Source organism: Ornithorhynchus anatinus, chromosome 3, assembly GCF_004115215.2.
Source record: "Ornithorhynchus anatinus isolate Pmale09 chromosome 3, mOrnAna1.pri.v4, whole genome shotgun sequence".
NCBI lineage: Eukaryota > Metazoa > Chordata > Mammalia > Monotremata > Ornithorhynchidae > Ornithorhynchus > Ornithorhynchus anatinus.
Genome location: NC_041730.1, coordinates 66,404,233 through 66,476,321, shown reverse-complemented (window position 1 = coordinate 66,476,321; position 72,089 = coordinate 66,404,233). Strand labels below are relative to the sequence as shown.

At 46.0% G+C, this 72,089-nt stretch overlaps 1 protein-coding gene across 1 annotated transcript; it reads left to right on the top strand.

Annotated features, from left to right (window-relative positions):
• Positions 1-23,221: 23,221 nt before the first annotated feature.
• Positions 23,222-54,245, top strand: MEX3C (mex-3 RNA binding family member C). The gene is made up of 2 exons (XM_029060488.2): positions 23,222-23,801; positions 51,112-54,245. Exons 1-2 carry the CDS (start codon positions 23,237-23,239, stop codon positions 52,335-52,337), a joined length of 1,791 nt encoding a protein of 596 aa, XP_028916321.1. The 5' UTR covers positions 23,222-23,236; the 3' UTR covers positions 52,338-54,245.
• Positions 54,246-72,089: the final 17,844 nt, after the last annotated feature.

Sequence of the window (72,089 nt, the reverse complement as noted above, 5' to 3'; positions counted from 1 at the left end):
TAAATTCTGAGTTGCTTTGCTATATATACACAAGGTCAAAGATTACAGCCCTCTATCCCTGATCCAGATTCCACATCATCCAAGACAAATTTGGCATTGAGGACTCTCACCAGGACTCCAGTGGTGCATGGCTCCGGGGCAGTGATTAAGATATACCCGTGAAACAGGCAAGGCAAACAATCAGGATTTACACAAATCTTTACACAAATAGATTACCGCACTGAGTATTGAAGGAGAGGTGTGCAAGGTGACTGCTGAAGATTTTGAAGCTTGGCTAAAGACCACCCACCAAGAAGTCACTCTGATTAACAGGCCATGCGGTGGATCAGATTTGGCAGTTTAGGCCGACCTTGCACACAAATGATGCCCAGGACCAGGTGAACCCACACTAGCCTTCCTTTATATCCCAGATGTAATTTAGAGAAGGAGAAATAATATACCACACGCAATGGTTCTGGCTAGGTCTCTCAGGATTAGGATCTGGCCTGCTGCTCCACACCCAATTCACTTTAAAAAAAAACTCAGCCTCTTTTGTTCAACCCCCCCCCCAGCAGAGTTCAGTTCCACCCCGGGGTGTAGAGGAAAGTGTTCCACCCTATTGGCCAAATGCCAGTCTCCTCCCAGATGACCTTGGAAGGTTATGGGGTCAAGGGAAGGACCGAACCCATCTGGTGACAGCCTATAACCTGCTTAACAGTCTGTTATAGTATGCTGTTCTAGCATTAGTCCTTGGTGAGAACTGTGGATGTTCAAAACACCCACAGGATCCTGTCGATGATTGGCAGAGTGCTCTGCATTCATTCATTCAACTCAATCGTATTTATTGAGTGCTTACAGTGTGAAGAGTACTGTACTCAGCACTTGGGAGAGTACAATACCACAATAAATGGTCACATTTCCTGCCCACAAGGGGCTCAGATTCTGCACATAGGAAGTGCTCAATAAATACAATTGAATGAATTGTAGAGATGGACTGGAGGAACTGCATTTTCCAGGAAGCAAAGGGGTGTCAGGGCCTTGTGCACATGACATGACATCTGACTTCTGACAGTCCTGGGCAGAACTGAGTCCCCCTTGATTTTCTTAGCTGGGGCCCAGAATCTAGTTGAGTAATGAGCTTCTCCATCTATCTCTGGAGAGCTGGTTCCACATGGGTAAAACTCTATCCCCTAATTAAACTTATGAAAAGGTAGAGTCAGGGAAATGGAGGCTGATGGAGTGTTCGGGGGGGGGGGGGAGTTTTTATGGTGACTATCTTAATTTGTAGTTTTTAAATCTGTTTGAGTTTATTTTATTGCATTCTTTTCATTTGTATCTCGGAATAAAATACTATTTGTTAGCAGGAATGGGTAATCAGGATCTTATTGTTCTTCAAATTACTCAGGCAGAGTTCCCTTTTGGATTCTGGAAAGATTCCATATTCTTTTTATTCCTATTGAATGCCTGGTCTGGAGAAGGGATATTAATGCTGCTCATTCTATTTTAGCAAAGTGCCTACTACCAACAGTAATTGGGGTCTACTACCAGCTCCAACTGTGAATCTTTTCCTGCAAGAGAATATTCTAATCAGAGCAGGACCTAGCAAGGCTTAAAATATGGGACTTGTAATAGAGAATAAGGATTTTTATTGGCACAGAGGGAATTACACAATTTTTACTGATAGCTCTTAAGCACTTGGTATGTGTCAGGCACTGTACTACGTGCTGGAGTAGATTTGAGCTAATCAGGTTGGACACAGATCCTGGTCCCATAAGGGCCTCACAGTCTTAATCCCCATTTTACAGATGAGGTAACTAAGGCAGAGAGAAGGTAAGTAACTTGCCCCAGTCAGACAGCAGACTAGTAATCGAGTCAGGATTAGAAGCTGGGTCCTTCTGACTCACAGGTCCCTGCTCTATTCATTATGCCATGTTGAAAATCCCAGTGGCATACACAGTAGAGGCTGTAACGGCTACTAATTTACCAAATTAGTCTTGCTTGCATCTACTCACTGAAGGCTCATGCATTGGAAACATTGAAAAGTTAGCGTGGTCTATTGGAAAGGGCATGGGCCTGGAAGTCAGAGGATCTGGGTTCTAATTTTGACTCCACCACTTAATAATAATTAATTATGGTATCTGTTAAGCGCTTATTATGTGCTGAGCACTGTTCTAAGCACTGTGGTAGATACAGAGTAATCAGATTGTCCCACTTGGGGTTCACTTTTTTTTTAATCCTCATTTTTACAGAGGAGGTAACTGAGGCCCAGAGAAGTTAAGTGACTTGCCCAAGGTCACACAGCAGGCACTTGTCAGCTACCTCATCCGTAAAATGGGGATTAGTACCGTGAGCCCCATGTGGGACTTGGACTGTGTCCAACCTAATTAGCTTATATAATAATTATAATAATGATGGTATTTGTTAAGCACTTACTATGTGTCAAGCACTATTCTAAGTGCTAGGGTAGATACAAGGTAATCAAGTTGTCCCAGGTCAGGTTCACAGTCTTAATCCCACTTGTCAGCTGTGTGACTTTGGGCAAGTCACTTGACTTCTCTGGGCCTCAGTTACCTCATCTGTAAAATGGGGATTAAGACTGTGAGCCCCGTGTGGGACAACCTGATCACCTTGTATCCTCTCTGGTGCTTAGAAAAGTGCTTTGCACATAGTAAGCACTTAACAAATACCAACATTATTATTATTAATTTTAAACCCCATTTTACAGATGAGGAAACTGAGGCCCAGAGAAGTTAAATGACTTGCCCCAAGTCACACAAGCTGACAAGTGGTAGAGCAGGATTATGAACCCACGACCTCTGACTACCAAGATCACGCTCTTTTCCACTAAGCTAGACTGCCTCAGCAGCAGTGCTTTCCTCTACCCCACCACTTAGTACAGTGTCTGGGACCTAATAAGTGCTTAACAAAAACTTAAAAAAATTCCAAGGTCCTTGCTAAGGCCAAATATCACACCCAGGCCCTGACATCTTGTTTCTTAGTCTTTAATATCTAGAATACTCTATTCCACCTTCACCTCTCTCCTCTTGAAATTATTTTTATTCCCACCTCATTATCCTTGTCATTTGCTTCCTTCAAATATCCAACCTTAGCTCTTGTTGGTTCCACAGGAGATTGAAATTGGTTATACTTTGCTTTTTAGCTTCCCTCTTTTCCAGCACCGCTTACGAATCTACCCCTTTCTCATTCACCCAAATCAAAGAAATTAAAATCATCAAAGAAAGCAGCATGGTCTAGTGGAGCGTGGGCAGCGAATGAGGGAACCTGGGTTCTAATCCCAGTTCCGCCACTTGTCTGCTGTGTGACTTTGGGCTAGTCACTTTATTTCTCCTTGCCTCAGTTTCTTCATCCTTAAAATGGGAATTCAATATCTGTTTTCCCTCCTATTGAGATGGTGGGAAAGGGACTGTGCCTGATCTGATGATCTCGGTTGCATCGATCCCAGCGCTTAGTATGTGCTTGGCACATAGTGAGCACTTAACATATACCATCATTTTTATTATTACCAATACAACCTTCTCTCTACCCCGCTATTCCTTTTTTTCCCGTCTTGCCTTTGTAGTTTAGACTCTCCACTCTTAAATTACTGCAAAATTGGTTCTATATATTTCTGTGCCTCAGGCAAGCCTCCTCTTGGGAGAAAGGAGAGTGAAAGGTTGAGAATGGGGAGGTAGAGAGGTGAGGAGTGGAACTACTTACTGGTATAATTCTGCTCCTTAAATCATCTCCACAACCTGGACTGTGTCAATGAGACCTATCAGTTCTAGAAAGTTGAGGGGGGTGTATCTCAGCCCGACCAGTCTGTCCCTAACTGAGTGGCCCTGACATTCATCCAGCGACCGGATGGGTTTCTTAAAATTAGCCTAAAACAAGTGCCAGTTCTCCCATCTCCAAAACTGGCTCTGGATGCCTGAGCTAACTTTCTATTTCACAACTGCCAGGCTACTTCTCTCCGCATTTTCAACCTACATCCCAAATCCCATTTTATCCAAGAAGACTTCTCAATTAAAGATTGGCGAAGCAGGGTTTTCCCACTGGGTGAGAAGCACAATTCATAAGTCTGGATTCCTCCAGTCTGCCTAACCTGAATAAAGACCAAAAAAAAATCACTCACCCAAAATGTAAGTGAATACCACCTTGAGAAAATCTTGAGAAACAGAATGGCATAATGGAGTCAGAGTACCTGAGTTCTAACCCTGATTCCTCCACTTGCCTGCTGTGTGACCTTGGACAAGTCACTTTAAGTCTCTGTGCCTCAGTTCCCTCAACTGTAAACCTTTTCTCCCTCCTATTTACACTGTGAGCTCCTTGTGGGACGGGGACTGCATTCATTCAAATGTATTTATTGAGCATTTACTGTGTGCAGAGCACTGTACTAAGCACTTCTGAGAGTACAGTACACAAGAAACAGACACATTCCCTGCCCACAACCAACTTACCTCTGAGTTGATTATCTGATTACCTGAGTAGTCCAACACTTATTAAAGAAATAAATGAGTAACAACAGCTGCAGAGAAAAGTATAATAATTGCACCATTTGTTAAATGCTTATGATAAGCAAAACACTGTCCAATGCTGGGGTAGGTACAGTATAAGCAGATCAGAAACAGTTCCTATCCCACAAGGGGCTTAGAGTCTAAAGGGGAAGAAGAACAAGTATCCTATCCCCATTTTGTTAAATGACTTGCCCAGGATCACACAACAGCCAAGTGGCAGATCTGGCATTAGCAGGCTTACGATCTTTCCCCAAGACTGCACTGTTTCTCTAACAGGTATCTGTTTGTTGTCTTTGTAGATCTAGGGAGAAGGGTTGGGGGAATATCCCGTTCATTAAAACCCTTTATTAAATCCTGAAAGCTCTGGATACCATAGGCATTTAATAAATATTGTTGCCTAAAAAGCTACATTTGCATAATGAAATGAGAGTCTCATTTCCTTCAGTTAGCAAAAGCCAAGACTGAAACAATCATGCCAAATGATCATTCTCTATTAGAGACTTCAAGCCATTACTGCAGGTGCTGTCTTTTACCGATCATCTTGGGATGGCCCAAAAGTGAATAAAGTATGAACCTAGCCAATGAGTATATTAAAAGATACGTCTGAGAAAAAAATAGAACTTTTCCCCACAGCCTAACTAATGTTTCAAAGCCCTATCAATCAAAAATGACTCACCTGGTTAACTTCAACCTTCCCACACACAAAATCTGCATCTGGCCTCAAATACAGACTGAGAAATTTCAGAATTTGAGGAAGAACGATCAGTGAAGTGTTTCGGGTTGTTAGGTGTTTCGAAAACTGGGCTTCTGTGAAAAATCATCTTTTAACTATTGATAAATCCGTTTTGAATCCAGAACACCAACTGCAGGTCAAAACCAATCCAATCTAATGTTCTGAGGCTACGTGTACTTCAGCTGAAACCCGGTCAGCAAGAGATTTGACACTTTCTGATAGACTCCATTGCCAATCCAGACCACCAGGCTACTACCAATGGAGGAATCCTATTAAATGTTCTTAAGTTATGGGAGTTCTCTGGGCCAATAGCTGCCTCCTATCTATTCCTCTTCTGGATGCTTCTTTGGTCTTCTGGTCTTTGAAGTCAGGCGGAAATACGTAACCAGAAAAGTAACTCTGAGAACGGATATGTACAGAAAAAGAAACTTCTATGACTATATAAAAACTGCCCTCAAACACTAAAGACTATTTTCGCTTCCCTAGACCAATTCAGAGACCTTCCCCCAACCCCTGCCCCGCCAAAATATATTTTTTCTTAGGAAGTACTGTGGTTTATTCTTCAGCATTCAACATCCTGAGTTTGGAGATACAACTTGATGTTTCAAGTATAGTATTTTCAGGAAACGAATCTAGAATAACCACCAGAACAGCACACGGCAAACAAATGACCATCTTGACCAGTGCTGTGTGGAAGGGAGTGTCTGTCACATTATTTGTTTTTTCAAACCACACCTGTGCCCTTAGATAAAATACCTTATTGGTAGCATCATCACTGAACATGAAGGACAGGTGCATATTTCCCAATATCAGAGTGATAGCTTCCTTCCCTGTTGACTTATATTTACTAAACTGGAGAAAAGCAATTTTTTTTTAAAAATTTCTGAACAATCTTCATATGACCATGTTGAAAACGAAAGAAAAATAAACAACTGAAAAGTTTAAGTGAACCAAGCAAAGCACTGATGGTTGACTGAATTATCCCAAGGTGGTAGATTCTTTCTATCTTTTATTTCCACCAATCTGTAAACTTTCTGAGGGAAGGAATCATATCTACCCACTCTATTGCATTACACTCTCCCAAGCATTTAGACCAGTGCTCTGCATTCAGAAAGCACTCCATAAATACTATTAATTGATGATCTTAGTAACAGTTGGAATTTCTTCTCAAAAGAACTTATAATTCCTAGCATGTGGTTTGTTCTTTTCCCCCGGAGATTATTGCGAGAATTTTTACTGAGTCAATCAATACGATTGAGTGAATGAATCACCCCTTTTTGAATTTTTAGAATTAAATCATTGATCTTGGGAAAGAGATAGTATCTGCTGTTACACTTTTGTTACTATTGGATATCTCTCACTGTTGAATGGCTTACCCCTTATAAAACAAGCTAGATAGGTTGATTATTCAACCGCTTTATTTCCCTTTCCAATATTTAATTGGTTTTCCCTGATAATAGATCACAGGTTCTAAACAGACCCAGAGAATCATTTCTATTAATATAGAACTTCTAATAATTATGATTCACTTGCTAGCAGATTAGCAGATCTGTCAAAGCTGTTTGATATGATGAATTTAAAGAGCACTTTGGGAAGGCAAGATAGTTCAAGAGCTTTGGAGAAATGGGCCGTAGACTTCTTCATTATTAGATAAGCACTTCAATTTCAGCTGACAAAATGTTCTCATGCCTGTGAAAACGCAGTGAAATTTAACGGATGATAAATGTTTACAATGTATAGCTATATTGTTATAAGTCAACAGCCATTAAAATCCCTTGTCAAGAGCACTAACAGACTGCTACCAACCACGGTAGTGGTCTGGGAGGAAAACAGATTTTGTTTACATATTTTAACTGCTCCTATGGCAACATCCGTATAAATATGAACCACAAAAGTTTAATCTCTGAGAAGTTTCTTTTCAAATTAGTGCAGAATAAAACCTGACCATAAGGACCTAAAAGCTCTAGCGTTTGATAGCTCTGCAGGGTTCTGAAGGAAATGAGTTGCTAGTTTCAGTTCAGTTCCTAGTGGACAGGCATCTAAATTGTGAAAATCACTCCCACCCACCCACCCAAAACTCCAACCTCCCTGTCCTACAGACCAAAAAAGGGAAGAACAATTTTTAAATTGGCATGAAACTGTATTACACTTTAAAACTTAAATAGGGTCTTCCTTGTCAAAGAAACTGATAGTTTTTTGGTTTATGTTTATGGTATTTGTTAAATGCTTACTATGTGCCAAACACTTTACTAAGTGCTGGGTTGGATAAAAAAATACTCAGGTTGACACAGTCCCTGTTCCACAAGGGGTTCGTGGCTTCTTCCCTTCTGTTTTCAAACCCGCATGTGTCTCCCCATCCTAAAAAAAACCCCTCCCTTGACCCCATGGCTCCTTCGACTCACACATTCAATCTGTCACCAAATCCTGTGGGTTCAACCTTCATAACATCATTAAAATCCACTCTTTCCTCTGTATCCAACCAGTTACCATGTTAATCCAAGCAATTATCCTAATCCCTCTTGATTACGCATCAGCCTCCTTGCTGACCTCCCTGCTTCCTGTCACTCCTCATTCCAGTCCATACTTCACTCTGCTGGCTGTATCTTTATCTACAAAACTGTTCAGTCCACATTTCCCCACTCCTTAAGAACCTCCACCTCCATATCATACAGAAACTCCTTACCATGGGCTTTAAAGGACTCAATCACCTTGCCCACCCACTTTGCCTCCCTGATTTCCTATTACAACCCAGCCTGCTCATTTCCCTCCCCGAAAACCAACCTACTCACTGTACCTAGATTTGATTTATCTCACCGGTAACTCCCTGCCCCTTCCTGTCTGACAGAAGACAGACTTCGCTCTTCCTACCTTCAAAGCCTTATTAAAAACACATCTCCCCAGAGGCTTTCCCCAACTAAGCCCTCATTTCCTCTTCTCCTACTCCCTTCTGCACCACCCTTTCAGTAGGATTTGCACCCTTTATTCACCCCTTCCTGAACCCCATAGCACTCATGCGCATATCCATAATTTATTTATTTATATTAATGTCCGTCCCCTTTATTTATTTATATTAATAATAATAATAATAATAATAATATTTGTTAAGCACTTACTATATGTCAAGCACTGTTCTAAGCCCCTGAGGGATACAAAGTGATCAGGGTGTCCCACGTGGGGCTCACAGCCTTCATCCCCATTTTACAGATGAGGTCACTAAGGCACAGAGAAATGAAGTGACTTGCCCATGGTCACACAGCTGACAAGTGGTAGCGTGGCTGGAGAAGCAGCGTGGCTCAGTGGAAAGAGCCCGGGCTTCGGAGTCAGAGGTCATGAGTTCGACTCCCGGCTCTGCCACTTGTCAGCTATGTGACTGTGGGCAAGTCACTTCACTTCTCTGTGCCTCAGTTCCCTCATCTGTAAAATGGGGATTAAAAGTGTGTGAGCCCCACGTGGGACAACCTGATTACCCTGTATCTCCCCCAGTGCTTAGAACAGTGCTTGGCACCTAGTAAGTGCTTAACAAATACCAACATTATTAAATGGTAGAGTCGGGATTAGAACCCATGACCTCTGACTCCCAAACCCGGGCTCTTTGCACTGAGACACGCTGCTTCCCCTTCTAGTCTGTAAGTTTATTGTGGACAGAGAACATTTTTAGCAACTCTGTTGTATCATACTCTCCCAAGCACTTAGTACAGTGCTCTGCACACAGTAAGCTCTGCTATTGACTGATTGATTGATTAAAGAAATAGGATTCAATCCCCCATTTGACAGATGAGGAAACTGAGGCCCAGAGTACTTAAGTGGGTTGCCCAAGGTCATTCAGCAGACAAATGGTAGAGGTGGGATTAGAACTCAGGCCCTCTTACTGCCAGGCCCATGCTCTTTTCACTAGGCCATGCTTCTTGTCTATCTTTTTCTCTGCCTAGTGGAATTTTGCTGCCTGTCTGGTTCAGTGAGCACCCACTCGTAAATACTATAAAATAAAAATGACTAATTTCAAAAAAACCCCCAAATCACAAAGAATTAGGGAACACACGTAGACTCTCTTTATTCAAAGAGGGATGTCAAATACTGGGGCGCCTGACCTTTGCCATAATAAACTAGAGTGATGTCATTTGTATCAATATAGATGGATTTGGGGAAAAAAATGTAAAAAAACCCACTTGAGTGCCGTACACTAAAAAGTGTTTGAGAACGTTCAAAATGAAAATGGAAATCTCAGAGGAAATCTGCCACCATTCTCAAGTGTTGGTGCATGGCTTGAGGCAAATTCTTGAATTTCAGAATCTCCGGGTGGGAACTGAGCCTGAAAAACTCAATTAGCCCTCCCCTTCCTCCTGGCCCCCAGGGGGAAATCAGGTGATAAGATATCTTACTCTTAAAGACCTCTAAAGAAGAAGATCCCTCAATTTTCCTAGGTAGCCCATTCCAATGATTAACAAGACTCATTGCACAGAGCCTCCTCCTTCCAATTTAAATTGCTCATTCTGCAGTTTAAGCCTAGCTCCATTTGTTCTGTTCTCAAGAAAGCCGATAACCACCCAAGGCTAAGGGTCAGTTAATCAATCGTATTTATTGAGCGCTTATTGGGTGCACTCGGGAGACTACAACATAAGGGATTTAGTAGATATGTTGTCTGTTCCTTGCCCACAAGGAGTTTACAATCTAGAAGGGGAGGCAAACATTAAAATGAATTACAGATATGTATGTAAGTGCTGTGGGGCCGAGGGTAGGATGAATAAAAGATATAAATCCATGTGCAAGAGTAAGGCAGAAGGAAGGAATAGGGGAAATGAGGGCTTAGATGGAGAAGGCCTCTTGCAGGAGATGATTTTCATAAGGCTTTGAAGGTGGGGAGGGAGTTCCAGGCAAGGGGGTAGATTTAGGCAAGAGGATGGCCACAAGATAGACGAGACTGATGTACAGTGAGAAGGTTAGCATTAGAGAAGTGTGCGGGCTGGGTTGTGGTAGGAGAGCAGTGAGGTTAGGTAGGAAGGGGCAAGGTGACTGAGTGCTTTAAGGCCAGTGGTAAGGAGTTTCTGTTTGATGGGACAGTGGAAGATCAACCACTGGAGGGTCTTGAGGGGTGAGGAAGCACGAACTGAATGGTCTTGTGGAAAAATGATCCGGGCAGCAGCGGAAATATGGACGGGAGTGGGGAGAAAACAGGAGGCGGGGAGGTCAGCCAGGAGGCTGACACAGTGGTCAGAGACGTCCTCCTCCTCTCACCAGAGACCCTGCTGCTCTCTTCTTCCCCAGTCCCAGGGACAATGCCCTCTTCCTCAGTCCCCCTTTCCCCCCAGTTCAGATCAAATCCTTACTCCGAGGGACAGGAGAACTCCCACCAAGGGTTTCGACCCCTCCATGGAGCTGTGGGCAGCGGAGATGGGGCAGGGAGGATCTGGCAGAGAAGCAGCGTGGCTCAGTCAAAGAGCCCGGGCTTGGGAGTCAGAAGTCATGGGTTCTAATGCCGCCTCTACCACTAGACTGCTGTATGACCTTGGGCAAGTCACTTAACTTCTCTGTGCCTCAGTGACCTCATCTGTAAAAATGGGGATTAAAAAATGTGAGCCCCACCTGGGACAATCCGATCACCCTGTATCTCCCCCAGCGCTTAGAACAGTGCTCAGCACATAGTAAGCGTTTAACAAATGCCATAATTATGATTATTATAGGTCTGCTACACGGTAATTGGTCATCACTTTCTGACTGGGATTTTCGGGCTGGTAAAGCTATGACTGTGGTAGACAGAACCTGACAGGTGTCGGAAGATAGGAGTTCTAGAGTCCCTGAGATATCGATATCCGGAATTATCTTTTGCTGTTTCCATCTCCCCCGGAAGCCCGACGGCTGCCCGGAGCTGCAGATCACATACACACGTGAGGCTGTTTTGACCACAGGGAAAGGCCAAGCACGGAGGGACAAATGGCAATCCCACTTTGATAGTTTTCAGGCCACAGGGACGTGATCTTTTTCAACCCCCTGGATGAGGCATACATTATGATCCTGGATTGTTTTGTGCCAATATTGCACACAACTAGTCTTTCTCAACGTGATTTTTTTCAGTGTCTTCTCTCCACTGTACTATCACACACATTTTTGTTCCTGTCAAACTCCAGTTTACCAAGAATGCTTTGAAGTCCTGGTCCTATTGAGGATTCCTTATTTTCCACAGCCAAAGTGAATCAATGGGTGGAGCCTCTGGGACCAGGAGTTTCAGGGATGAGACCCCCCAAAAGCCAGGAAAGACTCAAAGGAAGAGACAGAGTAAGAAAATGTTGAATTTCTCAATTGCTTTATTTTTCCTAAGAGCTGTCCCCAAACCTCTCTTTTATCTCCAAAGCATTGCTGTGAGATAGAGAAGACAGATATATTTCCTCTTTAACAGATGAGGGAACTGACTTAATAGTAGTAATAATAATCATAACAACCGTGGTATTTGTTCAGTGCTTACTATGTCCCGAGCACTGTATTAAGGGCTGAGTTAGAACCACGATAAAGTCGGCCACAGGCCCTGTCGCACATGGGACTCAGAGTCCGGAGGGGAGGGAGAACAGGTATTGATTCCCCATTTTACAGATGAGGAAACTGAGGCACAGAGAAGTTAAGTGACTTGCCCCAAGTCACAGAATGGGTACTTTGAATATGAAGCCTGGGCTCTTTCCATGAAGCCAGACTGCTTCTGCTCCATCCCAACTGCTTAGTAGAGACCTCTGTACACAGAGGGTGCTCAGTAACTACTATTGATTGTGTTCCTAAATGACCCACATAACAACTTTACCTAAATTCCTCCACTTCAAATAATGGTCATAAATTAAATGACCCACATAACAACCTTGCCTAAATTCCCCCGCTTCACATAATGGTCATCAATTAAGTTGTTTAGCTGGGAAGAAGCAAGATATGTGAATGAACTAATCATAGATTCCCCAGGTATGACTGTAGAGTTATTCATACCAGAATTTTAATTGATGGCATTGCATCCCATGCAATAGAAGAGAAGCTCAGTAATACCTCAGTAACACAATAACTCAATGAATGTGATTGATTGATTGATTGACTTTTGTTTTTTCCTTTTTTCTATATCTAATAACGTTTAGATGGGGTGGGCCAACAGACAACAGAGGGAATAAAGAAACCAGTTTGAGCTGAGACAAATGCCTATTTTATTTTGGAGAACATGATCCTGAATATGCAATGGTCCTTCCTATTCAAACAACAACATTCCTGAGGATGAGATCCCATCCACATGTGCTGGTGGGTCTGAAAAGATGAACGTGTAACCTACAATCCACTCCACATTATGGATTCCTGTGAATTCGCCAAGCCTAGTGTCTCTCTTCCCTTTCTAATTTGCTTCTTGGGCTCTTCCTCAGGCCTCTAATCAAAAAGAACAACCCCTTTCTCAATGGCCACCTATCCAGTCATTCCTGTTGTCTTAATAATTCTATGCTCTGTATGTTCTTTGAAACAAAAGCTTTACTAGATCTTTTAAAAATGTTTGCTCTGCCCTCCCACCCCTCCACCCCCCATTTCCGTTTACCGCACAGTAGATACTTGTGTATTCTGCTGTCAACTCTACACTGTAAGCTCACTGTGGGCAGGGAATGTGTCTGTTTATTGTTATATTGTTCTCCCCCAAGCACATAGTACAGTGCTCTGCACACAGTGAACGCTCCATGAATATGACTGAATGAATGAATGAATGATTGAACAACTATTCCCCTACCAAAAGTAACAGCAATGACACTGGGCAATCTACTGAATATAGGGAACTCTACTAAGTACTTGGAAAGTACAAAAGATGCAGAAGAACGGTTCACTGTCCACAAGGACACAAGGAGCTTATATTTTAAGGGGGGAGATGGGCCCAGAAAAGCAGCGGAGTCAGAATCAAACAGTCAATCAGCAGTTTTTATTAAGCCGTTACTATGTGCAGAGGACTGTACTAAGTGGTTGGGAGAGTACAGTACGCTAGAGCTCGTAGACACCATTCTTGCCCCCCAGGAATTTACAGTCGAGCAAGGGAAATACAGTCCACTTCTCGAATCGAATATTCATCTGAACACAAGTGCCGAGAATGGGCATAAATAAAGACACCAGTCCAAGAGGCGGCTGAGGGGTTGATAAGATCTGAGGTGCTGATCATTCGTTCTCCATCTGTTTCCCCCAAGTTGTGAAAACATCCTTTCTGAAAAACAGAACAAGTTGCTTGTGCTCTTCAGGGAAGGATACTCCCAGAGCATCCCTTCCACTTAGCAACAACAAAAGTGAGAATTACTTAAACATCGAGGTGATCAGTGTTGAAATTATGTCCCTTGACAGCTACCTAGGACCTCGAAGTGACCCAGATGCAAATCTGGAAGTCCAGGCATTCACTCAATCACTCAGTGGTATTTTTGAGAGCTCGCTGTTTGCAGAACACTGTACTAAGTAGTTGGGAAATACAGTAAGATGGAGTTGGTAGACTTGATACCTGCCTTTGAAGACTTTGAGATTAAGTGGGCTTTGGGGGAGCTGCTCTTGACACAGTCTCTGTAGTAGGGAAATCAATTCAGTACAGACTCCGTAAAGACTCCGAATGGGTACCCTTAAACCTACGGAGCCACAATTGCCAAACTGAATTTCACCCCCGTTCAGGAGGCGCAGAAATCCTACCCGTGTCATCAGTAATTCCTCCAGTATATGAAGACTGTGAGCCCCATGTGGGACATGGACTGTGTCCAACTCGATCAGCTTCTGTCAACCCCAGTGCTTAGTAAAGTGCCCGGCGCATAGTAAGCGCTTAACAAAGACCGTTATACTGGAATTTGGCCAAGTGAGTCCAGCTCTGGGACTGGGCTCCAAAAATGGGCTCACCATCTCATTCACGAAGACGGTTTAAGGTCCACCAGCAACGGGGGCGGGAAGAAGGATCACTGAGATAAAGGACCCAAGAGGAAGGAGAGATGTGACTTAGCACCGGTTCTGAAGTGCTCCCTCAGCTCACCACCTCCTAGCTTACCGAGCTGATTTCCGACTGAGAGCCAACCCACACACTTTCCTTTTCCAGTGCCAACCTATTCACCGAACCTCGATCTCCTCTACCCCTAGCTCACCCTCAATCCCTTGCCCACATCCTCCCTCTGGTCTGGAACTCCCTCTCGCTTCATATCTGACAGAATACCACTCTCCCCACCTTCAAAGCTTGATTAAAATCACATCTCTTCCAAGAGACCTTCCCCACCTAAGCCCTCACTCCCCCTACTTCCTCTCCCTTCTCATTACCTATGCACTTGGAGATTGACCCTTTTAAGCACTTTACATTCACCCCACTCTCAGCCCCACAAGACTTATATAAATATCCATAATTCATTTTAATATCTGTCTCCCTCTCCCGACTCTAAGCTCCCGGGCGGGCAGGGAACCTGTCAACCAACTCTGTTGTATTGTACTCTCCCAAGCGCTTTGCACAGTGCTCTGCACACAGTAAGCGCTCAATAAATACCAAAGCCATCAATCGATGGTATTTATCGAGCTCCTACTGTGGGAAGAGCACTGTACTACGCCCTTGGGCGAGTACAGTACAACAGAGTTGGTAAACCAACTCCGTCACCAAATCCTGTTGGTTGAACTTTCAACAACATCATTTAAAATCCGCCCTTTCCTCTCCATCCAAACTGCCGGGATGTTAATCCAAACATTTATCCTGCTTCATTATGGGAAAGCTTCCCTTCATCCGTGACCTGTTCCTGACCCAATCACTGCTCCTCCTTGCCATCAGTAAAACTCAGCTCTCGCCAGATGACAGTCTCCCCTGCCACTCTCTCTAGGGGGGTCTCTTCTTCTCCCACTCCCCCAGACTCCCTGGGAAAAGGGGGGTAGTTGGCTTTCTTCTCGTTCCCCAGTGCCACTTTCCCACCATTCAACCTCCCCCATTCCGCTCTTTCCTTTCTTCTGAAGCCCGTATCTTCCTCCTTGGGGAAGCAGCATGGTGTAGTGGATAGAGCACGGGCCTGGGAGTCAGAAACTCCTGAGTTCTAATCCCGGCTCCACCACTTGCCTGCTGTGTGGCCTTGGGCAAGTCACTTCACTTCTCTGGGCCTCAGTTACCCCTTCTGTAAAATGGGGGTTAAGACTGTGAGCCTCAAGAGGGACAGGGACTGTGTCCAAACTGATTTGCTCGTATCCACTCCAGCACTTAGTACAGTGCTGGGCACACAGTAAGCGCTTAATAAAATACGAAAATTATTATTATTATTACCACCCACTCTGGTTATTATCACCCTCCAGGCCCCACCTCCAACATTTCTGAACGATTTTGATCCCTTTCTCACATTCCTTCTCTCTTCCTTCATGCCTACATTGACGCTCAGGGACTTCAATATCCTTGTTCCTGACGACGCTTCCTCCGTCTGTTTTCTATCACCCCTTAACTCCACTGACCTCCTTCTCCACCCCACCTCATCGACTCACCAACCTGGACACATACTCTATCTCATCATCTCTGCCAATACCTGCCTTCTCTCCCAAACACCCGCTCCCCACCAGTCGGTCCTGTTGCCTCACAGAGACCTCCGTTCTTTTGACCCAATCCGATTTTCTCAAGTCATCATGTCCCATGTAGTCTCCATACCCAAATACCTTCCCTTGGTGGCCAAAGTGATAACCCTCAATACCACCCTCTCTCCTGACTCACTCCCCTATCCCTTTGCCAATCTCAAACCACTCACCCTGGATCACCTCCGCAATCCACCTCCTGCAGTCCTGTGCATGAGCTGCAGAACGCTGCTGGTGGAAATCCAGATATCAGGCCGACCTTGTCCATCACGAGTCCATCCTTGCCAGCTTTAAACTCTGTCCTTTGACCCTCGCCCACATCCTGCCTCTGGCCTGGAATGCCCTCCCTCCTCCAATCCAACAGACAATTACTCTCCCCAACTTCAAAGCCTTATTCAAGGCACATTCTCCTCCAACAGGTCTCCCCAGACTCAGCACCCCCGTGTCCTCTTCTCCCACTTCCTTTCGCATCTCCCTGACTTGCGCCCTTTGTTCATCCCCCCTCCCAGCCCCACAGCACTTATGTGAAGATCTGTAATTTATTTATTTATAATGATTCTTGTCTTGTCTCCCCCCCCACCACACCCCGGTCCACCAGACTGTAAGCTCGCTGTGGGCAGTGAATGTGTCTGTTGGTTGTTGAATCGTACTCTCTCAAAGTGCTTAGTATAGTTCATTCATTCATTCATTCATTCGATGGTATTTATTGAGCGCTATGTGCAGAGCACTGTACTAAGCGCTTGGAATGTACAATTCAGCAACAGATAGAGACAATCCCTGCCCATTGACGGACTTACAGTCTAATCGGGGGAGACAGACAGACAAAAACAATAGCAATAAATAGAATCAAGGGGATGTACGTCTCATTGACAAAATAAATAGGGTAATTAAAATATACACAAATGAGCGGATGAGCAGAGTGCTGAGGGGAGGGGAAGGGAGAGGGGGAGGAGCAGAGGGAAAGGGGGGGAAAAGGGGGCTTAGCTGAGGGGAGGTGATTCTACGGTACTCCCCCAAGTGCTTAACACAGTGCTCTGCGCACAGTAAGCACTCAATAAATATGACTGACAGTGCTCTGCACACACTAAGCGCCCAACAAATATGAGTGAATAAATGAATATCTAACAGACAACTACTTTCTCCCCCTTCGATGGCTTATTGAAGGCACATCTCCTCTCCGGCTTTCCCTCCCGAAGCCTTCCTTTCCTCTTCTCCTATTCCCTTCTGCGTTGCCTTCATTTGCTCCCTTTATTCATCCTCTCTCCGTCCCATAGCACTTAGGTGCGTATCTGTAATTTATGTATTTGCATTGATTCATGTCTGTCTCCCCGCCCCAGACTGTAAGCTCACTGTGGGCAGGGAATATTGTTATATTCCGTTATATTGTTGTACTGTACTCTCTCAAGCGCCTAATACAGTGCTCTGCACACAGTAAGCACTCAATAGATACAATTGATTGAGCGGACCGAAAACTGATAAGAGCAGAAAAAAGAAGTCACCCAGATGAAACAGGAATAGCGGGTGGAACAGAAAAAAGGGGGCTCAAGAAATAGCTCTTTTTTGGAAAGGGGGCGGCTGAAAGGACAAGTGACTTTTATTTCTTTAACAATATTTGTTAAGCACTCATCACTGAACTAAGCACTGGGGTAGATACAAGGTAATCAGGTTGGACACAGTCCACGTCCCACAAGGGGCTCCCAGTCTTAATCCTCATTTGACAGAGCAGCGGCACGGTATGGTGGCCAGGGCACAGGCCTGGGAGTCAGAAGGTGGTGGGTTCTAATCCTGACTCTGTCACTTGTCTGCTCTGTAACCTTCGGCGAGTCGCTTCACTTCTTCGTGCCTCGGTTCCCTCATCTGTAAAATGGGGAAGGAGACCGTGGGTCCGGGGTGGGGACTGTGACCAACCCGATTTGCTTGCTGCTTGGATTCACCCCAGCGCCGAGTAGAGTGCCTGGCACACAGTGAGCGCTAACCAAATACGACAGTTAGTATTATTTCAGATGAGGTAACCGAGGCACAGAGGAGATGCGTGACTTGCCCAAGGTCACCCAGCAGACAAGTGGCGGAGCCGGGATCTTTGAGGCCCGGCCCCTCCATCCGAATCCGAACTGATCCTTAAGAAAACCCTCCAGGCCTCAGACTTCTGCCTGATGGTTTGGGAGTTGTGACAAGGCGTTGAGGCCAGGGCCAGCGCTGGCCCTCTTGGAAAAGTGCCAAGCAAGAGGCAATAATCTCACTTGCCCCGAAGGGAGGGCCCCGCCAGGTTGGCACGGGCGGCCGGGAAGGCTTCCTTTTCAGCCTGACTGCAAAACTCCGGCTGGGGCCGTCGACGAGCGGTGATAATGTTGGCATTTGTTAAGCGCTTACTCTGTGCCGAGCACTGTTCTAATAATAATAATAATAATAATAATAATGTTGGTATTTGTTAAGCGCTCACTATGTGCAGAGCACTGTTCTAAGCACTGGGGTAGACACGGGGGAATCAGGTTGTCCCCCGTGGGGCTCACGGTCTTTATCTCCATTTTACAGATGAGGGAACTGAGGCACAGAGAAGTGAAGTGACTTGCCCACAGTCACACAGCTGACAAGTGGCAGAGTGGGATTCGAACTCATAACCCCTGACTCCAAAGCCCATGCTCTTTCCACTGAGCCGCGCTGCTTCTCTGCGCTGGGTTAGATACAGGGTAATCAGGTTGTCCCCCGTGGGGCTCACAGTCTTCATCCCCATTTTCCAGACGAGGTCACTGAGGCACCGAGGAGTCAAGCGAGTTGCCCCAAGTCACACAGCTGACAGGTGGCGGAGGCGGAATTAGTAATAATAATGTTGGCATTTGTTAAGCGCTTACTACTAATAATGATGGCATTTGTAAAGCGCTTACTATGTGCAAAGCACTGTTCTGAGCGCTGGGGGGGATACAAGGTGATCAGGTTGTCCCACGTGGGGCGCACAGCCCTCATCCCCATTTGACAGATGAGGCAAATGCGACTCAGAGAAGTGAAGTGACTTGCCCAAAGTCACACAGCTGACAAGTGGTGGAGCCGGGATTAGAACCCATGACCTCTGACTCCCAAGCCGGGGCTCTTTCCACTGGGCCACGCTACTCTGTGCCTGGCACTGTTCTAAGCGCTGGGGGAGACACTCGGTGATCAGGTTGTCCCACGTGGGGCTCACGGTCTTCATCCCCATTTTCCAGATGAGGTCACTGAGGCCCAGGGAAGTGAAGTGACTTGTCCAAGGTCACACAGCAGACGAGTAAACTAGATTTTTCAACTGGACTCCCACTGTGTCCATCTGTCTGGGCCCCCTTGCCCCTCCTCTTCATTCATTCATTCATTCAATAGTATTTATTGAGCGCTTACTATGTGCAGAGCACTGTACTAAGCGCTTGGAATGGACAATTTGTTCAATCAGTCGAATATATTTACTTTTTAGACTGCGAGCCCATCACGGGACAGGGATGCCCTCTCTTGTGGCCGAACTGTCCATTCCCGGCGCTTAGTCCACTGCTCTGCACCTCGCCAGCGCTCGATAAATGAGAAGAGCGTGGCTCAGTGAGAAGCAGCGTGGCTCATAATAACAATAATAATGTTGGTATTTGTTAAGCGCTTACTACGTGCAGAGCACTGTTCTAAGCGCTGGGGTCGATACAGGGTAATCAGGTTGTCCCACGTGAGGCTCACAGTCTTCATCCCCATTTTACAGATGAGGGAACCGAGGCACAGAGAAGTGAAGTGACTGGCCCAAAGTCACCCAGCTGACAAGGGGCAGATCCGGGATTCGAACCCATGATCTCTGACTCCAAAGCCCGTGCTCTTTCCACTGAGCCATGCTATTCTCAATACTATCACTGACTACCATCAATAGATGATCAATAGACTATTCTCAATACTATCACTATCATCAATAGATGATCGCTAGACTATTCTCAATACTATTACTGACTACCATCAATAGATGATCGATAGACTATTCTCAATACTATCATTGACTACCATCAATAGATGATCGCTAGACTCTTCTCAATACTATCACTATCATCAATAGGTGATGGATAGACTCTTCTCAACACTATCACTACCATCAATAGATGATCGATAGACTATTCTCAATACTACCACTACCATCAATAGATGATCGATAGACTATTCTCAATACTATTACTGACTACCATCAATAGACAATAGATAGATTATTCTCAACACTATCACTACCATCAATAGACAATCGATAGACTCTTCTCAACACTATCACTACCATCAATAGATGATCGCTAGACTATTCTCAACAGTATTACTATCATCAATAGATAATGGCTAGACTATTCTCAACACTATCATTACCATCAATAGATGATCGCTAGACTATTCTCAATACTATCATTGACTACCATCAATAGACAATCGATAGACTATTCTCAATACTATCACTACCATCAATAGATGATCACTAGACTATTCTCAACACTATCACTATCATCAATAGATGATCGCTAGACTATTCTCAACACTATCACTACCATCAACAGATGATGGATAGACTCTTCTCAATACTATCACTATCATCAATAGACGATCGATAGACTCTTCTCAATTCTATCACTGACTACCATCAATAGATGATGGATAGACTCTTCTCCATACTATCACTATCATCAATAGACGATCGATAGACTCTTCTCAATACTATCACTACCATCAATAGATGGTCGATAGACTATTCTCAATACTATTACTATCCTCAATAGATGATCGATAGACTCTTCTCAATACTATTGCTGACTACCATCAATAGACGATCGATAGACTCTTCTCAATACTATCACTACCATCAATAGATGATCGCTAGACTCTTCTCCGCACTATCACTACCATCAGTTGATGATCGATAGACTCTTCTCCACCCTATCATTGACTACCATCAATAGACGATGGCTAGACTCTTCTCCATACTATCACTACCATCAATAGATGATCGCTAGACTCTTCTCCGCACTATCACTGCCATCAGTTGATGGTCGATAGACTATTCTCCATACTATTACTACCATCAATAGACGATCGATAGACTCTTCTCCATACTATCACTATCATCAATAGACGATCGATAGACTCTTCTCAATACTATCACTACCATCAATAGATGATCGATAGACTCTTCTCCATACTATCACTATCATCAATAGACGATCGATAGACTCTTCTCAATTCTATCACTGACTACCATCAATAGATGATGGATAGACTCTTCTCAATACTATCACTACCATCAATAGATGATCGCTAGACTCTTCTCAATACTATCACTACCATCAATAGATGATCGCTAGACTCTTCTCAATACTATCACTACCATCAATAGATGATCGATAGACTCTTCTCCATACTATCACTATCATCAATAGACGATCGATAGACTCTTCTCAATTCTATCACTGACTACCATCAATAGACGATGGCTAGACTCTTCTCAGTACTATCACTACCATCAATAGATGATCGCTAGACTCTTCTCCGCACTATCACTACCATCAGTTGATGATCGATAGACTCTTCTCCACCCTATCATTGACTACCATCGATAGACGATCGATAGACTCTTCTCAATTCTATCACTGACTACCATCAATAGACGATGGCTAGACTCTTCTCCATACTATCACTACCATCAATAGACGATGGCTAGACTCTTCTCAGTACTATCACTACCATCAATAGATGATCGCTAGACTCTTCTCCGCACTATCACTACCATCAGTTGATGATCGATAGACTCTTCTCCACCCTATCATTGACTACCATCGATAGATGATCGATAGACTCTTCTCCACCCTATCACTGACTACCATCAATAGATGATGGCTAGACTCTTCTCCATACTATCACTACCATCAATAGATGATCGCTAGACTCTTCTCCATACTATCACTATCATCAATAGACGATCGATAGACTCTTCTCCACCCTATCATTGACTACCATCGATAGACGATGGATAGACTCTTCTCAATTCTATCACTACCATCAATAGATGATCGCTAGACTCTTCTCCGCACTATCACTACCATCAGTTGATGATCGATAGACTCTTCTCCACCCTATCATTGACTACCATCGATAGACGATCGATAGACTCTTCTCAATTCTATCACTGACTACCATCAATAGACGATGGCTAGACTCTTCTCCATACTATCACTACCATCAATAGACGATGGCTAGACTCTTCTCAGTACTATCACTACCATCAATAGATGATCGCTAGACTCTTCTCCGCACTATCACTACCATCAGTTGATGATCGATAGACTCTTCTCCACCCTATCATTGACTACCATCGATAGATGATCGATAGACTCTTCTCCACCCTATCACTGACTACCATCAATAGATGATGGCTAGACTCTTCTCCATACTATCACTACCATCAATAGATGATCGCTAGACTCTTCTCCATACTATCACTATCATCAATAGACGATCGATAGACTCTTCTCCACCCTATCATTGACTACCATCGATAGACGATGGATAGACTCTTCTCAATTCTATCACTACCATCAATAGACGATCGATAGACTCTTCTCCATACTATCACTACCATCAATAGATGATCGCTAGACTCTTCTCCGCACTATCACTACCATCAGTTGATGATCGATAGACTCTTCTCCACCCTATCATTGACTACCATCGATAGATGATCGCTAGACTCTTCTCCATTCTATCACTGACTACCATCAATAGACGATGGCTAGACTCTTCTCCATACTATCACTACCATCAATAGATGATCGATAGACTCTTCTCCATACTATCACTCTCATCAATAGACGATCGATAGTCTCCTTCTCCACACTATCACTACCATCACGAGATGACGGCTAGACTATCGTCAATCCCGTGGAATGGGCGGCCGCCCAAGTGCCGGGGTGGGGATTCGAACCCGGGGCCGCGGCGGCCTCCGGCGGCCCCCGTCCCGCGGCCGTGGCGCGACCCCGCCCGACCCCGCGCGAGACGGGAGGGGGGAGACGGCGTCCAACGGCCGGGGGGGGGGGAGGGGAGGGGACGGGGGGGAGGAGCCCGCCGGCGCAGGCGCGGCCTCCCCTCTCCCCTTCCCGCCCCCCTCCCCGCGCCCTGCGGATGATCGACAGGCGCGGCAGCCAACGGGCGCCGAGCGTCGGGCCGGCCGGGCGGCGGGGAGCGGCCAATGGGGAGGCGGGGAGGGGGCGGGCGCGCGGGGGAAGGGCCAATCAGGGGGCGCCGGCGGGCGGGGAGGGAGGTGTCATGGCGGCGGGGCCATGAGACAAAAGAGGAGCTGAGGAGAGGAGCCGCCGCCGCCGCTTGTGGCGCCGCGCCGTTGGCGGGCGGAGGCGGGTGTCGGCGGGGCCCGGCATGGAGCCGTCCGGGCGCGGCTGACGGTCCCCGCCGCCCTCTCCAGCCCGCCCGCCGGCCGCCCGCCATCGCCATGCCGAGCGGCAGCTCCGCGGCCCTGGCCCTGCCGCCGCCGCCGCCGCCTCCCCCCCCTCCGCCCGACCCCCTCCTGCGGGACCGCCTGGCCGCCCTGGGGCTGGACGAGCCGCTGGGCCGGGACGCCGACCCCCTCCGGACGGCCGGTCCTGACGACGACGACCTGGACGGGGACCTGCTGGAGGACGACGACGACGACGACGACGACGACGACGAGGAGCCGGGCCTGCTGCTGCTGGCGGCCGCCCCGTCGCAGCCGCCCCCCGTCCCCGGCGGGGCCCTGGGGCCGGTCCTGCTGCCCGCCGCCGGCCTGGACGGGCGGGAGGCGGCCGGGGGGTTGTACGGAGGGGACGATCCCCAGGGCGTGATGGCCGCCATGCTGTCCCACGCCTACGGGCCCGCCGGCGGCGGCGGCGGCGGAGGAGGAGGAGGAGGAGCAGCAGGGGCGGCGGCGGCCCTCAACGGCGAGCAGGCCGCCCTGCTGCGGAGGAAGAGCGTCAACACCACCGAGTGCGTCCCCGTGCCCAGCTCCGAGCACGTCGCCGAGATCGTCGGCCGACAGGGTAAGCGCCGCCGCCGCCGCCACATCCCCCCGGACCGGGGCAGGGAGGGCGCGGCGCCGTTAGTACAGCACACACTGAGCGCTCAGTAGATAGGGATGGGGGGAGGCAGGGGAGGCCCAACAATGGGAGTCTCAAACCTGAGGATCGAGAGGGGATTCAGAGTTGGCTGGCGAGGGCCTCGCCGTTAGTACAGCACACAATGAGCGCTCAGTAGATAGGGATATGGGGGGGAGGCCCAACAATGGGAGTCTCAAACCTGAGGATCGAGAGGGGATTCAGAGTTGGGCAGGGAGGGCTTCGCCGTTAGTACAGCACCCAGTGAATGTTCAGTAGATAGGGATATGGGGGGAGGCCAAACAATGGGAGTCTAAAACCTCACGATGGGAGAGGATTCAGAGTTGGGCAGGGAGGGCCTCGCCGTTAGTACAGCACACACTGAGCGCTCAGTAGATAGGGATATGGTGGGAGGCGGGGGAGGCCAAACAGTGGGAGTCTCAAACCTTGGGATCGAGAGAGGATTCAGAGTTGGGCAGGGAGGGCCTCGCTGTTAGTCCAGCACACATTAAGCGCTCAGTAGATAGGGATGATGAGAGGCGGAGGAGCCCAAACAAATGGGAGTCTAAAACCTTAGGATCGAGAGAGGATTCAGAGTTGGGCAGGGAGGGCCTTCGCCGTTAGTACAGCACACACTGAGCGCTCAGTAGATAGGGATGATGAGAGGCGGAGGAGCCCCAACAAATGGGAGTCTAAAACCTTCCTCCCCCCACCCGGATGTGAGAGAGAACGATCGGAGAGGATTCAGAGTTGGGCAGGGAGGGCCTCGCGTTTAGTACAGCACACAATGAGCGCCCAGTAGATAGGGATGGTGGGAGGCGGGGGAGCCCAAACAACGGGACCCTACAACCTTACGATGGGGAGAGGATTCAGAGTTGGGCAGCCAGAGCCTCGCGGTTACTACAGCACACATTAAGCGCTCAGTAAATAGGGATGATGGAAGGGAGGGATGGAGGCAGGGGAGCCCAAACAATGGGACCTTAAAACCTTCCCCCCACCCGGATGTGGGGGGAGAACGATGGGGAGAGGATTCAGAGTTGGGCAGGAAGGGCCTCGCGTTTAGTACAGCACACATTAAGCGCTCAGTAAAGAGAGATGATGGAAGGGAGGCAGGGCGGATCCCAGGGGATGCCCCTGGGATCCCAAACGCCGGGACCGCCCCCCCCCCCCGCCCCGACCGAGAGGCAATTCAGAAGGAGCCCCTGGTTGGACAGGGAGGGTCTCTCTCATTGTCCACTGCAAGCGCCAGGGCCCGTGGTCGGCAGCGAGGGAGGGCTCCAGAAATAACGGTTGAACGAAGGGGGAGTCGGGCGGGGAGCCCTGCCTGGGCAGGTGGTCTAAGGGAACTCGAAATGTCGGGGCCGTTGGGCCTCCGAAGGCGAGGGCGGAATGATAACCCAGGCCTCTTTTAAAGGGCCCCCTCGGATCTTGAGAAAAAAGGCCCCAAAAGATGCCCCGACGGGGGTCACCGACTCGATCCGGTGGACCTCTTGACATAATATTCAGTAAACGGCCTTCTCCTTCCCCCCACCCCCCACTCCTCCCCCCCCCCCCCACCCGCGCCCCAACCCAGCGGATTAACTCCTCCCACCTTGTTCAGACAAAGAGCCTGTGTGTCTTTCAGATTCCAGGAGTTGTGTTGTGGAGGTGGGTAGGGCGGGGCGGAGGGAGGGGAGAGAGGTCCGGAAACCCTTCTAGATTGGGCATCTTTTGACCCAGACCCAGCAGTCCGTCATCAAGAGCGCAGAAAGCCGCCTCGATCTTAAAGGAGAGCCTCGTCTGCCCGAATTCACTCCTCCGAGGTCCAGTCGAAACCAGGCGTGGATGGCCTTAGCCGCGTCGCCCGGGGTCAAGTAAGAGACGAGGGGGCCGCAGCACCCAGCAGCTCCTCTTTGCAAAGTAGCTCCCGAGTAGAGCCAGAGAAGAGGCGTGTCAAAATGGTGGCTTGGGTCTCCCAGGTTTGCCCCCCTCACACCCACCTCTTGGGAATTCTCTGAAATCTAGAGGGAGCGGGGGCTTCGGTCTCTCAGGCTGATGGAGTTGCAGCAGTTCAGCTCAAAGCCGACGAATCTCAGCCGGGAGAGAAACCGTTTCTGTAGTTTAACCTGAAAAACCCACTGGGCGATGCCATCCTTGCTCCATATTTCAAGGTGACTTTTGAGCAGATAGTGGCTGGAGCCGTCGGGGAGCAGAATGAGATCTCAAACATGGCTGCGCCTGGCAGATACAGAGAGAGAGAGGTTTCTGTCTGTGCCACCTCCTCCCCGTATGTCTCGTCGGTATGCCGTGAGTGACATTTAAGGACAGCCCACGAAGGGAAGGGGGACGCTTTTAAGTTCCAGGGTGAGGGGATGTTGGTGGTGCGATGGGGATCCACTTTGAGGGCACATCTTGGATGGTATGGGGCAAGGGACATCTGCAAGCTTTCCTTTATATGGTAAGTGTATTAGAGGTGGAAACGTCGGCCAGTGACTCGCCACTGTTTAAAATGGAAGACTTGTGAAGCATTTCAAAGATCTGAAAATAAGAATTCTTGTTTTATATCCAACAGGTCAAGTCTTGATCTGAAAATAAGAATTCTTGTTTTCTATACAACAGGTCAAGTCTTTCTCTCTAAAGTTCATCAGGGTAGGTGATAGAGTTAAAATGACTGAGTGAATCCCAGATTTCTGTACTTCTTTTTAAATGGTGTGAAGCGGTTACTCCGTGCTAGGCGTTGTACTAAATGATGGGGATAGATACAAGCTGATCAGGCTGGACACAGTCCAGGTCCTACTTGGGGCTCATATAGTCTCTTAATCGGGGGCTCATAGTCTCTTAATCGTCATTTTACAGGCGAGGGAATTGAGGCACAGAGGACTTGCCCTCTTCAAGAGGACTCTTGGGCACGACTTGCCCAAGAGCACCCAGCAGGCAGGTGGGAGAACAGGGATTAAAAACTCAGGTTCTCTGACTCCTAGGCCCCTGTGGGTGTCCGGATCACTTGTGGGGTGGGACAGAGTTTGAACAACCCTTAAGAGCCTCGGTTTTCTTCCTTCTCGAGCTCCACTAAAAGAAATGCAGATGTAAGTCTCAATATAAGGACAATTAAAGTGCAGTCTCAGATCGAGGAGCAGCCAGATCATGCCAAGGAATGTAGAATCAATTTTTCCATTTAGCATGGTAGTCAGCACATTTAAGTAGAACACTCAAAAAACCTAATAACTTAATTTTTGTACCCTTGTGAATTTTGTTTTAGAGCAGTGGTTTATATGTTGGATCTGATGAGTAATTTGTCTTCTCTTGGTGAAGCAGCCTCTTCTCTCCAAGGGTAGGCATCCTCCTGACCTCAGTTTTGTTTTTTGGTTTTTGTTGGGTTTTTTTTTCTTTTTTTTGAGAGCAATGTGGTCCAACCCACCACAAGCCTGTAGATTATTCCTCCTACTGTGTAATTTATGGCAGCCTGCAGACTCTCAACGTGGCCCCCACCCCTAGCTTCTTCCAACTCTGTACTGGGGCTGAGGGAGGGAGGGAATGCAAGCCCCCTTCCACGTTGCTTTGTGTTACTTGGAAGAACTAGTCTGGGCTACAGTCCCAGCTCTGTTCCTAGGAGGGTGGCTGTGAGCAGGAGACTGTAGAGAGCCAAAGCTATCCTTCCCCATCTTGAGAGACGGTCAGCTGGGAGGAACAGGGATTCCCTCCTCCCCGAAAACTTGAACCGCCTGACTGGTAGTGGGGGATGCCCCTTCTGGCGTCTACCACCCGAGGGGTGAAGCTGGCTACGAGTGGGGGGGGGCTGTGCCTCTCTGCTCCCGGAGAGAGGCCAAGTCATATTAATGTCCATCTCCCCCTCTGGACTGTAAGCTCCTGATGGGCAGGGAACATGTCGGCTAATTCCGTTGTATCGTCCCCTCCCAAGAGCTCAGACCGGTGCTCTGTACGTAGTAAGCCAATGATAGTAAGCCAATGATTGATTGGGGCCACTCGTGCCACCGTACAGTTGGCCACGCGGGCGGCGGGGGGGGGGGGGGACACCGCCTTGATTCAGAGAAATGGAGTTCTCCAAAAGTGGATCTGTACCAGATCCAGCTGTGAGACCAACTCTCTCTCTGCCCTGCTCTCCAAATTGATTCCCAAAACCTCGGGCGGCTGGCAGGGATTAACTGGAGGATTTTCCCCCTGCCCGGGAAGGTGACCCCTCCCCCTCAACTGAGGCGTCACCTGGCTCCAGATGTCACCTGGCTCCAGATGTCACCTGGCTCCAGATGTCACCTGGCTCCAGATGTCACCTGGCTCCAGATGTCACCTGGCTCCAGATGTCACCTGGCTCCAGATGTCACCTGGCTCCAGATGTCACCTGGCTCCAGATGTCACCTGGCTCCAGATGTACCACATCAAACAGATAAGTAGATGTCAGCGTCGTTCAAACAAATATATATCCAGTTCACCACGTGCTCATGATTGGCTCAGTTCTGGCTAGGTTTTGATGGTTTGGGGCACTGAACTCTAGTAGCCTCGACATCGCCTTTCTTTCCTGGGACCCCTGGCTCTAGGTGATCCAGACCCCTTGGGGTCGTCCAGAGCCAAACCCCTGGCTAGAACTAGAATAGCATCGGGTCTCTAACTAATGGATCAGCCAATGGGCAGTTGTCAGTCAGCGGACGACATCCGACCTGGAAGGTGGAAATTTTCCACAACCATTGTATTACCTAATTCATTGGCCACTTTAGCAATTGGAACAAAGCAGCTAGCTTGATAATGCTCTCTTCTCGCTATGCTATGGGTATTCATCTAGAAGAGGATGTCTGGCGTGGCTCAGTGGAAAGAGCCCGGGCTTGGGAGTCAGAGGTCATGGGTTCGAATCCCGGATCTGCCCCTTGTCAGCTGTGTGACTGTGGGCAAGTCACTTCACTTCTCTGGGCCTCAGTTACCTCATCTGTAAAATGGGGATTAACGGAGCCTCACACGTGGGACAACCTGATTACCCTGTATCTACCCCAGCACTTAGAACAGTGCTCTGCACATAGTAAGCCCTTAACAAATGCCAACATTATTATTATTATTATTATTATTATTATTATTCCTTAGGAATTTCATCCACTCCCACCCCCTTCGTCATTTTAAACCATAGTGCTCTATTTGAGGTCTCTCTCTAATTGGTGAAGGAAGTGATCATTGCCACAAAAGAAAGTTATTTATGACTAGCTGAGGTTGTGGTCGGCAGGTGACTACCAACACTGTTATATTGTACTCTTCCAAATGCCTGGTCCAGTGTTCTGCACACAGTCAGCGCTCAATAGACTGAGAGCAGAGAAGCAAGGGTTAGAACAAGTGGGGGTCCGGAGCCAGGGAGGGGTTCCTTGAGGGTGACTTCTAGTTTCATTGGGCATCCTCAGCCCTCTGATTGCCACTAACAGTTCCACATCCATTCCTCGATAGATGTGTTCTGAAGAATGGTGAATGCTTTTGGCGGCCTCTCATTTTGAAACCCAGAATCCCATAGGTTCACAAGCACTACATCGCGAACGGGGATTTTTATGCTGCTACAGCTTTTTGAGTCGTAAAACGGAACTTCTCTGTCGGTGTGAAGTCCAGTGAGACTGTGCCCATGGCTGGAGAGTCGATGGAAGTACCTGCAAAGTTCATTACTAGTATAGAATGTAAGAGAAGTTTAATTTTTTTCCATTCTGTGCAGTGTGTACCTTTTGCGAGGGACAATTACTGATTTGAAAACAGCCGAGTGTGTGAATCAGGAGAGGGGTACGATTTTAAACTTTAGATGGAAGCTTCACGTCCCCCTAATTCAGACTGATCATTTATGGAGCACTTGCAGAGTGTGGAGTGTTGTACTGAGGGTTTGGGAGAGTTCATTCCCTATAGCCAGAGGAGGAGACAGGCAGACATATTTTTCACAAATAGTGGAAGAAAAAGGCTCTAACAGGTGGTGGCAGGATTGTGTCAGTATGAAGTTGACAGATAAGTAATATTAAGGAGATCCGTAAGCGCCCAGGGTGCGTGTAAGTGTAGGGAATGTGGCTGCTAATTCGGTTGGACTCTTCCAGCTGCTTAGTACATAGTACTTACTCTGCACATAGTAAGTGTTCAATAAATGCCACTGTAGATGATGATGATGTGCTACAGGGCTTTCCACAGTGTGATGGGCACTAGGTTGGTATGCTTGCTGCTGTTCATTACCGTCTTACTTTAAACTGTGCTTAGATGTATCCTTGTGCCAATTCTTCCTTCAGTCCTGCTCTCTTCAGTGTACCACATTGCATATGCCTGTAATTGTAGCCGACCCAACAAAATGGAAGAATATCCCATTATCTGTGGGCATCTCCGTGTCATTTGATACTATTTTAGGTGTGACAGAGTTTTTCAACGAGGGGGAAGATGGCAGTGGTAATCTGTGATCTCCTTGTGAAGAGAAAATCATTAAAAAGTTCACAAAATGGGTCTATACCTCTTGGCTACTAGTTATCTTTTCACAGCAATAATTCTCTTTCTCTCTGTGTGTGTGTGTGTGTATTTATATGTATTTTGAAGTAACTAATTTATGTCCAAATCAATGAATTGTATTTAGTGAGCACTTATTGTGTGCAGAACACCACACCCAAGTGTTTGGGAGAGAGCACGCCAGGTGGCTTTGCCTTCAAATTTGATTTTTGGTCAGAAAGAATTAACATGGTTTAAAAACTCTACCTTAGTAAATAAGGTTCCCATTAGAAGTACTGCCCAGAGGAAGATAAGGCTATAATGAAAAAAACCTTTGCCTCATAATAATTAAGGAAAACAGGAATAGTGCAAACATCCCATTTTACTTACTGGTGGTAAAGAAATGTGTTCTTGCAGCATCCTGGTGGGCGTTTAGGTTAATTTCAGTTCCAGACATTTAAATTTTTGTTCATTTTTCTCCCAGTAATTTAGAACTAGAGAAAAGGAAGAATTTGTGTAGGCCCACGTTGTCCCCAACTGTAAGCCCCCAAATTAATCCCTAATACAGATTGCTGAAATAAACTAGCACTCCTGCTTTCTACAGGCACAGCCTTCTGGAAGAATAAATATATATATGTGTGTGTATATATGTATAGATGTATAGCAGCTTCTCCAGGGTTTATATTAATCTTGATTAGTTATTTGCATTCCTAACTGGCATTCTGGAAGAGACTAAATTACTAATTGTTTCTCAAGTGGGTGAAGAATCTCCTTCCTTTTTCTCTTCCTGCTTTATTAAGCCAATAAACTATCCTTATCCCCAAAGGAGGAAATGAGGGGAAATAAAAATTGTAGCATTTAGAGAGGGTTCTCTTTGCTGTCTTCTCTACGCCCTGTTTTCCAACAGCCTAGAAAAAGTATCCCAGGATCTTAAAAATTGATCACTACCTGGGTTGCTCAGAAGGCTGCATTAGGTACCCCTGCTATGTGAGCATTCTGTAAAGGTTGGATTCCCCAAATACTTGTGTAGAATTTTTTTTTTGCATATTTGTGCATACAACACATTTACATAGACTTAAATTGTGCTCAAGCGTAGACGGTTTTAAATACGTCATACTCAAATATCAGAATCAAAGCTTAATACTGTGCAGTTTATGGAAAATGTGCAAACAATTGTAGGTCTAACAGTTCCTGGAGTGAAATGATTGATTAAAACTCACCTACTGGATGAGTTCATCATTCAACACAAAACTGTCACCGGTCAGGTTCTGTGTCTTTGTGCTTGGACCTGTTGTTTTCATTTGTTATCCTCAATACTTCTCTGCCTCAGCTGCTCTGTTAACTAATTACCTATAGGATTAAAGGGGCAGTACCCTAGATAATCTTACATTTTTTTCCATCTCTGAGGAGGAGGGCCCTATTTGTGCTCTGAAAATGACCGGTTTTAGATTAGAAATCCAGTGCGTGTATTTTTTTTTTTTAAATGAAGCACATTTTGACCCCCTGGAACACCTGTTGGTTGTGCGGGGCTGGCTGTTTTAAGTAAGAAATTAGCTGTATTAGAGAGGATATAATCCTTGACCTCTATGGTTAAAATTTTAAAGAACTAAGACACAGGGCCTAACTTTAGCAATCCCAGACAAAGGGCTGAGTCACATGCTGGTGAATGCAGATCTACACACTGGAAGGTCTGGTGTGGGGATTTGTTCCTTTAAGGAGCCCCAACAGATCTGGCTGCTGCTAGGTTTTCAGTTTAAGTTGCCCATCTGCTGGTGATTTTGAAGTTTTCCCCAAGGGGCAGATGTATCCTAGTTTGCATTATATGAAATGAGAATTAAAAAAAATAAACACTCATCACATTTCTTGTGCCTCCCTGGTGACTTTTTGCACAAAAGGTCCTTCTACTTTTCCTCTAATGCGTTCAATGGTTGCCATAGAGATCTGCTAAGACTAATGCTGGTGAAGATGATACTTAAGATTCTGAAAATAGTTTTCTAATGGTAGTGTTGATGATCTTAACTATAGTGGTGTGAAGGAAGACCTACCGCTGCTGGTTTGTTAAAGAGTAGTCTAGCATCACCATCGTCCAATAACTGGTGGTGGCGTCTTTCCTTTAAAAATGTAGTGAGAGCCCAGTAGAAAATAGCAGTGAGTTAAGGAATGCCAGTCATGGTGAACCCCGAAAACATTCAATAGTATTTATTGAGCGCTTACTATGTGCAGAGCACTGTACTAAGCGCTTGGGATGAACAAGTCGGCAACAGATAGAGACAGTCCCTGCCGTTTGACGGGCTTACGGTCTAATCGGGGGAGACGGACAGACAAGGACAATGGCACTAAACAGCGTCAAGGGGAAGAACATCTCGTAAAAACCGATGGCGACTAAATAGAATCGAGGCGATGTACAATTCATTAACAAAATAAATAGGGTAATGAAAATATATACAGTTGAGCGGACGAGTACGATGCTGTGGGGATGGGAAGGGAGAGGTGGAGGAGCAGAGGGAAAAGGGGAAAATGAGGCTTTAGCTGCGGAGAGGTAAAGGGGGGATGGCAGAGGGAGTAGAGGGGGAAGAGGAGCTCAGTCTGGGAACGCCTCTTGGAGGAGGTGATTTTTAAGTAGGGTTTTGAAGAGGGAAAGAGAATCAGTTTGGCGGAGGTGAGGAGGGAGGGCGTTCCGGGACCGAGGGAGGACGTGGCCCAGGGGTCGACAGCGGGATAGGCGAGACCGAGGGACGGTGAGGAGGTGGGCGGCGGAGGAGCGGAGCGTGCGGGGTGGCCGGTAGAAAGAGAGAAGGGAGGAGAGGTAGGAAGGGGCAAGGTGATGGAGAGCCTCGAAGCCTAGAGTGAGGAGTTTTTGTTTGGAGTGGAGGTCGATAGGCAACCACTGGAGTTGTTTAAGAAGGGGAGTGACAGGCCCAGATCGTTTCTGCGGGAAGATGAGCCGGGCGGCGGAGTGAAGAATAGACCGGAGCGGGGCGAGAGAGGAGGAAGGGAGGTCAGAGAGAAGGCTGACACAGTAGTCTAGCCGGGATATAACGAGAGCCCGTAATAGTAAGATAGCCGTTTGGGTGGAGAGGAAAGGGTGGATCTTGGCGATATTGTAGAGGTGAAACCGGCAGGTCTTGGTAACGGATAGGATGTGTGGGGTGAACGAGAGGGACGAGTCAAGGATGACACCGAGATTGCGGGCCTGCGGGACCGGAAGGATGGTCGTGCCATCCATGGTGATAGAGAAGTCTGGGAGAGGACCGGGACTTGTCAAAGCTATCAAGCTTTTGAAAAATCTTGAAATTATTACCATCGTAACACATTTCAAAACTGGAATAGCAAAAGGTCACAATTCTTGGTTCTGGGATGGAGCTAAATTGGATTGATGATGTGAGGAAGTGAAATAGCTGCCACTATTGTGCCAAACATCGCTCCTGAAAATTACTCTTAACTCAGATTGCTTTTAAAAAAAAAAAATCCCAAGTGCTAACTGCTGAGATTTTAAACCTATCTCTGTTTTAATGTTCATCCATCAATACTTATTGTTCTATAGAGAAAAATCACAATGGAGAGAGCCAGATGTTTTAAATTGTAGAAATAGGCAAAGTCTGAAAATAAATTAAATCCCTTCATCTGAAATCGATAGTAGTTACTTGGATAATATTATTGTAATTTGAGTCAAACTGCTCATCTAAAGCAGTTCACTCCCCAAAAAACATAATGGCTTTTTTTTTTTAAAGAAGAATAATTATTTTGGGCCAGGACAGTGGAGACAGCACACCCTTCCTGGGGGTAACCCTAGAGATAGAGGAGCTGACAAGTTTCAAGGCTAGAAAGACCCATTTTGTTGTCCACAAGACCTGCAGTTCCAAGACCATCACAACTAATTACGGTTCACCGAGGTCACTGACATGGAAGGACGCATCTTTGTCATGCCTCTGAAACTTTTCACAAGATTGTGATGCACAGCTGTTACTTCTCTTTCCTGAAGGATCTTAAATGTAGTCTGAGCTCAGCCTTGTGTTTGAACATTTGTGAGGGATGATCTACAGTGATGATGGAAAAAAATCTACACGCCAGGGTCAAACAGGAGTAATGGGAATTTTGAGTGCCCTTAATCTCAGAGTGGCAGTGGGAATCTGGAACGCACAGAAGGCTCTGATCTACATCTGGTTGGGCAGTCTCTTTTAGAGCCCCTACTGTGCTTTTTTGCTCGATCAAAATCCGTGTATTGATGTCACCCTCTTGATGTCCTTTAAAGTGAAGAGGCCTGGTGAAAATGCGATGGTGTCTTTTCATCACTCCGCTTTCCCAACCGCACAACCCCAAAGGCCCCCTCCGGCCCAAGTCGTGGAAGGGTGAAACTTGGGCCGAGCCCCACGCTTCACTTCGGACTTCTCCCTCCAGCTTCCAGCAAACACAGTGACTCACCTCCATACGTGTGCTAGAAAGTTGGCAAGGTTGCTGGGACTGCTGAGTCCCAGCAGCCCACCAGGGCAACCTGTGACCCTCCTCATACAAGGGAGACCAAGCCAGGGCTTCTAGCCAGATCAAGCGTTTCCTAGGGCATTTGATCTGTGCTGCAGCTGACCAGGAGGAATCCAGGCTGGGTGTGGCTTTTCTTGGGGGGATTTCTGCTAGGGAAGGGCCGTTTCAGAGGTTTCCCTGGAGTTTTAAAGGGATAGGAGAATGACGGAGACGTTGGGTGGAACTAGTTACCCTACAACACTCTTGGAGCACAGGAAAGTAAGAGTGGCGGGTGGGGGGGGGGGGCGGGGGTTGTGCGAGGAGAGTTTCAGCTCTCTTTCTCTCCCTGGGGCACCTATGACATGAGAAAATAAGTCCTTGTGGATGACCTACAACCCTTTGGTTCTGGGATTCCCCAGAATTTTCCTGAAATCCTGGGAGACCGACTTTTGGTGTTGGAACTCTGACTAGGCCTTGCCTATCCTGTCCTTTCCCTGTCCTTCCAAGAAAAGTCAAAAATAGTCTGTGATGCATCTCATTCTGCAAGGGGGCTGGCGGGGGCGGGGCGGGGGAGAGATCTAGGGCCCCACTTGCCTGTCTGATTGAAAATTTGTTTGTAAGTAAAACGCCTTTGGAGCAGGACTTTTTTCTAGTCTTAACTGTAGTATCTGGAATGCAACACTTTAACCAGAGAGGAAGTGATCTCCAGCTTGGCTCCATGCGTGCTAACTGTAAATCCAAACGTTGTGAATGTGGAGTTTTTGTCTAATCAGCCCTGAAATTCCCTTCCTTGTTGAGGGTTGGGGGGTGTGTATTGAGGGAGGGGGAGGAACCCTAAGGTTGAAAGAGACCATGAGGAAGGTCGGTCTTCTCCCATCCTCCCTGTACTGTGTGGGGCTCCGTCAGTGTCCTAGGCCCCCCAGAACTTCCCCTCTCCTCCCACCAATGGGGAAAAAGGTTTATTTCTTCACCTATTTTCCTCCCCTCTACCCCCTCCACCCAAGGTGGGCTGCTCTAAGTCTTTTCTGACATGTAACCTTTAGGGCAAGAAATAGCTTACTTTTTTTTCTGCTTCTTGGTTTATAGACTGTGGAAGTGAATTGAATATGTCCAAAACTAATATGTTCAAAACTAGTGGTCGGTAGAGGGAGGAGGGCGGAAATCACTCCTACACATTAAAAGGCTGTTTTATGTTAGAAGTCATCATCCACAGCATGCAGCTGTGGTAACAGAACAACAAAAAGACACCCTCGTAGTTTAAAGGTGAAATTGGGTATGTTACAAAGTGAGGTAAACTTATTTTTTTGCGGGGGGGCGGCAGGGGACGTGCATAAACCAATAAATCCATGGGTCTTTTTCACCAAATTGTCTTTGATGAACTTCAGCTGACTGCCTCCTGAGTACAAGGTATTGTGCTAGGCATATGGAAGGCTACAACAGAAGCAGGCCACCCAACCATTGCCCTCGATGAGCTTACAGTATAATGGCCATAAACCTGGCCAGACAAAAATTACTTACAAATTCCAGGAGCAGGAGGGAAGACTGAATGTGTAAGAAATGATTCAACAAACGAGTCCTATAATGACACCACATGAAACATTGCTCTCCATCTTACAGATAGGAGGAAGTTGATATTGCAGTTAGTTTGTAGTTGATTAAACTTAACTCTTAGTCTGTGGCAACTGAGTAACTAACAGCAAACAACATGAATAATGTGTTTAGAGGACATTTTCTTCCATTTCATTGGTTGTACAGCCTTAAAAGATCTATCATGGGGTGTGCTGTTAAGATTAAACTATAAGGAATTTGTAGACCCCTTGAGGGCAGGGAGAGTATGTCTTGCTTGTTGTTCTGGTCTCTAGATGCTTATTACAATGTTCTACACCTGGTGTTCAATAAATTCCATTGGTTGCATTGGTTTTGAAAATAAGGCAGTATGAACTTGTGAACATGTGGATACAGCTAGTCTTGACTAAATGATGCATGCCTTTCTTGATGAGAGCAAAGGAAGGATATGGGCCTAGAGCCATATGGCTAAATACTCTAGGAGATGGAATAATTGCCTGTTTCATGTAGGATTCCTGGAGAAATGTAATGGACTGAAGTCACTGGGTAGGTGCAAATCCAGAAAAGGAAATTTGGGGTAGTACCTGTGGATCTGTTTTAGAGAAAGACAGCTTCGGTCCTGGTTGATCCATTGTGGGAACTGTGAAGATGAAAAGGTCAATCAGCGGTACTTAATGAGTGCTTACGGTTTGTAGAGCACTGTACTAGGAGCTAGGGAGAGAACAGTATAACAGAGCAGGTACACAGTCTCTGCCCTCTAAAGCTTACAGTATGATGGACTTGTTATAAACAGTGAGGCAGAGTGTTTTTTGTTGTGTTTTCAACCTGCAGGGACTGGAAATTGTTTTCCACCTCGGTTTTCACTGTCAATTTCACAATGACAGGACAGTGGGACTTTAAACTAGGGACAAACCTTTTGATGGGTAGAATTTTTAGAACTCTCCTCAAAATGAATGGCAGGCCTTATGGTTTCATATTTTTCCAGGCCATAACTAGATGACAGATGTGTACAGCCCCAAGACTCTTTGGTTTTATTTTTAAATGCTTCACAGCATGCAACTTTCATGCAATGTTTAGTCAGAAACTGATTCTCGTATAGCCAACTTTCCCTCTCTGAGGGTAATGGAAGTCAAATCTTGGCAAAACCTACCCCAAAACATGACTAATATTAGAACCAGCATTGCGTCCCAAATCGCAGTATTTATTTAAATTAAAGCTGCAGATCAGCTACTGCCATATACTTAAGGCTTATCCATGTGCTTCCAGAGATATTTCCCCTTACCCCACGCTGGACTTGTGGATACTTTCTCCCACTGCCCAGGTGGCTCTTCCTTCTTCCAACTGGCATTTTGTTCTAAACCTTTGGGGTGCTCCTGGGGGTGCTAGCTTCTGCATCCATCTCTTCCTTTCCTCCCTCCTCTTCTGCCCAGTTCTAAGCAGCCTCCGCCCTTGTCCACTAAGGGTGAGACTAGAAAACCAACAAACTCGGAAGCCCCTTTGTGCCCTGTTTCTCTTCTTCACCCCCACTCTCCTTCCCCTAGTGACACCAGACCAGTCCAGTCAGAAATGGGCTAGCCACGAGGAATGGATTCTAGTGTCTCTTGGTACCAGATATCATCTTTAAATGAATGCAATTTCAGCATCTCCTTTGTGGACCAGGGTGATGGGGAGAAATTCCTCTCTTGGGCAGCAGGGACCCAGTGCATTTCAGGCAGGAGGGAGATCAGGGCTGAGACTGCTAGGTGACTGTGGGAATTTTGTGCTTTTGCATTTTCATTTTGGGAAGAAAGAGGAAGGGAAGCAGCATAGCCTAGTAGAGCACAGGCCTGGGAGCCAGAGGACTTAAAATTCTAATCCCAGCTGTGTGACCTTGGACAAGCCACTTCACTTCTCTTTGTCTGTTATCTCATCTATAAAATGGGGATTAATACTCCGGTTCCCACGTGGGACAGGGACTGTCTGTTTATATTTGTCCCAGTGCTTAGTACAGTGCCTGGCACATAACCCTTAATACATACCATAAAAATATCCATTTCTCTGATCTGTTACCTCATCTGTAAAATGGGGATTAAAACTGTGAGTCCAGTGTGGGACATGGATTGTGTCCAACCTGATCATCTTTTTTTATCTACCCTAGCATTTAGTACAGTTCCTGGCACATAGTAAGTGCTTAATAAATACCGTTAAGAAGGGAAGATGGTACCTTTCTGGAAGTCTGGCTGGGCTGGGGGTCCAGCACTAACAGGGTCATTGGAAACCTAGTCAGCTCAGCCCAGGTTATGGAGGGGGAGACTGCCTCCATGAGATCAGAGGAGAGAAAGGGAGCTGCTGTCAGTCAATTTGGAGTTTTAAACCCTCCTGGACTTCTAGCTTGGTGACTGGCTCTGGAAGGAAGGTTAAATGAAGAGAAAGGGGGTTAAGGACTTAATGATCATATTTCTTGAGTGCTTACTATGTGCCAAGCACTGTTCTAAGCCCTGATAGGTTGGGATTCTTGGCTTTACCAACGTTCGCAGCCTGGGTTGCCCTTCTCCCTAGGAAAGGAAGAATAGCTCTCAATACTCCCTTATACTTATTAGAAGAGAGGAGATTCTTCCTAAGTCCAACATGTCACCCTGCTGTGGCTAGACAGTTTCCACTTTTACTCGTTTGGATTTCCAGTACATACGATCCCCTCCCCTGTAGGAATGAGCAGTCATTGTTCAAATTTCCATGGGTGCCCTGGGCACTTTTTTTTTTTTTTTAAAAGCTCAACTATTACCATGCTGACAGACTTCAAGGGCACAGGCAGAAACATAGCCCTGAAAGACCCTTCAGAAGCCGTACCAGTTAAACTAATTTCAGATTAGGTTAACCAGATTTAGCTGTGGATAAGTGTGTGTCTGACTCATAATTTAAATACCTTCTTACCTTCCTGTCTATCCCTTCTGGTGTTGGGGAAAAAATGGGTGACTTTTCCCCCTCCGCAATAGATAGCATGATTGAATGGGCAAATACTTGGTACCTGAGTAAAGGAAAATACCTGCAAGGTTAGCTCATCGGTTTTAATTCCATCGTGGTTAGCTTGTCTAGTTACTAAAGTGTGGTTTTTTTTCCCCTTCACTTCCAAAGCCTCTGATTTCTGTAGCGTCAGAAATTACATGTAATGTTTTTCGTGATTGCTTTACACTAGCTTTTGAGAGGGAGAAAAGACAAAGCAATATTTTTTGTTAGTCTAGGCAATATTTTTTGTTAGTCTAGCTCATCCAAAGTTTAAAAGGTTTTAGTAGATTTTTATTTTTTAATCATCAGTAGTGTTTTCTGTGTGCTAGCTAAAGAAGTGCATATCTGAGGAGAAGAGGATAGTCCAGATCTAGAATGAAACTACTCTTAGACTCTACCCATTTCGGGTGCCACGATATCTTTGAGAAGGGTAGTCCAGTAAACTCACTGTGGGCAGAAAATGTGTCTATTTATTGCTATATTTTACTCTCCCAGCACTTAGTAGAGTACTCTGATGTCCTCTTCTCCCCTTCAAGGGCAGGAGGCTCATTCTTCCAGAATCCTAACTCTGGACCCCAGGGTGTCCTAACCCACCCCCGGGTTACTCTCTAGTCCCTCGCTATGCCCTGGGTCCCTCCAGGGTCACAGCACATCCTCATCACATGTCCCGTTTCCCGGGCACAAGGCTTTCCACCCCTCGCCTCCAAGATGGCAGTGGTTCTTCTTTCCCTCCAACTACCTGCTCCCCTTACTTCCACCCCAGTCCTTCTTTCTGATTGGCTTCGGCTAAGTATTTTTACTTTCCTTGGGGAGGGGCACCACAGAGTAGCTCTCCTAGCTTCCTCCTCTCCCTCGTAAGCTTGGGAGCCGGTGGAGCTGGCCGTCAAACCCTGAGAAGCAGAAAAGTAAGTGGTACCTGGGGAAGGTAACCTTCTGGAGGAAGTTATCTGCTTGTAGGAATGGATGTTAGTCAAATGGGATGATGCTTACATCTGTCAGGGGCAGGTTCATACAAGGCAGAGCGGGAAAGGGAAAGAAACTTCCCTGAACTTCCAGCAGCTAACCCTCTAAGTAGAGGCTGGCTAGGTGGACCCCAGATGATTCCCCTTCTACCTGGGTATGTCACTTAGAAAGCCAGGGGAGAGAGAGTGACAGGAATTAAGAGTTGAAACCTGGGGAGATTGTCTAGCCATGGGCAGGCCCCTAAAAATCATCCCTTAGCCATCCCCAGTTGGCCCCGTACAGTTCCCGTACAGTTTCTGGACTGTAAGCTCCTGTGGGCAGAGTTGTGGGTACGGTTCTCTGTACAGTTCTAATCAGTAAATACCATTGATGATGCTGTCTACCAACTGTTATGTTGAGAAGCAGCCTGGCTCAGTGGAAAGAGCATGGGCTTGGGAGTCAGAGGTCATAGGTTCTAATCCCGGCTCCACCGCTCATCAGCTGTGTGACTTTGGGCAAGTCATTAACTTCTCTGTGCCTCATTATCTCATCTGGAAAATGGGGATTAAGACTGAGTCCCACGTGGGACCACCTGATTTCCTTGTATCTACCCACCGCTTAGAACAGTAAGTTCATAGTAAGCGCTTAAATACCAAAATTAATTATTATTATTATTATTACTCTCCCAAGCCCTTTATATAGTTATCTGCACACAATAAGTGCTCAGTAAGTAGTAATGTTGGTATTTGTTAAGCGCTTACTATGTGCAGATCACTGTTCTAAGTGCTGGGGTAGATACAGGGTAATCAGGTTGTTCCACGTGAGGCTCAGTCTTAATCCCCATTTTACAGATGAGGGAACTGAGGCACAGAGAAGTTAAGTGACTTGCCCACAGTCACACAGCTGACAAGTGGCAAAGCTGGGATTTGAACCAGTGACCTCTAGACTCCAAAGCCTGAGCTCTTTCCAATGAGCCACGCTGCTTCCCTAAGTGCCATTGATTGACCCAGGGAACACCTGGGCTTCATGTTTTCTTGGAAGTGACTTCTGGGCTTGATTCATGTAGGAAAGGGACCGCACAGGTCCCTGAATTTCCCCGGTAAGTAATAAAAAAATAAGATAAAGAATGCCCTCTATTCTGCAGCGAATGCATTTAAAAAATGAGGGGCTCAGAACCTTAACCCGGAGAAAGTAGCTTAAAAAAGCTGACGCCTACACTTGGCTCCCCTTTTAGCCAGGTCTGCCCCTTAGCAGTGAAATGAATACAGTACTTGGGCTCTTTCTTATCCCAACACTATCCCACCACAAGGATAGTGGTAAATTACAATCGAACTTACCTGGCAAAACTGTTGGGAACAACTAATAATTACCATGCATAATATTGTACAAGGCTTCATATTTCATAGCTGAATAGACTTTTACCCTGTCGGATATATTCCTTTCATTTTCGTTCCTCTCCAATATTCTCCTCACTCCTCAGATGAACCTTCTCAGTCAACACAGATGTGTCTCTGAGTTTGGGCTATAAGCATGTGCTGGACTTTAAAGCTTTGGTTGACAGTATGTTGAACTACATTCAGGTTATTGGAATTCCATTAATACCCTGAAAACCTTATGGAAAGCACAAGATTAGTTTAACCTTTCTCAAGGTCGGAAGGTAAAAATGGCATTTCAGATTTTAGCTTATTTCTTTGAGGTTTTGCATTCCATAGGCTTGGAAGGTCTTCTCTTTTGCATGCTCGGATTCAGATTTGGTTCTTAAGGCCTTATCCAAAATTAAATAATCGAGGGCTGAGAAGCCCGTAATCAGTATTCAGAAAACTCTATTAGGTCCATGTATTTTTTTTTTCTTTTAAGTAGGGTAATGGTGAAGAGGTGGTGATTAGGATCTGCTCTTCGACTGATGGGTTTTTGTTTTTTTTTAAGCCCTCACTAACTTAAATTTCCTAGCCAGTTAATATCTCATTGCTGGCCTTGTGCCCCGTCTTCCCCAAAAGCCCCAAACTTAGCAATCAGTGGTATTTATTGAGCACATGCTGTATGCAGAGTTTGTAGACATGATCCCTGTCCACAACTTGATCACACACCTTCTCCAGCACAGCTTCTGATCTTTGACCCTGATGCTTTGGGCAGATCTGCTGCCCCTGCTCAGGCATCGGTTTCTAAAGGGATGGAAGTGTATTTCATTCACAAAGTGCACTCTAGGACCAGCTATAGGACAGTGGCATTGTTCAGGCCCTCTGATATGGATATGATATTTTAACTCCTCCTGCCTTGTATTTCTGAATAGTGTTCCTTGCACTGAACCCAGTGCTTTCCCAATCTTTTGCAGTTTCTTTCCCCTTACCACCTGAGCTGTGTGAACTTTATGTAAATAAGCATGTTTAGAGTCTGCTGTGGAATATCTCTTTTCTTCCTAGTGTCCAAGTGAGGTTTCTTAACGAGTTTATCTTTGCATTCGGGGTTATGGGGACAATCCCCATCCCCACGGTTTTCTTAGCTGAACTTCCAACCATACTCATTCCAGGTCTCAGATTTAATGATTTCAGTCTAGGCTGAAAAGACCCCCAAATGATGGCCTTCTGATTTACCTCTTTGACGCCTGTCTCTCTGCCCTCCTTCCCCCTTTTATAAACTACTTTGTTTGCACAGCTCTTACACTTGTTTGGATCTAAATCCTTTGGCTGATTATGTTGCGTGTAGGTTGTTTATTTTGGGGGGGAGTTAGAATGGTAAATTGAGGGGTAATCATTATCAGGTTTTCTAGGCAGAAATTTACAAACAGTTAAAAATGGAGGTTGAAGGGTGGGGGGCAGCTTCCATGATTTCCAAGTTTTATATTTCCCAGAGCTGCCTATAGAAGGGATGACATCATTGTCTTCCAAGGCAGAATAGATGCTTTTAGAGGAAGAGGTAGTGACAAGAGCTGCTGCAGTTAGTCCCTTCCATAAAGGGGTAGTAAGGGGTGGAGAGGTGGGGAAGAAAGAATGGGAAAGAATGGGAACCCCTGCCCTTGGCGTCAGTGGAAACAGCAGCCACTTTTCTCTCCTTCTCCACCTAGACAGGGAAAAGAGGACAGGATGTTGGAGAGAGAAGGAGCAAGAAGTGACCTGTGAATGATAGCAATCAAGGGGTTTTTATTGAGCACTTATTGTGGGCAGAACACTCTACTGAGCACTTGGGAGGAATATATGCAGTAGATACAATGCAGCAGAGTTGTAGCCACAATCCCCCCTTTTTTATGGGTTTTGTTAAGTGCTTACCCTGTGCCTGGCACTGAACTAAGCGAACACTTAGTATAGTGCCCACAACAAGCTGTACCTCATCTGTGAAATGATGATTGAACCCTCCTCCCTCGGCCTTCGACTGTGAGCCCCTGTGGGACAGGGATTCTGTCCAACTCGATTATCTTCTCTACTACCCCAGGGCTTAGAACAGTGCTGGATGCAAAACAAGCACTTAACAGATACCATTTTAAGAATCAGAGATGAGTTACAGGGGAATCTAGGGAAGAAAACAACCCTGATTCTTTCAGAAACTACCCAAATTAAACACTTGTGGGGAAAGTCAGGTAAAATCTAATAAAATATACCATATATTATGTAGCGAAAAAAAACTTGGTGCTAGGAGCAGTATGCGGAGAATATGAAGATCTTGCTCCCTAAGTTCTTAAACTTTTAAGGCATGTGACCCAACTGCCTACTCTATATATGTGCATCACAGCACACATATATACATATGTGCAATAGTATGTATTTTAATGTTTGCCTCCCCCTCTAGACCAGGAATGTATCTGTTAAATTATATTGTGCTCTTCTCAAGCACTTAGTTTAGTGCTCTGCACACAGTAAGTGCACAATAAATATGATTGACTGATCCATTTAAGTGTTGCACAGGAATATTCACTTTTTTGTTTGGTTCCTTGTACTTTTTATGCCCTAAAGCAGTTCAGAGTCCTTTGCAACAAAAATATTTTTGTGTTTCCCTGGGTCCCATCTTAATTTGCAGCACTGCTTACTTTAATAGCTATTTAGATTTTTTTTTTTACTCTAGCATGCTGACTAGTAATAAAAAGTAGGGACTTCAAGCCCATTTAGAAGCAGAAAATATATAACAACATTAGTGTTCTTTAGCAATTATCCAATATCATTTTTTCACAAGCAGATTGCTTTCTTAGGGAGATTCTTACCCCACTTACGATGAAGAAATGGCCAATTTTGTCACCACCTACTAATCTAGATCTTGTGTGGAAAACTAAGTTGTACCCTCACACAAATTGGGACTCATGAATCAAATGACATTCAGTGTATGAAAATTGAACATTAGGTTTATGTTCTTAACATTCATTTTTAAATATTTTGGGGACTACAAATGGTGTGTATTTGGGTGTTTTTCTGGGAGGAATTGCTTTTGTCAGGCCTCAGTATTTCCATCTCCTTTTGAGCTGTCTTGTAAGTGGAACCATCATCACACTCAGAACTGTAACTGAGGTTTTTACCAGCCACCTGCAAGCAATAACACAACCAGACCCAAACCGAAACCAGGGCACACTAAGATACGACGAGAAGCAGCATATCTTAGTGGGTAGAGCTTGGGCCTAGGCATCAGAAGGATCTGGGTTCTAATCCTGGCTCTGTCATTTATCTGCTGTATGACTTGGGGTCAGTCACTTAGCTTCTGTGCCTGATACCTCACCTGTAAAATGGGGATTAAGATCGTGAGCTCCCATGAGGGATGTGGACCATATTCAACCTAATTAGGTTTTGTCTAACTGTGCGCTTAGTTCAGTGCCTGGCACATAGTAAGCACTTAACAAATCCCATTAAAAAAAACAAAACTAGGTTGCCCTGTGGCTTCTTTTAATCTGACCTCTATCAGCACGAGAGGGCTGTTCTCAATGCAAGAATGGAAACTGTAGTTTATTCTCTGCAGTTTCAGTTTATGCTCCCTCTAATCTTCCTCCTGCCCCACCCTGCCTCCATCATATATAACCCTTGTCCCCAAGGGAGACTCATGTTCACAGATTCTCTCTGCACAAGTGAAGCTTGTCTCAGAACTCGACGGTGCTTTAAAGTGCTCTTTCTGGATCCTGCAGCTGTCCTCGGTTACTGTTGCATCTCAGTCCCTCACCGATCCAAACGTGTCCGGCACAAGGCCCGTTCTTGGGTGAGGGTTCCAGGAGTATGGGGGCTCTTCAGCTAAATGGATTGCCTGGACTAAATATATGCTTGGTGTCCACATCCAACTGGTTGATGGCAATTAAGTGGAGGGTGACTAATCACCAAATACTTTAACCACTTAAAAATGGTTGTCTTGTGTTTATTATTTTGAAAGAGCACCAAGGATAAGCACTTTGCAAAACAGGCCTGATGGAAAGAGCACGGGCCAGTTGTTTACTGGGTGATCTTGGGCAAGTCACTTTACATTAGCCAATCGTAATTATTGAGCACTTAGTGTGCACAGCACTGTCTTAAACGCTGTGGAGAGTACAATATAACATTCACATTCCCTGCCCACAGTGAGCTAATGGTCTAGAGGGGGAGACACTGTGTTTTGCCTCATCTGTAAAATGGAGGTTCGGTGCCTGTTCTCCTTTCTTTTTAGACTGTTCTGACTGCTCTGTCCAACCTGATTAACTTGTATCTACCCCAGTGCTTAGAATGGTGCTTGATCCGTAGAATGCACTTAAACAAATACCACAGTAAGAGTAACAAATACCCTACAGAATTTATGTGCATAACCTTCTATTCTGCTGTTTCCTTTTGGGCAGGGATTATGCTTACCAACTCTGTTGAATTGTATTTAGAACAGTGCTCTGTGTACTGTAAGCACTCAATAAACACTGTTGTAAGCACTCAGTAAACACTGTCGATTAAGTTCCCTAACTGTAATTTATTTTAAGGTCTGTCTCCTCCACTGAATTTTTAAGCTCTTTGAAGGCAGGGATTGAATCTCTCCTCACTCTAGGCTTCAAGGCTCTCCATCACCTTGCCCCTTCTCACCTCTTCCCCTTCTCTTTCTACTGCCCACCCCACACGCTCCGCTCCTCTGCCGCCCACCTCCTCACCGTCCCTCGGTCTCGCCTATCCCGCCGTCGACCCCTGGGCCACGTCCTCCCGCGGTCCTGGAACGTCCTCCCTCCTCACATCCGACAATCTAATTCTCTTCCCCTCTTCAAATCCCTACTTAAAGCTCACCTCCTCCAAGAGGCCTTCCCAGACTGAGCTCCCCCCTTTTTCCCTCTGCTCCCTCTACCCCCCCTTTCACCTCTCCGCAGCTAAACCCTCTTCTCCCCCCTTTCCCTCTCCTCCTCCCCCCTCCCGTCCCACCCCCTCAGCACTGTACTCGTCCGTTCAACTGTATATATCTTCATCACCCTATTTTGTTTCATAAGATGTACATCACCCTGATTCTATTTATTTGCCATTGCTTTTATGAGATGTTCTTCCCCTTGACTCTGTTGCCATTGTTCTTGTCTGCCTGTCTCCCCCGATTAGACTGTAAGCCCTTCAGACGGCAGGGACTGTCTCTATCTCTTGCCGATTTGTACATTCCAAGTGCTTAGTACAATGCTCTGCACATAGTAAACGCTCAATAAATACTATTGAATGAATGAATGAATCTACCAAACCTACTGTATTGGACTCTTCCAAGTACTTAATACAGTGCCCCACACACAGTAAGGTTCAGTGAATACCACTGAGGGATTTAAAAATAAATTTTGTCTCTCTGCCTATCTGCCTACATGAGATGTTACAGTCATTCAGAAATCTTATCCTGACTTCTTTTTTCCTCTTTCCCTCCCAGCCCCATCCATAGTATTAATAATAATAATAATAATGTTGGTATTTGTTAAGTGCTTACTATGTGCCGAGCACTGTTCTAAGCGCTGGGGTAGACATAGGGGAATCAGGTTGTCCCATGTGGGGCTCACAGTCTTAATCCCCATTTTACAGATGAGGGAACTGAGGCCCAGAGAAGTGAAGTGACTTGCCCACAGTCACACAGCCGACAAGTGGCAGAGCTGGGATTCGAGCTCATGAGCCCTGACTCCAAAGCCCGTGCTCTTTCCACTGAGCCATGCTCCTTCTCTTAACTTTAACTTTCTAAATCAATCAGTGGCATTTATTGAACACATACTATGTGCAGAACACTGTACTAAACACCTGGGAGAGTGCAGTACAATGGAATTAGGACACCATCCCTTCCCATAATGAGTTTTCAGCGTAGACGGGGAGATCGATATTAATATAAATAAGTAATTTAATGTCCGAAGCGGTCAGCCAAAAAAACGGTCTGTTTCTTCTCTTGACCTTTTCAAATCCCCACCTCATCACCATCCCAAAACTGGACTTACTGTGCTAACAAAGGCATGCCTCAGGTCAGGTTTAGCAGAATTACCTCTTGGCTCATGCCACAGTGTTGCACATCTACCATGCTGATTTGTTTTGTTTCTTAACAGCACTATATTGCTGACCCTTCATCTTGTAACTACTATACCTGTTCCGTAATTGTTCCTAGCCACTTATTTTTCCCCTCCTTTTATCTGTGCAGTGCATTCTTATTACCCAGTGTACTGCCTCTCGTAAATCTGTTATGGACTGCTTTGTTTCTGATGTTTGGGGTTTTTTTTTAGTACAGTTTGGCCAATCAATTTTGATCCCAGCCTAATACTGATTATGGTGTTCAGTCGTCATGGACTGTGGGTGCAAGCATTGTATTAAGGATTGGAGTAGGTGCAAGATGATTAGATTGGACATAATCCCTTGCCCAACATGGGGCTCCAATTTAAGAGGGTGAGTGGCTATCCTAAAGCAGGAGGGACTTAACCACAAGCCTCCTGACTACGCATGGCTTCCCACACCACCATGGCAATCCACAGCCTCTCCCCACCATTACCAACCACTCAGAGTGGGGGTCTTAAGTGTACTGTTTCTGCTGCTAGACCTGCCTTAAATTCCTCGCCAGGGATGCCTGGCGCTATTTTTTCAACTTGGTCCCTCACCAAGAGCCTAGCGGGACAATGGCATGAGAGGGATATAAGAGTCGGAGGGATGTAGGACTACGCCATATCCACTCCATCCAGACTCCTCCCCAGTCGCAGAGAGGTTTCCCCTCTTCCACTTGAGGAATGAGAGGAGAAGATGGCCCTCAAACTTGGTGTTATGTCAGCTTAGAAAGAGGAATCTAAAGGCAAGTGTCAGTCAGATGGGAATGCAAATCCCTAAAATACTCAAGTCAAACCTCAAACGATTAGTGACTAGGAAAATATTTATTGTGCCAAACTGCGTAGTAAGCTATTGCACATATATCTGTTCTCATGCCTCAGTTATTGTCTTAAACATTTTAAGGTCAAAATCATGAAAAGCAATGTGGTCTAGAGGGAAGAGCACGGCCCCCAGGGATCAGAAGACTTGAGTTTTTATTCATTCATTCATTCAATAGTATTTATTGAGCGCTTACTATGTACAGAGCACTGTACTAAGTGCTTGGAATGGACAATTCGGCAACAGATAGAGACAATCCCTGCCCATTGACGGGCTTACATTCTAATCGATCGTGTGTCAGCTGTGTGACCTGGGAGAAGTCACTTAACTTCTCTGTGCCTCAGTTATCTCATCTAATGGGCATTAAATCCCACCCCCTCCTTTTGTAGAGTCTGAATCCTTTAGGGGGCAGAGACTGGGAACCAACCTGATTAATGTGTATCTATCCAGTGCATAACACGGTGCTTAGCACATAGTAAGCACTTCATAAAATACCATTGCTAGCATTAATTATTATTACGAGGGCAGTAAAAACTTGGAAATGTTGGGGGAATTTAAATTCCACCTGCTTATCACAGTCCTGCAGGTGACAAAATTTGACAAACTATCAAAGGACAATTTTTACATACTAGTAGAATGGGTGGTTGGTCATATGTCATTTGTACACAGCATTATTGTCAACATCCTATTCCAGCTCCAAAGGGCACCCAAGTAGAATTAGAAGCTTAGGGATAAGGATAATTGAGATGTTTAAGTGCTTCCTTTATGCCAGACACTGTACTAATCACCGGGACTGATACAAGGTAATCAGGTTGGACACAGTCCCTGCCCAAGTGGGGCTCACAGTCCATATAGGAAGGACCTCATGTATTGAATCCCCATTTTACAGATGAGGAAGTGGAGGCACAGAGAAGTTAAGGTCACACAGCAAGCGAGGAACAGAATGGGATTAGAACCCAGATCCTGCATTTCCTGTTTGAATTCCACATTATATCAGAAGACGTAGGCAGATGGGGATGAAAGAGGGACTGGAAACTGTAATGGGATTTCTTTCAAAGATAGGCAAAACTGAAGTGGGCAGAAAACCGGCAGCTCATAACTCTAAAAGTCTCACCCTCTTATGGCCTGTGAGGGGTAGGAAGGGAGAGGGCCTTGAAGGCTGGGGTGGCAATTCCCTCCTTCCCTCCCTCCCTCCCCTCCTTTCTAACCCTCCATGAAACCCAAACTTCATAACATTTAGCCAGCTGAAAAGTTAGGGTAGATGCTCACCAGTAGCAATTCTGCCTGGAGTTGGGAAGAGCCAGAGGGTTGGACTTGGCTGTTGAAACTCTCAAATAGCCGAGTTTCAACCTGCCATGTTGTTTTCTAATTGTTCTAACTTCTGACTTCTCACTCTCTCTTCCTCCCCATCCTAATCTCTTCCTTCTTAGATTGTAAATCCCTTGGGGTCCTTAATCCATTTTCACATAATCTCCCTAGTGACACAGAGCAGTGCTCATTAATTAGGGTTCTTAATTCAGCACTCACTATATGCTAAGCGCTAAGGTCGTTAGAAAATTTATCAAATTGGCACCACCCCTGTCCCCCCACCCCGGGGCTCACAATCTATTTTATTCCCATTTTACAGATGAGGAAACTGAGGCCCAGAGAGGTTGTGTCTTACCTCCTGGTCACTGAGCAGGTCATTGGCATAGCCGGGACACGAACCTGGATCACCTGCCTCCTTCCAGTCCCCTGCTCTTTCCCCGCTGCCTCTCCAGTTGTAACTCTTCCTAAAATGTAAGCACTTAATACACAGACTTGACAATACACAGACTTGACGGGTGAGATTTTAACTGGTCAACTTCTGCCAAGTCACTTTTTGAAAACCAGTAATGACTGTTTTATCCCAAGCTTCCACTATAAAGTTACCTAGATAAGAGCCTAAAATTCACCTGTGACATGAAACTAAAAGACCACTGTGATTGAAGGAGTTTGTTTTAATCAATTTTTTTTTTTTTTAAGCGCACGTTTGACTTTTGGCTAACCCTTTTACCCTGTGTGGGAGAAGCACCCTTTGGGCTTTGTGTTATCACTCTGCAATGACTAACAGAGCAGAGGAGGAGGAAGTGAAGTAGTAAAAGTAAATGTGAAACATCCTTTTAGAATTATATGATGGGAGTTAATGACCTGGTATGGATGTTCTTCTTTCATAAACAAAACTGAAATGATCTTGACTGACAAGCGAATAATCTTGCCACAGTGTGTGAACACTGTAATAAGTCTGCATTTTTAAGGCAGTGGGCTGAAGTGTGGTTTTTAGAAATACTGAATGTCATAAGCAGAGGTGATGCAATTCTCCATCCGCGGTGCAGGCTGTTAAATTTCATTTCGGTATTTACCTAATTAATGTTAAGCTGGTTTTCTTTTAAAATGTCACTGCCGGTCAATTGGGCAGTAGGTTTCCTTGAGTCATTTTGACTTTGGAGCAATTGAATTATGTAGCTCTGCATGTACACCTCTTGAAATTGACAGGTTGAAGTTCTACTTTAGCCAGTGGGAGGTACCCAGTCTCCCCATTATTTTGAATTTCTAGGCACATGGAATAAATGTTTTCGTTTTTGTTTTTTCTTTCCTTTTCCAAACAGGTTGTAAGATTAAAGCACTAAGGGCCAAGACTAATACCTACATCAAAACACCGGTGCGCGGCGAAGAACCCATTTTTGTCGTCACCGGACGGAAAGAAGACGTGGCCATGGCCAAGAGGGAGATACTGTCAGCCGCCGAGCACTTTTCCATGATCCGAGCATCTCGCAACAAAAACGGTCCCGCCCTGGGCGGGTTGCCATGCACTCCCAACCTGCCAGGCCAGACCACGGTGCAAGTCCGGGTGCCCTATCGAGTCGTCGGACTGGTGGTCGGCCCCAAAGGAGCCACCATCAAAAGGATTCAGCAGCAGACCCACACGTACATAGTCACCCCGAGCCGAGACAAGGAGCCCGTCTTCGAGGTGACGGGCATGCCCGAAAACGTGGATCGAGCCCGGGAAGAAATCGAGATGCATATCGCCATGCGTACCGGAAACTACATCGAGCTGAACGAAGAAAACGATTTCCATTATAATGGTACCGACGTGAGTTTTGAAGGGGGCACTCTGGGCTCGGCGTGGCTTTCTTCCAATCCCGTCCCTCCCAGTCGCACCCGCATGATATCCAATTACAGAAACGATAGCTCCAGCTCTCTAGGAAGCGGCTCCACGGATTCCTACTTCGGCAGCAATAGGTTGGCTGACTTCAGCCCGACTAGTCCGTTCAGCACGGGGAACTTTTGGTTTGGAGAAACCCTGCCATCTGTGGGCACCGAAGACCTTGCGGTTGACTCTCCCGCCTTTGACTCCTTAGCCACATCTTCCCAAACCATCTGGACTCCGTTCGAACCCGTGAACCCGCTCTCCGGCTTCGGGGGCGATCCTTCCGGAAATCTGAAGACCCAGCGTAGAGGAAGTCAGCCATCCACCCCTCGTCTGTCTCCTACCTTTCCCGAAAGCCTGGAACATCCACTCGCTCGGAGGGTGAGAAGCGACCCACCTAGTACAGGGCACCACGTTGGCCTTCCGATCTACATCCCTGCTTTTTCTAACGGTACCAACAGTTACTCCTCTTCCAATGGCGGTTCCACGTCGAGCTCGCCTCCCGAATCGAGACGGAAGCACGACTGCGTGATCTGCTTTGAGAATGAAGTGATTGCTGCCCTAGTTCCGTGTGGTCACAACCTCTTCTGCATGGAATGTGCCAACAAGATCTGTGAAAAGAGAACGCCATCTTGTCCAGTTTGCCAGACAGCTGTTACTCAGGCAATCCAAATTCACTCTTAAAAAAAAAATATATATATATATATATATATAAATATATACACCTATATATGTGTATGAATATATTCTAGCTCTATATGGACTCTCTTAAAGGCATGGGTGTAAGTGGTACCCCCAGTAAACTTCCTAATGAATTCTTATGACTGTTATCAGGCTTTCTTGGGATTAGGCAAAAATTGTTAGTCAATTTATACTTTCTGAAAGGCTGCTGTGGTAACACTAAACCTAAGTGGTCTCTGTCCAGTTTGACTTAAATGGGTGTCCTGTCGAGCAGAGACGTAGTTGGTCCGAGATTGCGGGGACGAAGTTGGGTTTAAACTCAGTTGGCCGGGGGACGGAACTGTGGGCTTCCCAGGCCCGCGAGTTAAGTTGGCCACCTCTAAGATTTGAAGGCAATGAATCCCATGGGCCTAACCGTATTTCCCCAAGTTTCTGGAGGGTACGTGGCATTATTGATGTTTCAGACACTTCCAGTGCTGCCTTCTTTACACTGCCAGTTTTGAAAAAACAGGTTTGTTTGTTTTTTTTATTTTACAGCAACCTATGCCTAATTCTGCAGTATTGTAAGTGACTTTTTAAATGCATAACTTGACTTGCTGGTATGGATAGGTCTGATGGCAGTTAAAATTGATGGCTGTTAACCATTTGGGAAGAAAACACCCGCATTGACCTTCATCTCTCGCCCAGAGTGCTCATGGATGGTCTGATCAAAGGTTAAGGAATGGATTTTTGTCTCAGTTGTGAATTCCTACCCATCGCATCTCTTAATGTCATGTGGAAAGTCGTCTGGCTTTGTCCCATTTCAATAAGGGCTTTGGGGTGCACATATTTTGGCTAATAGTGAGGATGCTAACATTCCATTCATTAGTCTGATCAAGCTATTATTCATTTCTTTTAGAGTCTAGAGATCTAAATGTGAAACATTTTTATGTTCAGTCCATATTTGTCTTGCACATTATAAATATATTTTATTTTTCGTAATCGAAGGGAAAGGGGGGGTGGGGGGGGGGACGGATGGCAATGCCCTCGGTATAATTCACAAAGCAGCTGTGACAGTTTCCTCCAGTCAGTTTACTTCATTTCAGAACTGTGTTTCCAGTTGCAAGGAAAGATTGCTCCGTTTCGTGCTTTTTACATTTCAGCCTGTGGATGTCTTTAGCTTCATCATCCTCAGTACGTTCCCAAATCCGTGCTGGTATCAAAAGGACAAAACGGTCTCCTAGTGGGTTTTTCTACTAATTATTTTTTTGAAGCATTATTTTCCCAAGGCAGAAAAGCTTTTTTTCTCAGTATGACAAAAATCAAAATCTTACGTGTATTGAACTAGTAAATAAACAGAAATTTTATTTTTTATTTCCACTTGAAGAGTTACATTTCGTATAAAAGTTTACAAATAACGGTTTTTATTTTGATTTTTTCAGTATAAAAGTTGCCTTGATGGCATATTATGATGTAATGCATAACTTTAATGCTAATTGCTTGTAGACTAGATAAATGTCAGTATTGAAACCTAATCTTTAGCTGCCGTCTTGTAGATATGAACGAATGTTCACCAAGCATGTATTTTGTATTTTATTGCATTGTACACTGCAACTAATAAGCCAAGGAATCGACATACATTAGGTGCGTGTACCTTTCTATAAACCACAAACTAAGAATGACAAACTATCGATATAGTTTAGTATTTGCTAATTTTACTACACTTTTTTGTTATGTATATGTAGGGAGGTCATAGGGATTATAAATTCAATTTGAGTAAAGTTTAAAAACCATATATTTTATGATAAAGGGCCTTTAACTTATGATGGCCAAAGCACTGATATTATATATTTGCTGTAAAGAGAATTATAAGAGTTTTATTTTTCTGATATTAAAAGTTACTTAATAAAGACTTGTTTCCATTAACTTGAATGTATTCTGGTTTTTGCTGTTTTCGTGGGTTCCCTAGCAGTGTGGGGATGGGGGTGGGGGGAGGAAGAGCTATATTATATTGCCCCCACGGGTCCTCCTAACCCTCCTCTCACCCCTTAAGGCCCCGACCGTCTAAAGACATTTTTATTCCCGTTTGTTAGTGCCGCCGTATTTTCACTTACTCTTTTGAGCTTCGCTCTACTGATGACTGAAGTTGGCCATCCTTCTATGCAGGATAAGGATTGTTTTGAAAAGCGGTCCCTAAACAAATGATTGGAGCTGAGTGTTTAGGATTTTTAGTTAATGTGCTTGAACTTGGGGAACTGCACTGACTCTTGTTCCTACTTGATATGAAGGTCCAGCGTAACCCTTTTTTTAGTTGGGATCACAAACTAATCGGTTTCAAGACAACTTGAGGATTCGATTTGATAAAAAGATACTGATTTTAACCGATTTGATAAAAGGATACTGTTTTGAAGGGCGGCTTTTTTTTTTTTTTTACATCTATTTGCTGCAAGCTCTCTGAAGGGTTTTATAGCTGAGAAGTGCTACTCTAACAGCTGATAAGATGGGGAATCATTTCATGAATTGCTGGCATTTTTGTTTATTGCCAAACTGCAGGCACATGCCTTCTTTATTGCCTTAAACATGTATTTGAATGGAGGAGTTTTGCTTCTGTTCAAGAACTGAACCCCTAAAGCTAAAATCAGCTTCCTTAACCTGTAAATCGATGGTGGGGCAACAAAGTGAATGTGTTTGAGTCAGATAAGGTGGATTTTAATGTGGCTTGTAAATGCAAATTAATAAGCAATCTGCATGAAGCACTTTAGCAGATGAACAATAGAAGGTTCCTGCCCTGAAATCAGTTAATGCTGATTGTGCAATTATGACTATGCAATTGCTGATTATGCAATTGTGACAAATACGCATAAGATCGGTATATCTTCCAGGGCTTCCTTAATAGCTGTGCTCTCAGAAACTGACCAGTAGAGAAAATTAAGAATTCAGTTCCTGCCGGCGGCAAGGTCAGGCAGCAGTGGAATTATTTTTCTGTGGCCCTTAACAAATGTATTTCAAAATCTAACTTTCCTGACTAGACTTGTCAAACTGGAAAATCTGTCATGAATTGGAAGTAAACCAAAGAATTCCGGGAGTACTGGTTAAAATTATGAAGTTAGTCACAAACCTGTCTTTCCTCAGATGGGTACTAAGATAAAAATACTGTCTGGAAAAATAGCAGTTGCAACTTTTGCGGGCTTCGAATAAAGAAAAAAATTTAGCTGAAATCCTGGAGAAACCAAGGTCCAGAATGATAAAATGGGGTTCTTTTACAATGAGTTTATAGAGTTTAAAAAGTTCAGAGGAGTCTGGTGGTGAAAAGAAATCTCGAATTATGCCCATGAAAAGCTAAAAGGCTTACTGAGAAATTCAGTGTGCTATAGGGATAGGGTGAACTTGGGAAACCGTGAGCCTATTTCTGGACCCATGACTTGATCGCTACTAACTAACCCCAACATCTTTTTCAGATTATAGGTAAAGGACTGACTTCTTTTTGGCTTTAAGTGCCGTAAGAGCTGTGACTGCTAGTCCTTTCCCGGGTTCCTCTTGTGACTGTTTTCTTCAGAAACTAGGATGATCTCATTGACTCTGAGCTAATGTATGAAATAGTGATCAGTTTAAAAACCCTTTTGCAATGAGATGAATTCTTGGATCAGTTTGTAATTTTGTTCTCATCTCTTCCTCTTGCTACTGAATTTTAAGCCTTCTATATTAGCTGTTCATTTGCCTAATGTCAATTCAGCTGGACCTGAAAGTCAGATTTTTAAGTTCAGTAATAGCTTCCATTTGGGAAACCTAATGTCAGCGAACATCAGGTTTTGATGACTGATTATTTGGCAGTTTGGAATTTTGTTAAGAATATGCTAGTTGGCAGATTATTAATATTTTTGTGACTGTGCAGAAGAAAATAAGTGGAGACCAGTGAAAACCAGAAAATCATTTCCTTGGCTAATTTTGAGGCAAATGAGTAAGGAGACACTGGGACTGCTGAGAAACTGTTGGGTGTGCCCAGGGGCAAAAGTTGCAATTCGGATCCCGCTGAGAGGATAACTGTAATTTTTTTTTTTGTGAAACTTATAACTATCAGCATTCTAATGTAAAAGATTACAGTTTTTTTTTTTTTGTTTTGTTTTAAAAACCCAACAAAACCTGAAAAGCCACATAGAAAGTTGGGGGATTCAGATTCCAGTAAATGCATACTCTGTCTCTGAAAATCTTAAACCCTTAAATGGCAAGTATTTTCTGAAGGGTGGGAATGCTTAGGATGGTGTTTTAATCTAATACTCCCAATTGAGAATTCTGGAAATATACAGACTTTTTTATGGTTATTTGTTTAAGTGCTTTCTATGTTCCAGGCACTGTACTAAGTACTGGGGTAGATACAAACTAAATCAGGTTGGGTACAGTCCCGATCTCACCGCCTTAATCCCCATTTTACAGATGAGATAATCGAGGCCCAGAGAAGTAAAGTGACTTGCCTGAGATCACATAGCTGACAAGTGGCAGAGTCAGGATTGGAACCCAGGTCTTTTCTGACTCCCAGGCCCATATTCTATCCACCAGGCCACGCTGTTTCATGTGCTCATCTGTGATCCATGCTTAATGGAAAATCTGCACTCAGTATGGATTTTATTGATCATGACCATTAAGTGACACTAGTCCCCAAAATCTGAAGGGAAGTTTTTGAGTCTTAATTATATAATAGACTAACTCTTCTTCAACAGTGAGCTTTTCTTACAGGAAACATTTATAATTGGGTTGAGAGCCTAAAGCCTGCTGTTTATACAAGGAAGAATAGTAAATGAGGGTCAGAACTATGTTTTTCAAAGTGTATTTAATGGCTTCTATAGTGTACATATAATGTAATCAATATTAAATATTAACCATCAGAGGTGAAGCAGTAACATCACCTCTTGGTCTATATAAATGCTAGAAAATGAAGCATTGGAAAGACTGAAGGTAACGAACTGGCCTTGTCAGATTAGTGTGGGCAGGAAATTCCAAGATCTGCTTGCCAGGTTAGTTTTAGTATCAAATCACTGAAAAATAAGTTTATTCAAAAACATTATGCTCTTTGAAACTGAAATATAACCACTTCCATAGGAGTAGAGTTGAATCATAAGCATGTTTACTCCATCTTCCCCATGTGAGATGCTCAAACCAAAAGCGTGTTTGTTCCTGTTTTGTATCAATATCCAGCCTTCCAAGAGGTGGGGAATCCCAGCATTCCCTCAGCACAAAACCAGAATAGGGTAGTGGTGGCAAGTGTGAATCATATTTCGGGATGGGAATCAGGGAGTGAGCGTCTTCAAAATCATGGGATTCTGTGGTTTTCAAAGGAATGAAGAATGTTGGGCATGGACGACGAGAATTATGTGAAATGCTTTGCCAGTGTTTATAGGTCACTTGTTCAACTATAAACATTTTATAGTTGTCTTTTTATTAGCTAGTGAAAGTTAAAATGTAAAACATACCCAAAACAAGAAGAAGAAAATCATGGTTAGTGATGAAAAGTTGAACCATGAAGCTCTGGTTGGGGGGAGCAGAGAGGCAAGATTTTTATGTCAAAATCTTTGGAGAGTCCCAAGGTTATCTGTAAGATATCCTTCCCTTCCCCACTGCCTTTTAAAAATTCTTTTGCTTCTCTTGGGAGAGGGCAGGTTGGTGTCTATCACCACTGCATTGTTTGCTTATTGCCAAAAGCAGCATACTGTACTATGTGAGCACACTCGAAGTGTGACCAAATGTAGTTTCTTTCCAACACCTCCAGGAAGTGAGTTCGATCAGGTGCAGATCTTGGAATCGCTCCCTCCATCCAAGAGTAGCCTAGTCTGCAAAGAGCAAGCTAAACTCCACGTTTTAATTATGTGCAGAGCACTGTACTAAGTGCTAGGGAGAGTAGGATATAACAATAAACACCTTCCCTGCTCACCAAGCCACCCAGAAGGAACCTAAATTAATAGTCGATGTTCTGGGAGCCCTGGGGGGACTGTGGTTTGCTCCTCTCAGTACGGCCAATCGGGCCCGATTTGCGGGGACGGCTTTGGGGCTTCTCCGGTTGGAAGTGGAGTGTGGGAGAGATTTAGATGGGAGCAGTGTGGCTTAGTGGATAGAGCACCGACCTGGAAGTCAGAAGGATGTGCATTCTAATCCCAGCTCTGCCACATGTCTGCTGTGACCTTGGGCAAGTCAACTTCACTTCTCCGGGCCTCGGTTACCTCATCTGTAAAATGGGGATTAAGAGCCTCAGCGCCTCGTGGGACAGGGACTGTCCAACCTGCTTAACTTGTATCTGTCCCAGCACTTAGAACAGTGCTTGGCTCATAGTAAGCACTTACGTACCATAATTATTACTATTAACTGCAAATCTCTGAAGTGGTGCCAGTGAGATTCTTAAAGTGACATGCTTGGTTTGACTTTCTCCACAAGCAGAGAAAGCCTTTCGGTAGTATTGGAAGCCGTGGCCTTGAGTTCCTGAGTGCAACTCACCACTCCAGGGTGCTTAGGAACTACAACAGAAGCAAAATGCATGTCCCCTTGCCCTCAGGGAGCTTACAAACTCATGGGGGAAAGCACAAAAATGAGTCAGAGAAGTGCTTTTAAGTATGTACAGCAGTGTATACAGAAGTATGAGGTGGGTGCATAAGACAGAAGGAGACTTTCCCTGATTTCATGTTACAACCTCCCAACTCATCTTGGCACATTTGCACGCACAGCCTCTCGTTGCCCTTATACAAATGTATTTATGTGTTTACCCAACCCACTGCCTGGAGTGCTGCTTCCAACTATCTATAAATTTTATGTCTTGCCCTTTTATAATTTGTGGTGAGGAATCATGCATTATAATCCTCCCAAAGGGTTAGCATAGTGCTGTGCACCCAGGTGCTCAATAAATACCATGAATCGATTGACAAGTGCTGAGATGGTAGCCTAGAGGATGTGATATAGGAGGAAGGACTCTCAGAGAAGGTGGAATTTTAGAACACCTTTGAAGGTGGGGAGGGTTGAGGTCTGGCGGATTCGAAGGAAGGCAGTTCCGGGCAGGAGGAAGGTCCGCAGGATGGAGAGTTGAGAATGAGCTACTGTGAGATAGTGAGTGTGGACAGAACGGAGAGGGGGAATTGGTTGGGGTCAGAGAGTTGATAGGTCCAAGAAGCGGAAAGACAACGAGCTGCCTGTGGTCAGAAGTTTCTCAGAAGAGAGGAATGGGTGACCGTTGGAGTTTTTTTGAGAAGTGGAGAGACAGGTTTAGAAACGCCGTTTTAGAAAGGCGAACAGCCGAGGGACTCTGAAGAGAGGAGGGGGTTGAAGCAGGGACAGCAGTGAGGAGGCTGATGCAGTAGTTCACGTGGGATATAACAAGTGTCTGAAGCAGGGTGGTGGCCATCTGGATGCAGAGGAAGAGGCAGATCCAGGATATGTTGAAGAAATAAAATGACTGGGTTTAACAACAGATGGAATATGGGGTTTGAAAGAGCGAGGAGTCAAGGCTGGCCAGGCTGCGACCCACTGACAGCAAGTTGAAAGAGGACTGAGGTGACTGATGGTTCTTCCGCTTCAGGCTCCGGGGACCTACCAACTGAGCAGCCTCTTGCTCCGACTCCTCCACTCACCTCTGGAAAGCCCCATCACTGCGGCGGCCCCCGACACCATCGTCCTGGTTAGAAATGTCTTCTATTTTCTGCCGTGACCAATGGTCCATTGGGGTCCTTCCCATCCATAGGGAGCCGGGGCACGGCGTCTCCTGGGTTCACGTCCGTTCTGTTGGCCGGAACAAGCTGGCTTGCCTCTAGGGTGAGCAAGAGTCTGATTTATCTCGCTATCACCTGCTGCTTTCATACCGAGCTTGAACCCCTCCCAGGCCCTCCTTTGAATTGAGCTCACACCGTGAGGGCTTTCAATCCTCTAACCTGTACTCCTGTTTCTCCCCTTGGCTCCAGGATGTCTCCAGTCACCCAGCGCCTCATCCTCAATATGCCTCGGGTGGAACTACTTGCCTTCCTGCCTAAACCCACTCCTAGCTTTCCCATCTCCGTTGAGATCACCGCCAATCTCTCCGAGCCAAGAGCTTGAAGACTTGGTCCGGTAATTGACTCATCGCCGTCTCTCAGCTCTCACATTCGATCTACTGCCAAATCCTGCCTGTTCTTATGCAACCTTTCCTGGATCCGACTTGTCTGTTCCTCTCCGCCCTGGTCCAAGCTCAGTCATATCTTGGCTAACTATTGCATCAGTCTCTGCCCTCTTCAGCCTATTCAACAACGTAGTGTATGCATCATCGTGAACCTTTGCTTGATACACATCTCTACTTGAAAACCTCCACCGTCCTTCCGTTTCCCCCCCACATCAAGCTAAAGCCCCTTATAATCGGCTTCAAGGCTCTCCAACTCTGCCCATCTTGTGTATCTACATTGTTTACCTGCTACTCCCCAGCTTACTCCTTTTTCATTCCTCCCCAACCAACATAGTAATCATTGTGGTATTTGTTAAACGTCTACTCTGTGCCAAGCACAGTTCTAAACACTGGGGTAGGTCCAAGGTAATCAGGTTGGATCCAATCCATGTCTCTCATGGGACTCTATCTTGATCCCCATTTTACAGATGAGGTAACTGAGGCACAGAGAAGTTGCGACTTGCCCAAGATCACACAGCAGACATATGGCAGAGCTGGGATTAGAACCCACGACCTCCGACTCCCTTGTCCGTACTCTTTCCAGTAGTCCATGCTACTTCTCTTTCTGCTCCCCCATTTTCATCCACTTGCTCATGCTGTTCCCTTGCTCTGGATCTTCCTCCCCTCCACAAATCAGACTACAGGCACCTCTTCCGACAGGACTTCCTCAATTAATTCCCAACATCCCGAGTCATATAACCTCACCGGCCAACCCTGGCACTTCTATATTTGTTTACCCCCACCCTCGGCACTTGTATGCACATATTTATTCAAGTCTATATTCAACTGTAAAAGCTGGTTACTGAAAGTCTATATTTCTTTTTTATGTGTCTTCCTTGCATAAGTCTTTGTGGGCAGGGAACGTGTTTCTTAAGATTCTACCTTTCCAAATGCTTAGCAAAGTGCATTGCACCCAATGGGTGCTCAGAAAATACCATTACTACTTCCTTGTGGTTACTAATAGTAATTTTGCTATTTGGTGCTTACTATGTGCCCAGCATTGTACTAAGCACTGGGGTAGGCACAAGCTAATTAGGCCCCACATGGGGCTCACAGTCCAGCAGGAAGAAAGGGTATTGAATCCCCATTTTGCAGATGAGGGAACTGAGGCACAGAGAAACTGATTTGCCCAAGGTCACACAGCAGGCGAGTGGGGAAGCCAGGATTAGAGGCCAGGTTGTCCAACTCCCAGGCATGTGCTCTTTCTACAAGGCCAGACTGCTTCCCTTAAGGGGCCAGTCTCCCCACCCTGCTCCAATATAATCAGCCTTATGAAAGATGCCCTAATTATTAGCCTTCAAGCACCTGCATGATTTGAAAACCAAGCGATGCCCCTGTCCTAGCTGTAGGAGGATATAATTGTTGCCCAGCTGAGTAATGGCCCTGTTGGGAACTGTGGCAGGAGGCAATGGGATGGTCTTGGGCAACCCGCAAATAGGGCCTGGAGAATAGAGAGTAGAGGAGGAGTATTTACTGAGCGCTTACTGTGTGGGGAGCACTTTACTAAGCACGCTTGGAAGAGTACAGCACAACGATAGAGATCACATTCCCTGCCCACAACGAGCTTACAGTCTAGAGGGGCAGACAGAAATTAATATAAATAAATTACAGATATGTACATAAGTACTGTGGGGCTGGGAGGGGGGATGAATAAAGGGAGCGAGCCCACGGTGAAGCGGAGAGGAGTTGGAGAAGAGGAAAGGAAAGGAGGGCTTGATCAGGGAAGGCCTCTTGAAGGAGATGTGCCTTTAATAAGGCTTTGAAGGCGGGGAGAGTAATTTTCTCTTGGATATGAGGAGGGAGCCAAAAATCTGAGGCCAGTTGTCCGGAACCAGGCCGTTCCCCTAGTTTGATGAAGTAAGGCATGGTGGTGCTGGATGCTTTTTGATTATGAGGAATAACTGGGCACAACTGCAGCGTGGCTCAGTGGAAAGAGCACAGGCTTAGGAGTCAGAGGTCAGGGGTTCTAATCCCGGCTCTGCCACCTCTCAGCTGTGTGAAGTTGGGCAAGTCCCTTCACTTCTCGGGGCCTCAGTTCCCTCATCTGTAAAATGGGGATTAAGACTGTGAGCCCCACGTGGGACAATCTGATTACCCTGTATCTACCCCAGCGCTTAGAACAGTGCTTGGCACATAGTAAGTGCTTAATAAATACCAACATTATTATTATTAAGTATGTGAAGATGGGCCTAGAAGACCCTGGGAGGCAAACATGGAAATTTGCTAAGACTCCTGTGTCCCACTTGGCATTTGATACAATCCCAGAAGGGGCTAGGGAGCGGCTATATAAAGAGAAGATTTTCTGAATGTCATTTTGTCACACGCCCAGTGAGGCTAGGTCCAAGAGGTACTGACCGAGGAGAAAGATGGGTAGAGGCTTGAGGATGGGAAGGAAGCGGCGCAACCCAAGGAAAAAACCGAATGAGGGAAAGTGGAATATTTTCACTACAATAGTGTCTGAGCAATCAGTCAATGATATTTCATTGCATACTGTGTGTGCAGTGCTTAGTGCAGTGCTTAGAAGAGTGCCATAGAGTCAGTAACATGATCTCTGCCCTCAAAGGGCTTACAATTAAAATACAGGGTGGAGGGTGGGATGAGTACCCAAGTGCTTAGTGGGTGGGAATAAATGCAAGGGTGACACAGGGGTGGAGAATAAGGTTGAGGGCCTGAGAGATTAGTCAGGGAAGGCTCCCTGGAGATGTAACCAATCTAAAACCGTAGAAATTTGAGGTGAAGCTGTGTGCGCTAAGAACTTCAGAATAAACACCCCTAAGAGGAGCTACCCCACCCACACTTTACAGACCTATGGAAAAATAAGCACGAAGCTCAGCAGGCCTGTGTGTGTTGAGGCAGGGGAAAAAATGTCTACTTTGGTCCATCTTACAAAATAGCCTGTTTGGTTTTTTGGAAGGCAAAGCCTTCCCTCACATTCCCCCAGCAACTTTCTGATCTGTGGACCACATAGTGCAGTTTCTTCTGGAGAGAGACCATCATTGCCTGATTACCTGTCCCCTCAGTATCGTGAATCAGGTGGGTTTGGGTTAATGTCTTTCCCTCAGTATTGTAGACTTGTGCTCTCCCCCCTTCCAACCCTCCCTCCCCACCAAATTCATTTATTCATTAAATAGTATTTATTGAGCGCTTACTATGTGCAGAGCACTGTACTTAGCGCTTGATATGTACAATTCGGCAACAGATAGAGACAATCCCTGCCCAATAAAGGGCTCACAGTCTAAACGGGGGAGGAGACAGACAGCAAAGCAAAACAAAACAAGACAACATCAAGATAAATAGAATCATGGAGCTAGACACCTCATTAACAAAATAAATAGGGTAATAAATGATGTATACAAATAAGCACAGTGCTGAGGGGAGGGGAAAGGGGAAAAGAGGGCGGGGGGAGTGGAGGAGAAGCAGAGGGAAAGGGGGGCTCAGACTGGGAAGACCTCCCGGAGGAGGTGAGCTCTCAGTAGGGCTTTGAAGAGGGGAAGAGTTAGTTTGGCAGATGTAAGATGGGAGGGCACTCCAGGACAGCGGTAGGACATGGGCCAGGGGTCGTCCGTGGCACGGCGTGAATGGCGGACCGTGAGGAGGTGAGCGGCAGAGGAGTGGAGTGCACGGGGAGGCCAATAGAAAGAAGGGAGGTGAGGTAGGAAGGGACAAGGTGATGGAGAGCTTTGAAGCCAAGAGTGAGGAGTTTTTGTTTCATGGGAAGGTTGATAGGCAACCACTGGGGGTTTTTGATGAGGGGGGTGACGTGCCCAGAGCCCTTCTGTAGGAAGATGATCCGGGCAGTGGAATGGAGAATAGACTGGAGTGGGGAGAGACAGGAGGAAGGGAGATCAGAGAGGAGGCTGACACAGTAATTCAGTCGGGATATTATGAGAGCTTGTACCAGCACGATAGCAGTTTGGACGGAGAGAAAAGGGCGGATCTTGGCGATATTATGAAGGTGAGACCGGCAGGCGTTGGTGATGGATTGGATCTGTGGGGTGAATGAGAGAGCAGAGTCAAGGATGACACCAAGGTTGCGGGTCTGTGAGTCGGGAAGGATGGTCGTGCCGTCCACAGTGATGGGGAAGTCAGGGAGAGGACAGGATTTGGGAGGGAAGATAAGCTCAATTTTAGACTTGTTGAGCTTTAGGTGGCGGGCAGACATCCAGGTGGAGACATCCTGGAGGGAGGAGGAGATACAAACCTGAAGGGAGGGGGAGAGAACAGGGGAGAAGATGTAGCTTTGGGTGCCATCTGTGTAGAGATAATAATTGAAGCTGTGGGAGCAAATGAGATCACCTAGGGAGTGAGTATAGATGGAGAACAGAAGGGGGCCAAGAACTGACCCTTGAGAAACCCCTACAGTTAGTGGATGGGAGGAGGAGGAGGAGCCCGCGAAGGAGACAGAGAATGAATGACCAGAAAGATAAGAGGAGAACCAGAACCCCTCCGAACCTTAGAAACCCAAATTTGGTTTCCTCGTCCTTGGCCACGCCCCTGCACCCATCGGAAGCTTAGTGGCGAAAATACCACAAACACACACACAGACACAAAACCACACGGGGCTGAATCACTCAACACTCGAGTTGCAAAAAAAAAAAAAAAAAAAGTGTCGGCATCTACACACCTGTAAATTTCTGCAATGTTTATGTAAGATTTTTGTACATTGGCTTTATGTTCTCCCATGACAGTAGAAAACAAAAAAAAACGAATCCAAATCCATCCAGCCTTGTGCTGGTGTCCCTTGGGTAGGATATTAACCTCTGGGGCCCCTCAGAAGAGAGGGAGGGGAAAGGAGTGTTGAGTGGGTTTTGACGATGATCAGGCGGTGTTCTTTCAGTGTTCCTGTACACTTGAAAGGGCAACGGTCACTGCCGTGACGCTGTCAGCCTCAAGGCTAAGAAGATCAGAATGTGGTCGTAGTGATCTCTCTGGACCAGATGCCGTGAGGTGTCCCTGATGGATGCCAATTAGGAACCCTCCTCTTCTTCGAAGTCCGGTAAGTTCAACCCTGAGGTGGAGTAATAATTGTGGCATTTAAGCGCTTACTTCAAGTGGAGCACTGGGGAAGATAGAAGATAATCCGGTCAGACACGGTCCCTGTCCCACACAGTGCTCACAGTCTTAATGGGAGGGAGAACAGGTACTGAATCCCCATTTGACAAGAGGTAACTGAGGCACAGAGAACTTTGGTGACTTGCCCAAGGTCACACAGTCACGTGGTGGAGCTGGGATTAGAACCCAAGTCCTCCGACTCCCAGGACCGTGCTCTTTCCACTAGGCCATGCCATTCCGGCATGGAGGGCAAAAGTGGGGCGAGCAGCCCCCAGAACTGACCTGGTGTTCTAGTGTGACGTCGCCGATCCTTCATCTGGCCTCAGAACGGGGCAGCGATCCTCAGTCCGGGGAAAATGCAGCAGTGTCATCTTTCCTCCGAGGCCCTCCCTCAGCCCTCCTCTGTTCTCTTGTTCTCTCCACCTGCGTGTGAGGGAGGGCTGAGTGCGTCAACAGTTTGGGGGTCAGGCAATCACGGGTGTTGCCCCCTGCTGCTTCCCGGCCCCCTTCCTCTCCCCACCTGCTTAACAAAGAATACTTTCTCCCTGCGCCTCTCCCAGCCTGATGGCCACCCCCGCAATAGTGCTAATTGCTCCGATATTCTTCTGAGGCCTTTAATTCTATTCTGTCGGGCAGCACTGAAGACCTCTGAGCAAGGGACAGAGTTGGGGGCATGATTTAATGGCTGCACTAGAGCTCCAGATTTATGGGTGCTTGTGTTTTCGTGTGTGATTTACACCCAAACCCTGAAAATCTCCAAAGGGATAATGCATTTCATTGCTTTCTGGTGCAATGCTGCCCCTATCTTTCCTCCACTTGCTTTGGAGAGGGTGCAGACTGTAGCTTTCTGCAATACCAATAAGCCATGAGCAGTTAAGTAAGCAAACAGCCAAAAGCAGGTGTCTCTTCTATTTCCGATGCAAATGTGTTGGGCACATTCCAGGGTGTGGCCGCAGCACAACTAACGAACAGCAATGTGTGCAGATAAGACATAGGTGTCTGCAGGACTCTCTGATCTATCTCTGAGTCAGGAGTTGCAACAGAAGCCCAACAACGCGCCCGCTGAAGAAAACTAGCCCACTAGACTGTAAGCTCGTTGTAGGCAAGGAACGCGTCTCCTAACTCGGTTGTATTGTACTCGCCCAGTCAGTCGTATTTATTGAGCGTTTACTACTTGCAGAGCACCATACTAAGCACTTGGGAAGGTACAACAGAATTGGTAGACAAGTTCCCTGTCCACAGTGAGCTTACAGTCCTCATATCTGACAATGACTCTCCCCTATTTTAAAGCCTTACTGAAGGCACACCTCCTTCAAGAGGTGTGCCTCTAATCCCCGATTAGACTGTAAGCCCGTCAAAGGGCAGGGACCGTCCCTGTTACCGATTTGTACATTCCAAGCGTTTAGTACAGTGCTCTGCACATAATAAGCGCTCAATAAATGCTATTGAATGAAAGAATGAATGAAAGAGGCCATCCCAGACTAAGCCCTCCTTTCCTCTTCTCCCACTCCCTTCTGCGTCACACTGACTCGCTCCCTTTATTCATCCCCCTTCCCAGCCCCCTAGCACTTAAGTACACATCTGTAATTTATATTAATGTCTCTCTATAAACTCATTGCGAGCAGGGAATGTGTTTATTGTTGTATTCTCCTAAATGCTTAGAACAGTGATTTGCACACAGCACATGCTCAATAAATCTGATTGAATGAACGTAGTACAGTGCTCTGCACCTTATAAGTGCTCACTAAATGCCACTGCTGATTTCTGTGTATGTGCACAGATGCATTCGCGTGCATGTAAATTAGTCAGAAATGGTCTCGATTCATTTTCCAGTTTGGAATCAGCAGCAAGCTGGGGTATTTCAAAGGCAATAGCAATCCTTTTTTTTTTTTTTTAATGGTATTTTTTAAGCATTCGCTGTGTCAGGCACTGTACTAAGGGCCGAGGTAGATACAAGGTCATCAGGTTGGGCACAGTCCCTGGACCATATGGGGCTCCCAGTCTTAATCCCCATTTTACAGATGAGGGAATTAAGGCCCAGTGAAGTGACTTGCCCCAGATCACACAGCAGTCAAGTGGCAGAGCTGGGATTAGCACCCAGGTGCTTCTGACTCCCAGGCCCGTGATCAGACTTTCTGGGCTTCCCCAGTGCAGTCTAGCAGACTTCCCCAACTGAAGAAGTTTAGAGATTTGGAAATCCCTGGCAGGGGCCCTTTTTCAACACCTGTCCCAGGCTGTTCTGGTCTGGCTCAGAAAAGTGCTCCTGCTTAAAACAGAGACTCCCCAGCCCCGCCGCACCGGGCTGACAACTGTTCGGAAAAGAGGGTTTCCCAGTAGTCAGTCATTTAGGGATAAGGATTCCTCGCTTCTCGGGTACTACTTTCCTGCTCTATCACCAACCACCTCCTCCACAGAGTGGGAGGGCAGGAGAAATGAAAGGAGATGAAATTCCGTCAAGTCTCGTGTTGCTTGCTAGCAATTTTGGTAAAGATAATGGTTGGGGAGGACTTTGAATGCTTGAGGTGACATAGTTTCTGGCTAAACTGGCGTCCATCTGCCCCAAAGATACTTGAAAGCTGCATGTACTTTTCATTTATTTTTTAATGGTATTTAAAAATTACTTCACTTTTCTGGGCCTCAGTTCCCTAATCTGTAAAATGGGGATTAATAATAATAATAATAATGTTGGTACTTGTTAAGCACTTACTATGTGCAGAGCACTGTTCTAAGCACAGGGGTAGATACAGGGTAATCAGATTGTCTCACGTGAGGCTCACAGTCTTAATCCCCATTTTACAGATGAGATAACCGAGGCCCAGAGAAATTAAGTGACTTGCCCACAGTCACACAGCTGACAAGTGGCAGAGACGGGATTCGAATCCATGACCTCTGACTCCCAAGCCCGGGCTCTTTCCACTGAGCCACGCTGCTTCCCACAACTTCCCATAACTGTGAGCTCCTTCTGGGACAGAGACTGTGTCCAACCTGATTAGCTTGTATCTATCCCAGTGCTTAGTACAGTGCCTGGCATATAGTAAGTACTTTCGAGTGTCCTTAGCTATGGGGATTGAGTTCTTGATGACCCTCATGTGGTAGGTCTTATCCCTCCCTATGACACCAACCGCATGAGCCCATTTCACTGTATCCAAACAGCCACATGTTGTGGGAAGAACACTTTTCCCAATTCTTCTATCACATCCTGTCAAATGTGCTCGTTGAGCATTTACTCTATGGAGAGCACTGTACCAGGTGCTTGGGAGAGCTAACATGTCTAGAGGTAGTAGACATGTTCCTTGCCCTGAAGGAGTTGACTGTCGCTTCGTAAATTATAGGTCGTCTTTCCTAGCAATAGAGACAATAGCTCACAGGCAGGCAGAAGCAAGCAGCGTGGCCTCATGGAAAGAGCATTGGTCTGGAAGTCAGAAGACCTGGATTCTAATATTGCCTCCACCACCTGGCTGCTGAGCAGGTCACATGACTAATCTGGGCCTCAGTTTCCTCATCTGTAAGTTGGGGGTTAAGGCTGTGAGCCCCATGTGGGACATAGACTGAGTCCAGCCTGATTAGCTTGTATCTAACCCCAGCACTTAATATAGTGTCTGGCACATAGTAAAGCACTTTAACAAATACCATTAAATAATATTAATGTTGGTATTTGTTAAGCGCTTACTATGTGCAGAGCACTGTTCTAAGCGCTGGGGTAGATACAGGGTAATCAGGTTGTTCCACGTGAGGCTCACAGTTAATCCCCATTTTCAGATGAGGGAACTGAGGCACAGAGAAGTTAAGTGATTTGCCCACAGCTGACAAGTGGCAGAGCCGGCATTCGAACCCATGAACTCGGATTCCCAAGCCCGGGCTCTTGCCACTGAGCCACGCTGCTTCTCTTTGTACCCCGCTGCAACAAGGTGTTTGTGTGTATCCAAGTGTTGGAATGGCACAGAGGTGCAATTTAGGAGGAAAATAGGCTGGGAAACTGATAATAACTGTCTTGTTAAGTGCTTACTCTTTGCCAAGCACTGGACTAAGTGCAGGGGTAGATAGAAGATCATCAGGTCCCACGTGGAGCTCACAGTATAGGTAGGAGGGAGAATGGGGTATTGAGTTCCCATTTTACAGATGAGGGAACTGAGGCACGAGGAACTAAAGTGACTTGCCCAAAGTCACACAGCAGACAAGTGGCAGAGCTAAGATTAGAACCCGGGTCCTCCGGCTCCCAGGTCTGTGACCTTTCCACTAGGCCGAAGGTGAGAGTCATCTGGGAAGGCCTCCTAGGGGAGATGTGATGTCGGAAGGACCTTGATGGGGATTGCAGCATTCTGCCGGATGGGAACCCAGCACCAACTCACGATCTGACTCTACCGTCTAGGTAGATTTTGGATTTTGGAGACACGACAGTATAGTCGATTCTTCCCTTGACCTCGAGGGCACCGGCCTCTGAACCGGACATTCCGTGGCCTAAACTTGGCCTGCGGGGTCCCGGGGCCGGGGTCTATAGTTAGGAAACGTTACTGGGGCTGGCGGGGAAGGAAAGCTTGATGTTAATAACAGATAACAGACACCCCTGCAGATGGACAAACCATGGGCAAATTCATTCAATAGTATTTATGGAGCACTTACTATGTGCAGAGCACTGTGCTGCACTCACCCTCTTCCTCCATGCCTTCTTTTAACTAATCCTCGGCCTCCCTTCTGGACTAATCAGAAGAGATCATCTTGAGAGAAAACTGAAATAAACACTCTCTGCAGTCTTGGCTCCTCTAGTAGACTCTACGCTCCTTGAGAGCAGAGATTGTGTCTGCAAACTCTATTGTACTCTCCCAGGTGGTTAGTACAGTGCTCTGTACGAAATAAACACTCAGTGGATACCACAGCGTGGCTTAGTGGGTTGAGCACGGGCCTGGGAGTCGGAAGGACATGTGTTCTAATCCCAACTCTGCTCTGTGTGTGACCTTGGGCAAGTCATTTCACTTCTCTGGACCTCAGTTACCTCATCTGTGAAATGGGGATTAAGAGCGTGAGCCCCATGTAGGACAGGGACTGTGTTCAACCTGATTATCTTGTATCTACCCCAGTTCTTAGAACAGTGCTTGGCACATAGTAAGCACGTAACAAATACCATCATTATTGCTTGTTAAGGCTGGGGGAACGGTAAAGGGGGCTGGTAGTGGTAATGGTCGTGGTAGTAATGGTAATAATAATAATAATAATGATGGTACGCTGGTAGTGGTAATGGTCATGGTAGTAATGGTAATAATAATAATAATAATGATGGTACTTGAGTGCCTCCTGTGTGCACCACATTGTACTAAACACTTGGGAAAGTCCAATCGACGCACAAGATACAGTCACTGCACACAAAGGAGCCTAGCATCAAGTGGATAAATCGGTAGACCAGGCTGGTTTAAACACTTGTAAATTGATGAATGTTTTTCTTTACTTCCAAGATTATTATTATTATTATTATGGTATTTAAGTGCTTTTTATGTGCCAAGCACTGTTCTAAGCACTGGGATAGATTCAAGGTAATCAAGTTGTCCCATGTGGGGCTCACAATCTTAATCCCCATTTTACAGATGAGGTAAACTGAGGCCCAGAGAAGTTACGTGACTTGCCCGAGGTCACACAGCAGACAAATGGCGGAGCTGGGATTAGAACCCACGTCCTCTGACTCCCAAGCCTGGGCTCTTTCCACTAAGCCACGCTGCTTAATCGCTCCGTAGCACTCCCCGAGTCTGACTTCTAGGGCTTTCTATCTCACTTGGCTTTGAAAGCGTACAGCCCGGCGGGAGCTGCCCTGGAAAATGGTTTTCCCCTGTGTCAGAGCTCATCTCCATCCTGGCCTCACCCTCTCCATCCCCCATTGCCTTTATTTGATTTGATCATCTGAGCAATAGGTGGGCTGTCCGTGACACAACGTGAATAATCTCTGAGGGTTTTCCAAGGGCTATGAGTCAGGGTGCACATGTTCTCTCCTCAACTGTTCCTTAAGCGGCTGTGTGGTTTGGGGCAAGCCGTGGCTTTTGCACGCTGCCCGCCTTTTGCCGAGAAGGTTGAGAAGCAGTGTGTCCTGGTGGAAAGAGCACGGGCCTGGAAGTCAGCGGGATCTAGGTTCTAATCCCGGCTCTGCCACTTGCCTGAGGTGCGACCTTGGGCATGTCACTTCACTTCTCTGGGCCTCAGTTCCCTCATCTGTCAAATATAGATTGAGTCTGTGAGCACCATGTGGGACAGGGACTGTGACCAACCCGATTTGCTTGTATCCGCCCTAGTGCTTAGTACAGTGCCTGGCACATAGTAAGCGCTTAACAACAACAACAAAAAAAGGGTTATCTGCTCTGAGGGGCTGTTGAGCCTTATGATATTCAGGTTCTGGGATGAAGCATGTTGAAGGAATGCTGTTTACTCAGCAACCCCCAGCTCTCTGCCTGAAAGAACTGGACTGATCTTAGCCTTAAATATCTCAAGTATCAGGCAGGCAGTGACTTGTGGCGGTCATCTTGGCCCGGACTAGGATTAGGGGCAATGAAGGAAAGACGTGTTCTAGGAAAGTCTAACTC

Coding starts and splice junctions, on each gene's coding strand:
- MEX3C (XM_029060488.2), top strand. CDS start 23,237: ATGCCGAGCGGCAGCTCCGCGGCCCTGGCCCTGCCGCCGCCGCCGCCG. Junction 23,802..51,111: donor CGAGATCGTCGGCCGACAGG/GTAAGCGCCGCC, acceptor TTTTCCAAACAG/GTTGTAAGATTAAAGCACTA.